The sequence below is a fragment of the Lactuca sativa genome, chromosome 3, assembly GCF_002870075.4.
Source record: "Lactuca sativa cultivar Salinas chromosome 3, Lsat_Salinas_v11, whole genome shotgun sequence".
Taxonomy (NCBI): Eukaryota; Viridiplantae; Streptophyta; class Magnoliopsida; order Asterales; family Asteraceae; genus Lactuca; species Lactuca sativa.
In genome coordinates this window covers 263,161,550-263,233,638 of record NC_056625.2, presented here as the reverse complement: position 1 = coordinate 263,233,638, position 72,089 = coordinate 263,161,550, and positions in this window count along the sequence as shown.

Sequence of the window (72,089 nt, the reverse complement as noted above, 5' to 3'; positions counted from 1 at the left end):
ATTATAGCACATGTAATCGATCCTATATCCGAAGCATATGGGACACGATTCATGATGTCTCACATAAAGACTAAACCAGTCTTTTGCTATAACATTTCCATTTCTATTTGCCAAGTTCTCATAATTCAGATTATGAAAAGGGATGCCGTAATCATAATCGAATTTTAGAACGCAAATAATGGACCCATATACAAAATTTCCTTATGTTGAGCCATTCCAACATGAAATTCATATATTTCCTTGACTAAATGATTAAAACCTCAAGATCTAAGCTTATAGATTTGAGACGAAGTATAATTTCCTCTCCCTTAATTATAGCAAAACAACTTTTTCCCAATTGAAACTTTTGTTTTCTATAATTAACATTGCTAACTTGCAATACTTATCATAATTATCATGCTCCCACTAACATGATGATTATTAGCATAACACTTATGCTCCCACTAGCTTTGACATGTACTCAGAAATCAGCTGACTTTCTTACCAAAGTTCAAATTTCTGATACTAGATTGCTTTGATAAAACTTTATCAAAATCATACACCTTCCCTTAGATAGCACACTTGTGTGTCTAAACAATTATGAAGAGGGATGCCGTAATCATAATGTTTAGACCTTTTTGCCACTTCTCACAAGTCCAAATTAGTGTGCCGGTTAACCACACGCGCTCCACTAACGACTTTGAGAATGCAAATATCACAATTGCTATCTAGCTAAAATCTACTTAGTGAAAGTGTTTCCTCACCATCATTTTCATGAATCGGAGAGAAACCTTATGACACTTAGATTTATATGGTGTATGTGTTCTTATCCATGTGAATTGTCAAAACCATAATCACAAGACAAAGATAATGACTAATCCAAACTCATATGGACCGAACTCAATCTTAACTTCTTGCCACCTGGCAGCTCAAGGGCCTGCCATTGCTTCCAAGTTGTTGTGCAACAAATTGAGAACTCTAAGAACTCATATGCAAAACCAACTTTAACTGGAATGGGCACAAAATATGTCAACACGATAGGTTATGAACCTCAAGTTGTGTGCTAGTGAAGAACTTTAGGTTCTATTCTTCATTAGTTCTTGAGTCTTTCAAGACCTTTAAGGCTCCCACTGTCCTCTTGACCTATAAGACTCCCTTGTCAAATATCCAAGAGATAGTGCGGATTCTAATCAAGACAAACACTTCACACATTTGGCCTAAGTTGATCTTTGTTTTATCCAAAACATCACAACTTACCAATTTCAAATGTACAAGAGTAGAAAACTTTTACTCTTACATTTGACAAGTGTTTTAAACCTTGTTTAAGACATGTCACTCAAGTTACAATCTTGGAGTATGACTCTAAGACTTGTATTGGAACGAAGTATGACTCATCTTCTTGACTAAACCACTTCAACAATTCAAGTTCCTCTTCTTAGTCATAAGAATGCACTAAGATTTTCTTAGAGAACTAATTGTGCTATGGTTTCTTAATCATTAAGATGATCACAAAACTGATACTAAAGTACTCTCCCATCTTTTCAGATTTGAGAAACTTTTATCCTTCTGCCTAATTTGATTCTTCTTATTCGCTCTGCCTTACATTGGAACCTTTTTCCAATGTCTCAGAGTTACACTTAAGCTTGTAAGTATAATCATATTTACTGAGCTTTAGTAAACTATGACGAATAGTCTTATCAAACTTTTGTGGTGGACTTAATCAGTGCACAAGAATGTGTACTCGATCCCTTAGTCCTTCACTTGACTCACACATCCATGTGAACAAGTAATTAGTCTTAATTTTCCAATACTTGAAAGTTCTCATTCATCATGCTATACAACTTGCATGATTCCAAGTTCCGGTCCAATTGAAACATGGGTGATGAGAATCTTTCCTTATTTGGTAAATCTAGACATTACCACAAATGAAAGAATCAATTTCATATTTCCACTCTTGCTCTTAATGGAATCATATAAGAAACAATTTTTCCTCAAATGCCATTGTAAGGATATTTTAAAATAAATAAAATCAAAAATTTTCTTTTATTTTAAAACTTTGCGGAAAAACTTATCCTTACAATCCAAATGAAAACTTGTTGTTATCTATTCCTAAGCAATATCTCATAACTCCTAAGAAGTAGCTCAAGAATCCGATCTTCAAACTACGCGATAGAAATCCATCTACGCCATCAGATTCAGCATATTCTTTCTTTAAGTTTCTTCACCTTTCTTTGATTCTTAAAACATCACCATGTGACCCAGTCACATCATGTATCAAGAATCTCAGAATAGAAACTTAACAGAGTTAGATAGTGGACTTTACCTGAAGTAGAGTCAAACTTATTGACTTTAACATCCTTAGGTGAATCTGGCAGCTTCGCAACCAATGCCCCTTCCTTTGGCAATATAAACATATGGACCCTTTGATAATGGTACAAGGGACTATCACAGACTTAGCTTTTCTCTTTACCATTTGGTCAACCGAGTTGACTATGGCCGATCCCTTTCCATTGGGAAGAGAATGCTTTACTGGATATCCAATGTCATCATTGTCAATGTCCATAAAGTTTTAGGAAGTTGATCTTAGCAAACAGATAAGATCATTAAGGGTCTTGTCATAGTCTGTTTCATAGGTGTCCCAAAGGAACTCACTATGTGACTTAGAAAGTGATTGAACCACCAACTTTCTCAAGACTTTGACACCCAACTCTCCCGGCTTGTCAATATGTGACTACATCTCCAAGATGTGTTCACACCTAGACCTTGCCTTGCCAATGGGGCTTGAGTGACCGTAACTTTTCAAGAACTTGTGGGTTAGGGAGAATAATTGGAGGAGGAGAAAGAAGTATGATATCCATGGGACATCATCTTCATTAGGAAAGCTTGTTTCAAGAGATTTGGGAAGATCATAGGTGTCTATTACAGACATCTTTTGGGAGATAATCAAGATAGTTGATTTTTAAAGTCCTTAATATGACACCCAATATGAAATATTAAGGCTAGGACCCAACAAACTATTTTATAACTTAGAAGAGGTATGCCGTAATCCAAGCTATAAAATATTTGAAGGTAGGTGAATGACGATTCACCAATTTCCACCAAGATAAACGAAATGTATAATTAGGTTTTAATTGGTTTTGAAACTCCTAGATCTTTGAGATTCATTGAACTTTTCAAAGGCATGTTTCAATCTCGAGTGTGCCCTCCAAGTTTTGTGACTGGGATTCCGAGGATCACAAAACGAGGTGTGAAGTAACCATGCAAATCACTTGGTACCCTTAATAAATTACCCCTCAATCGATGTGCCGGTTAACCACACACGCTCCATCGATACTATGATAAATATTAAGTCACCCTTTACCTACCTTGTTAAGTCCAAGTTAGTGTGCCAGTTAACCACACACGCTCCACTAACGACTTAGACAAAGTGTAAAGTGTAATTTCATGGATTAGCACCTTATTCACATTTTTCCTAAGTAACTAAGATTGGGTATTATTAAGAGTTTAGTTACTTAGTATTATCATTAATACTATTAATGAAGGGAGAATTCTAGTCCTGTCAAACCCGTTCGGCTAACGACCCTCCACCAGTCAAGCAAGCGGTGGGTGAGAGTGGACACCCATTAAGTTGCCATTTTATAGGCAACAACCTTATACCCACCTTATAGACCGGTTTCGTGAATGAGACGTACTAGCGGTAAGACTGACTTTACTCTTATACATATATATATATATATATTATTAACTTATAATATTATAAAGTATAAGGGTTGAATTTTAACTTTTAAAATTCTAAGGGCTAACTTGGAATTAAAGTATTCATAAGTGAAAACTTTACAAATTCCAAAACTTGAGGGCAAGTTTTGAAACTATTCAAAACTTTTCATTTCTTGTAACTTATGAGTTTAATAGAGTAATAAAATGAGGACTTTTCATTTTTCTAACTCTTGTGTTCTTTTAATGGTTTTTTTTTAATCCAAGAGACTTTTGGTTTTCCATAACTTGAGGACAAGTTATGGACTCCATTAAAACACATTATGATCAAGAATTAAACTACCATATAGGTTACAAATAATTCCTATGATCATCTAAACTTCATAAGAACAAGAACATGAATATGAACACTTTCAAGAATCAAAATCACATTAAACTTTGTAATTTTGATAACTAGTTGTTGTAAATGAATTAGCAAAAACATTACACCAGCTAAAACAAGTCTTCAAGTACCAAAACAATTTAGGGTAATGTTTCCAATCCATTTCCAGCAACTAAAGTCGAAAATATGCACTCTGTCGACCCTACTCGCCGAGTTCCATGAACCTACTCGCCGAGTAGGTTGAAGATACACATGAACTCACCGAGTCCCCCCATGGACTCGCCGAGTCATTCGTTAGACAGCAAGGTTTCGACTTTTTTCAACTTTTAATTGCAAGTATAAGAGAAAGCAAGCCTAGGCTCTGATACCACTGTTGGGTTTTGAGCATTCTAACACTCCTAAGTGTACATGCAACCCTAAATACCTTGGATCTATGTTTTCTCTATTATACATGCAAATAAGAACTTCCAAGGTATTATCCTAATCTAGCATATAAAACAATGACTATAGCAAGATAGAATACATACCTCTTTGGTGTAGAATGTCTTCATGAAGCTTGAGTGCCTAGTGCCCCAAGTGTGACACCTCAAATGGAATCACAATCATCAAAACACTTGGAATGACTTGAGAGAATTCTACACTCATCAAAATCGGCTAGCCCTTTCTTCACCCACACTAGTGTCTCTAGTGGCCGATTTTTCCTCAATAATAAGATGCTTATATAGTTAGGGTTACACCATGTAAACCCTAATTGACATGGCCTTTCATTTCCATGATCCATGGGTACAAATACACCATGGAGCATCCATGTACCATCCTATGGGTTTTAGCCCAACTTGATTATCCATGGAGCATTAGCCCACTATACAAGTATGGATGATTTACACAATCAACCCATATATTTAATTAGTCTTCTTTTGATCACTTAATTAATCCTAGATTAATTCTTGATCAATACTAATTAAATAATCTTATCATTCTTATTATTAATATACTAGAACTTATAATATATTAATAACCATAAGTGTCTTATTTCTCTCATTCAAGTGCATGATGGTATGCAACCCAAATGGACCATGCCGGGTCGGGTCAAGTCTTACCAATTATAGTTATGGACTTAGACATTAATCCAACATGAACAACTCGCCGAGCTCGTCTTCATCCGAAGAACATTTTATGCTAAGAATCGCCGAGTTCTATGAACAACTCGCCGAGTTTGTTCTTGAGGCAAGAAGATTGCCTTGAACTCGTCGAGTCATGGCATTGACTCGCCGAGCTCCTTCATGGGTGAGTCTGGCTTCCGACTCACTGAGTCGCCCCCCATGACTCACTACTCCACTCAGCAACCACGAAAGGGGGAAAACTCGAGGACTCGCGACTCGACTCACCGAGTCCGAAGAATGACTTGCCGAGTCTCATGCATGCTAAAATTGTATACTAGATTCTGCTCGAATCCAGTGCATACCATTCATAGATCTGGGTTCCTAGGGCTGATTTTACTCGTAAATTTTCCATCTTTTTGTGCATGCATGCTCATTTAAGTGATTTAAGGACTTTAATGGGGTTAGAAGTGTAGATCTAGGCTTGTTCATGAAGATGGCCAATAAAGGTTGTAGATCTGAGCCTCTAGAGCTCAGATGTGGTCAGATTTGAAGGCTAAACGAACCAAGGAGTCCTCTAAACCACAACCAAGCCAATAAATGGTTCCAAAAAGTCTTAACGTTGCTCTAATTAAGGTTCAAGCTTAGAAACAGAAGAAGAGGTTGAGTTTTTACCTTACTATTATCTGAAATGGGCTCACAACTTCTATTCTCCTCCTTCTCCTTGATCTTTCCTCCTTCTCTTCTTCAAAACTTCAAAGAATCACACACAAACACTCAAGTCACAAAGGGAAAGGTTAGGGTGTTTCTAAGGTTTTACTGAGAGTGAAGGGGGCGAGCTTGGGGGCGTATATGGTGGTTTAAATAGGGTGCAAACCCTTGAAATTAGGGTTTCATTCAGACAGCGGGGACTCGCCGAGTCTGGAATGTGGACTCACCGAGTCGCCAACTTAAACGGGCTCAATATCCCGACTCTACTCGGCGATTCGGGCCTACAACTTGCTGAGTCCAAGGCTGAAATAAGAAAATTACTTAGATGGGTTATACGTGCCAGGAACCAGGTGCTACAAATCTCCCCCACTTATTTTAGACTTTGTCCTCGAAGTCTGCTGCTCGATCCTGGAACAGCTCGGGGTAATGCTCTATCATTTCTTCTACCGGCTCCCAAGTCCACTCTGAACCCTTCCGGTGCTGTCATTGCACCTTCACTAATTCCACCCTCTTGTTCTTCAGATCCTTCGACTTCCGTTCGAGGATTGCGACTGGGCGCTCAACATAATTCAGGTTGTCATTAACTTGTATATCCTCTAACGACACCACTGTTGAATCATCCACTAGGCACTTCCGCAGCTGGGGGACATGGAAGGTGCTGTGAATCTGACTGAGCTCGGCTGGCAGATCCAACCTATATGCCACCTTGCCCACCCGGGCTGCAACCTTGAACGGACCAATGTATCTCGAGCCCAACTTGCCCCGCTTCCTGAATCGAATGACGCCTTTCCAAGGCGACACTTTCAGGAGAACCATATCCCCGACCTGGAACTCCAGGTCTGATCGACGCTTGTCGGCGTAACTTTTCTGCCGACTTTGTGCAGTCTGAAGCCTGCTCCGAACCTGATGGATCCTCTCAGTAGTCTTGAGCACCACTTTGTTGCTCCCCATGACCCTCTGGCCAACTTCACCCCAACATATCGGGCTCCTGCACCTTTGTCCATACAACATCTCGAATGGAGGACGGTCAATACTCGCGTGGTTACTGTTGTTGTACGAGAACTCAGCCAAGGGAAGATAGGTATCCCAGCTACCACCGAAGTCTAGCAGGCATGCCCGCAACATATCCTCAAAGGTCTGGATGGTCCGCTCGCTCTGACCATCCGTCTGCGGGTGAAAGGCGGTGCTAAAATGCAGATGAGTACCCAACTCATCTTGAAACTTCTTCCAAAACCTGGAAGTGAACCACACATCTCGGTCTGATATCACTGACACTGGCACCCTGCGTCACGCCACTATCTCCCTGATATAGATATCGGTCAAATTTTCGGCTGAGATACTCTCTTGGATCGGAATAAAATGGGCACTCTTGGTCAATCGATCCACGATGACCCAAATCGAATCTACTCCTCGTGCAGTCCGAGGAAGCTTTTTGAGAAAATCCATCGTAATATCTTCCCATTTCCACAACGAGATGTCCAATGGTTGCATCTTGTCGTGCGGTCTCTGATGCTCGGCCTTGACCTTCCTGCAAGTCAAATATCGCTAGACGTACCAAGCCACATCCCGCTTCATGCAGGGCCACCAATAGTCTAGACGAAGATCCCTATACTTCTTCGTCGGCCTTGGATGAATAGATAATCGGGATTTGTGCGCCTCCTCCATGAAGATCTGGCGTACGCCTCCATGATACGACACCCACACCCTACGGTGTAGTGTCAATAATCCTCGGCTATCATAATCGAAGGAGGTGACTTGACCCATTATTCGCTCGCTCTTTTGATGTTCCTCCTTCATAGCCTCCTGCTGAGCCTCCCGAATCTGCTCTAACAATGGGGTCACCACCGTCATCCTCATACACACATCCCTGATCGGTGCCGCCTTACGGCTAAGCGCATCGGCCACCACATTGGCCTTCCCCGGGTGATAAAGGATCTCACAATCATAATCCATCACCACGTCCAACCACCGACGCTGCTGAATGTTCAGATTTGGATGATCCATGAGGTACCTCAAACTCTTGTGGTCCGCATAGATGGTGCATCGGACCCCGTAGAGGTAATGCTGCCAAATCTTGAGGGCGAAGACCCCCGCCCCCAAATTGAAATCGTGCGTCGGGTATTTTGCCTCGTGAGGCTTCAGCTGCCTCAAAGCATGGGCAATGAAATGCCCCCTCTGCATCAGTACCGCGCCTAACCCCGAAATAGACGCGTCACAGTATACCACGTAATCCTCTTTCCCCTCGGGCAGGGCTAAGATTGGCATCTCGCACAATCTCTATCTAAGAGTCTCGAACGTTGTCTGCTGCTCAGGCTCCCATCAAATGAGCACGTCTTTCTTAGTCAACCGTGTCAGGGTACGACTATCTTGGAGAAATCATATATGAATCTACGATAGTAGCCCGCTAATCCTAGGAAACTCCGAATCTCGGATGGAGACTTCGGAACCTCCCATCTAATCACGACCTCGATCTTGGCTGGGTCGACCAGTATACCCTTCTGGTTGACAAGGTGTTCAAGGAATTGCACCTCGCGCAACCACAACTTGCACTTGCAGAACTTTGCTTACAAGCTCTCCCTCCTCAGGGTCTCCAAAACCTCTCTCAGATATTCCTCGTGCTCCTCCTGCATCTTGGAATAAACCAAGATGTCGTCAATGAAAACTATCACAGACCGATCTAGCATCGGTCTACACACGTGGTTCATGAGGTCCATAAACGCGGCAGGAGCATTGGTGAGCCCAAACGGCATCACCACGAACTCATAATGGCCATAGCGCGTCCGAAACGCGGTTTTATGCACATCCTCCTCTCTTACTCTCATCTGATGATAACCTGAACGCAAGTCGATCTTGGAGAACCAAGATGCTCCCTGTAACTGATCAAAGAGGTCATGAATCCTCGGGAGTGGGTAACGGTTCTTCTCCGCTACCTTATTCAGCTCCCGGTAATCTATACACATCCGATGCAACCCACCCTTCTTCTTCACAAACAGGATCGGGGCTCCCCCGGGTGAACTGCTCGGTCGAGTAAATCCCTTGTCTAGTAGCTCCTGCAGCTGCGTAGACAACTCATCCAGCTCGGGAGGAGCCAACCGATAGGGTGCCTTGGCTGTCGGAGCCGCACCAGGAACTAAGTCGATGCTGAACTCTACCTGACGCTCCGGAGGTATTCCAGGATGCTCCTCCGGGAACACATCAGTGTAGTCTCGCACCACTGGAACCTCGCTCACCGACATCTTACCCATTTCCCAGGTATCCATAACGTACGCGACATATCCCGCGCAACCCTGCTGAAGGTAGCGCCTAGCCCTTGCTGCTGAACATATTGTAGGCCCATGTTGTGGATTCTCACCGTGGATTACCAACTCTCCCCCACTGGGGGTCCTGATCCGCACTAGCTGTTGTGCACAATCTATCACCGCCCCATTAGGGCTCAACCAATCCATGCCTATAATCACTTTGTTCCCACGCAACAGAATGGGAACCAAATCCACCATATAGCGCTCCTTGAATAACCTCATAACACAATCTCTGAACACTGATGATGCTCGCACCGATCGATCGTTGGCAATCTCTACCTCCAAAGGCCAATCCAACATGCCCGAAGACTCAGTGAACTTCTTGCTAAGCGCAAGAGAAACAGACGATCGGGTGGCACCCGAGTCGAACAACTCCTGAACTGCGATACCGTTCACGTGGAACGATCCTAATGCATATATATATATATATATATATATATATATATATATATATATATATATATATATATATATATATAGCACATATCAATATCATAACATCAAAAAAATAACATAGAGGGAAAGAATCATACCCGTCACCACATCGGGTGCGGCACGTGGCTCCTCGGTAGTCAGCTGAAATGTCGGCCATCAGTGATCCGCAGGATCACTGGAGCTGGCGCCTTCACGGGCGTTGCTGCTGTCAACTGAGGGAAATTGGCGTTCTTATGGCCCCTCTGGTTGCAATGGAAACATAGCAACTCAGACGTCTGTATCACTAGTGCAGGGACGGTACAGTCCCTGCTGAAGTGCCCTGACTTGCCGCACTTATAGAAGCCTCACGATCCAAACTTGCACGCTCCCTCATGCGTCTTGCCGCACTTCCAACAGCGGCCCCGCCCCTGTTGTCCTATCGGCCCCGCATCTGGTCCCTTGGGCTTCTTCCCCGAAGCCCCCATGACATGCCCCTTTTCCGCCTTCCTCTTCCAGATGTGCTCTAGATCTATCTCCCTCTCCCTTTCCCTAGCAATCATAGAGTCCAGAGTACGACAAGCTGAAAAACTAACATGTTCCCGAGTATCAGCTCGCAGCATGTCATGATAGCGGGTCCTCCTCATGTCTTCATCACCCGCGTACTGGGGCACCAACAATGCCCTCTCCCGGAACTTAGCATGAATCTCCGCCACAGTGTCCGTCGTCTGCCTCATGTCCAAAAACTCCCTGGCCAACTGCTGAAGCTCGACAGTCGACGTAAATTATGCCCTGAACCTGGCCACAAAGTCCGACCAGGTCATAGCCACGACAACCAAGGTTCCCAATGAGTCACCAATGGACTCCCACCAGTCCCTAGCTCGATCTCTCAAACATCCTGCTGCAAATTTCACCTTCGACCCCTCAGGGTAGAAGCTAGTCAACTGTGCAGACTCAATGTCTGCAATCCATCATCTGGAAGCTATGGGGTCCTTCACCCTGTGAAAATCCAGCGCACCACTACCCCTGAATTCCTTGAAGGACAGTGTGCGAGATCCCGACTGGCCAGATGCCATGTCACTCCTGAATGCCCGGAGGCGATCCTCCATCAACTCGATTATCCCTTCCTTGATCGACCCGAAGATAATGGGGGTCGTCTCAAGGATACCCCTGTTGATCTCTGACGCGATGAACTTGCATTGTCCGTCATCTACTGGCTCGGAACCTGATCCCGAACCTGACCCCTCTCCTGAACCGCCATCTATCGGCCTCGATCGTAGTACAACCATTCTGCAATACATAAATAACATTCGTTAGTGATACTGATACTTCTCGAGGGATCACATCTACCATAGGTTCCCTGGTCTTTTCTTGGCCTTCCTCGGTTCGGGTACGGATCCTCTGCTTTCAGTAGTACGGGCCCATACTACCTTCCACATCTATCCGTACCTTCTTCAAGGACTGCCTCAACTCCACCAGATTCCCTTTCACTACTGCTGATCACTGCTATACTCATCCTAGGCTTGCCCTAGGGAAATCTCTATGTCCACGCTTCCCGGTCCTCAGTTGTTGAATGCCTCCTTATAATGCTAATTAGCAATTACCTGAATACCATCACATGTGATGAGGCTTAAATAATCCTTCGAGTAACAGACTCGTCCCTACAACGGTTAGACTCAAACGAGAGTTGCGCAATAAGGCCAAATCCAACACTCTAATATTATTCAACTATGATCACATGTGACGTGAAGTATTCACCTAATGGCTAACTCCCATCATTCGGAGTCCCATGAAGCACAAAGCAAGCAACATTCAGACAAAGGAATCAATCTCAAGCAACTCCGCTCTCATAGAGAGAAACTGAACTAGCATATAGTGCTAAACTCATACTATCAGGCATAACCCTAACAGGCTATCCTACTGCTGTATACTCAATTCTAGCATGCAATTTTTCATACACTGAAGCACATAAAGCAGGCACATAAGGCATCATTCCTAGATCCTTAGTCCTATTCTAGCATGTTGTTCTACTGAAACAGATAAACATAACTTAAATTTGTATGGGTACTTTGGGGAATACTTACTTGAGCTCGGCCGGTCGCGTGCATCACACACTTTGTTCCTTCTTAAAACACTTTACATAACCTTTTAGGAAACATTTTCTTTTTCAAAATCTTTTAATCCCTTGATTTGAGTTCAGAAACCCCCGAAGGTGTGTCCGAATCCCTCAAACCAGGACTCTGATACCAACTTGTAAGATCCCAAAAATACGGGCCAAAAATTTCATTTTTAATTAAGTGGTTTGTAAAAGCATTTGTAACAAAATATCATACGATCATAACATTTTGTAAAACATGTCTCGTGGCCATAAACCAAAACATAAAACATGATAGTGTCAGAGTACAATTCCCAGAATGACTCATATTGCGGAAAACAAAGAGCGTGCGTGTGATAAGCCACTACCGTGCCTGCTCCTTCCCCTTGACTGGAGAGGTACCTGAAACAACAACCGAAAACCGTATGCACGAAGCTTAGTGAGTTCCCCCAATGTACCACATACCATATAACCACATAACATAAATATGTTGTCAGGAATATCTGGGTGCTCGACCTACCCCTTCGGTCCTCTCGACCGGATACTGACTAGCATATCTGGGTGCTGGCCTCCCCTTCGGTCCTGTCGACTGGATATTAGGGACTATTTCAACCCCTACTACTACCACATAACACATATCATGTAATCTATCTAGCATAGCTAGGCATGATCGCCCCTTCGGCCCTATCGACTGATAATCTGGGGACTATCTCCCCCCTACTGTCACTAGCACATAGCATCATATCATACTAGCACATAAACATATCGCAGGTAGTAGCAACCCTAGATGAATATCATACAGACAATCATCTAACATACAACTCCTATTGGCGGGCCGGAATTGTGGCCGTAGACCCACCGCTACTAGAAGGTAACTCACCTCAAAGTAGCTGTTGATCTGTGTGGGAGCTGATTGTCTTTTAATGCTGCTGCCCCGGAAGTCCTCCGGCTATAATTCCCACAAAGCACTTAGTCAAACACTGATAGATGTACTTAGGGTAAAATGACCCTTTTATCCTTAACCAGGTCAAAGGCCAAGTCCAATTCAACTTCTAGTTGACCCGACTCGCCAAGTTGGCTCTCCAACTCGTCAAATCCCTAATCATTCGATTGATCATAATCTCGTCTCTACTCCTCGATTTAGGCATTGACTCGACGATTTTTCCTTCTAAACCGATGTCCAATAGTCATTCATCCTACTCGCCGAGTTGTATGAACAACTCGCTGAGTTCGTCTTCATCCGAAGAACATTCTATGCTGAGACTCGCCGAGTTGTATGAACAAATCGTCGAGTCTGTTCTTGAGGCAAGAAGATTGCCTTGAACTCGCCGAGTCATGGCATTGACTCGCCGAGCTCCTTCATGGGTGAGTCTGGCTTCCGACTCACTGAGTCACCTCCCATGACTCACTAGTCCACTCAGCAACCACAAATAGGGGGAAAACTCTGGGACTCGCGACTCGACTCGCCGAGTCCGAAGAACTACTCGCCGAGTCTCATGCATGCAAAAACTGTATACTTGATTCTGCTCAAATCCAGTGCATACCATTCGTAGATCTGGGTTCCTAGGGCTGATTTTACACTTAAAGTTTCCAACTTTACGTGCATGCATGCTCATTCAAGTGATTTAAGGACTTTAATGGGGTTAGAAGTGTAGATATAGGCTTGTTTATGAAGATGGCCAATAAAGGTTGTATATCTGAGCCTCTAGAGCTCAGATGTGGTCAGATCTGAAGGCTAAATGAAACAAGGAGTCCTCTAAAGCACAACCAAGCCAATAAATGGTTCCAAAAAGTCTTAAAGTTGCTCTAATGAAGGTTCAACCATAGAAACAGAAGAAGAGGTCGAGTTTTTACCTTACTATTCTCTAAAATGGGCTCACAACTTCTGTTCTCCTCAAAACTTCAAAGAAGCACACACAAACACTCAAATCACAAAGGGAAAGGTTAGGGCGTTGCAACGGTTGCTCTGAGAGTAAAGGGGGCGAGCATGGGGTGCATAGTGTGGTTTAAATAGGGTGCAAACCCTTGAAATTAGGGTTTCATCCAGACAGCGGGGACTTGACGAGTCCGGAATGTGGACTCGCCGAGTCGCCACCTTAAACATTCTCAATATCCCAACTCTACTCGGAGAGTCGGGCCTACAACTCACCGAGTCCAAGGCTAAAAAAGAAAATTACTTAGATGGGTTATACGTACCAGGAACCAGGTGCTACACAACAACTTGTCTTCTTTCCAAAAAGAAATCAATCATTTGTACATACGTGTATCGACTCATAATCCAAGCCGATCTTTTTAAGTGTCTTTTTTGCTTCATAATGTAATGGGAGACCCTGTTTCCTTGAGGAAATGCAGTTTGCAACGAATCAAGAAGCTGATCGAATAAATTATCAGTCCATTTGTTGATCACCTTGATATGCATTAACTTTGCTAAAAAGTCAAGGGACGAAAACGAACAGCCAAGATATAATTTTAATTGGACTACCTCTAACAAATTTTAAAATCCATCATCGACATCGCTACCATTTGTATTGGGGTTACCTTCGTCACGGGTGGTATCATTTTCAATCACACCCCTATAACATCAGCTATAACATCGACCACCTCGTTACTATGAGGTATGTCTTCAACAATCGGATGAACTGTATTCTTTCCATGATACTTCCATATAATATAATATGGACTAAAATCATGTTGAAGTATATGACATTTCATTATGGCTAGTAGTATATATTTATTAACATTATAATTTTTACACAAGCATCTGATTTGACATTTATTATCGATGTGTGGTTTGGACCTCTCGAGAAATTATTCGAGTCGTTGTTGGAACACGTCAGAGTTATAGTTTTCGAAGTAGTCTAGGTTTTATCAATAGACATGTTGCAACTGAAACATAAGTTAGGTTTTAGTGTTTACTCTACAAGAACTACAATGTTAGGTTTTAGTATTTCTAGGCTTTTGATGATTCAAAAGGAAGATACTTAATCTAAAAAAAACCATTTTTTTTTAATTATAACATTGTACTTTTTTTTGTTTTTTGAATTATAGTATTGTATTTTTGATAATTTAAAATGAAGAAACTTAAATTAAGAAAAAAACTATTTTTTATTATAGAATTGCACTTTAAATATTTAAGTTATTAAATTACAATTTAGTAGATTTACGTGTCTTATATATACGTCTTATATATATATATATATATATATATATATATATATATATATATATATATATATATATATATATATATATATATATATATATTATAATGTTTTATTTTAAACAACTTATTAGAATTCTAGCATCCTATTTTTTTTTAATTATAGTATTGTATTTTTGATGATTTAAAAAGAAGAGACTCAAATTAAAAAAAAAAAACTATTTATTTATTACAGAATTGTATCTTAAATAATTAAGTTATTAAATTATAATTTAGTAGATTTATAACTTATATTTTCTATTTTTTTCCTATTTTATTATAATATTTTATTTTAAATAACTTATTAGAATTGTAACATCTTTTTTTTTTTTTTATTGTTTTTTAAATTATAGTACTGTATCTTTGATGATTTAAAAGGAAGTGACTTAAATGTAAAAAAAAAAATCTAATTTTTTTATTTATTGAATTGTATTTTAAATTATTAAGTTGTTAAATTATAATTTAGTAGATTATTATTATCTTTTGTTTTTTGAATTCTAGCATCCTTCTTGTTTTTTTTAATTATAATATTTTATTTTTGATGATTAGCATTCTTCCTGTTTTTTTTTTAATTATAATATTTTATTTTTAATGATTTAAAAGAAAGAGACTTAACTTTTTTTAATTTTTTTTAAAAAAAGCTATTTATTTATTATACAATTCTACTTTAAATAATTAAGTTATTAAAATTACAATTTAGAAGGTTTGTCTTATATTTTTTTATTTTTTCCTATTTTATTATAACATTTTATTGTAAGTAACTTAATAGAATTGTATCATCTTACTTTTTTTTATTGTTTTTTAAATTATAGTATTGTAATTTTGATGATTTAAAAGGAAGAAAATTAAATAAAAAAACTTTTTTTATATAGAATGGTATTTTAAATTATAGTTTAGTAAATGATTTCTTTTTTATTTGTTTTTTGAATTCGAGCATCTTATTATTATTATTTTTTGAATTATAGTATTGTATTTTTATTGATTTAAAAGGAACAGACTTAAAGTATAAAAACTATTAATTTAGTATAGAATTGTACTTTACAATTTAGTTAATTTATGTCTTATATATATTTTGTTTTATTTTCTTATTTTCTTATAATATTTTATTTTAAATAACTTATTAGAATTGTAGCATTTCACTTTTTTTTTATTGTTTTTAAATTATAATATTGTATTTTTGATGATTTAAAAGGAAGAGATTTAATTTGTTCAACCAAAACTATTTTTTTTAAGAATTGTATTTTAAATTATTAAGTTACTAAACTATAAATTTGTAGATTATTACTTTTTTTTTGTTTTTTGAATTCTAGGATTGTGAATTATAACATTTTACATACAAATACACATAAACACATATATAAAATTGACCTATATATATAAATATATATATATATATATATATATATATATATATATATATATATATATATATATATATATATATAATACCAAATACACATTTTACATACTACTACAACAAAAACCTAAATCAAGGGAAAATCATATACAAAATAACACATGAATAACTTTTGATCAATTCACTACCAAATACACATATACTTTGATCACAAAAAAACTAGACCAAACAAAAAACATACATAAAAAACTGTAAAATCATACAAAAAAACTATAAAATCATGGGTGAAACCAAAACACAAACACATATATTGACATTATACCATACCAAATGCAAACACATGCATATACAATTAAAAAAACATGCATATAAAATTAACTGTCGCCGGAAAAGTGCATCTGCCAGTGGAGAAATGAAAATTCTGATTGTGCTATGATGGTCATGGTCGCCAAAAAATAGGGGATTGTGGTGGTACGTGGTGGTGGTGTTATGTTGCTGGAACCATCAAAATTGATCAAACTAGATTCGAAATAAGGGCCAGAAGATAAAGACAAAGAGAAATGAAAGATTTTGAGTACCTTAACGTCATTGGAGATGGTTGGAAAAGCTTGGTTTTAGCGAGTGAATTTTTTCTAGCATGGTGAGTGAGAGTAGAGGGACGTGGCACCGCCAGTAAATTGCTCTAGTTGCCTATTGGTGAAAATCGCCACTATTTGTCAGTGAAGTCGGATAGTCGCTAGAGATGGTCTAGAGAAATTAAGAGGCTGTAACAATGGTGATCTAGGACGAAGACGGGAACAAAAGGGACGACGCCTTTTGTGGCGGCCCCTCTTGGGGTGACATTAGGGCATTAGTGGTGACATCTTTGAGGGAAAAGCACAAGCCTTTTCTACCTGGTTGTATGCCGTTGCATTTGGGAAAAACATAGGGTCGCGAAATCTTCTTGTGTGGTCACACAGTTCGACACTATTAGCGACAACATGTCGTCGCAATTGTAGATTATGTATATTGTCCACTGCCATGTCATTAAATAATGCCACATATTAATTTGTTCACTCACTAATCATTACATAACTTTACTGATTTTAAACGAGACCTTTTCCCATTGAGTTTTCACCATTTTGGTAATAGTAACATGTAGGAATGGTTGGATGAATGAAGAGGTTGTTGATAACATAGGGGAAAAAGTGATTGATTGTTCAGGAATTATTAAGGAATTTGAGATAGGGAATTTTGTTGAGGATGATGATGAAGATGAGGATGAGGATGACTATGGGGATGAGGATGTGGATGCTGATGTTGATGAGGATGACCTTAGCTGCCCACATTTATTCAAAAAAGGATAATGGGCCTATTGTCGACATGGGTGAAAATGCAGGTTTAGGTGAGCCTTTGGAAAAAGCCATGGGTGACAATGAAGATGTTCATCTTGAGTTGCCAAATATTTTCAATGAAAAGTTACACTGGAAGGAGCAGGAACCTGTGTTAGGTATGCGGTTTAAGAGTCCTAAACAACTCAAACACATGCTCTGTAACTATGTTGTTGCAAACAGTTATCAATTACGTTTTGTGAAAAATGATAGTAGATGGTTGCTACCCAAATGTTGTGATGGAAAATGTACATTTAGGGTTTAGAGTTCATGGATGAGTGATGATAAGTCTTTCCAAATCATGTCTCTTATTAGTGACCATAATTGTGAATAGAATTTCAAATTCGGACCAATTGTCACTTATAAATGGATAGGTACCCACTTTACCTATGATTTTTTTAATAATCAAAAGATGAGTGTCACATTACTTAGAGAGGAGGTGAAAACCACTTTTGGCATTGTTGTGAGTATAAGTCAGTGTAGGAGCGGCAAGAAGTATGCACTGAGTTTAGCTGAAGGCACGATTGCAGAAAAGTATGCTAGAATATGGGCATACGGTGAGGAGATTAAAAGATCGAGTCCTGGATCCACTGTTAAAATTTCTATGGATGCAATGGATGATAGGAGGAATTACTTCAGAAAGATTTATATATGCTTTTCTGTAGTCAAGGAGGGGTGGAGGGGAGGGTGTAGAAGGATCATTAACTTGGATAGTTTTTTCCTGAATTTTTTTTGCCAAGGTCAGTTGCTTTGTGTTGTTGGTAGGGATACTAACAATGGAATAGTGCCAATTGGTTAGGGAGTTGTATGTGTGGAAAACAAGGAGAATTAGAAATGGTTCATTGAAAATCTTTCTAAATATTTGCAGTTTTGGAATGAAGGAAGTGGTTTGGTTTTAATTTATGATCAACACAAGGTATGTTTCTAAACTATTAAACATAGTATAATAAATATTTACATTTCTAACTTCACTCATTCCTGTTAAATATGGAAGGTTTGGTTGAGTCAGTCAAAGAAGTATTTCTACCAACAGAACATAGGCAGTGTGATAGGCATATATAAATGCCAATTTTAGAAAGAAGTTTCGTGGAGCTATGTTTGAAAATTTGTTCTGGGGAGCAAGCAAGGCATCAACTGAATCACGTTTAAACTTAGTCATGAAAGAGATTGAAAAGTCGAATCCTGAATCCATTATGCATCTTATGGATTGAGATCCAATGGCTTGGTGTCTAGCTTTTGTCAGAGTTCATAATTCATCTTGTGAGTCTGTGGATAATGGCTTTTCAAAGAGCACTAATAGTGTAATTTTTGATGCTAAGAAGAAACCTATTATCAACATGTTAGAGGAAATTGATATATATATATATATATATATATATATATGTGTGTGTGTGTGTGTGTGTGTGTGTGTGTGTGTGTGTGTGATACAATGGATAGTGACTATGAAACTAGCTGGTCAAGGATGGAATTGTTACTCTATTTGTCTAAATATCAGAACAAGATTGAATATTTTCCAAACTAACCAAAGGTTTGCACACTTATTTATTCATATATACCTTACCAATCTCAATTCTATATAATTGCATTACATTATGTATGCATTGGTAGGTTGTGTCTTATATGGGTATGAAGTTTGAAGCAAGAAAATGGATGAGTCATACATTGTTGATGTCACAAAAAAGGAATGCAGTTGTAGGTTATGGCAACTAAATGGCTATGGTTGCGTTCATTCACTAGCTACATTAGCGTATTTAAACGTTACACCTGATGAACCATATATAGACCCATTGTACTTGGGATACTTCTTCAATAATACTTACAAACAGTCTATTAATGACATTGATGGAATGAACATGTGGCTTTCTACATACTATATACCTCCATTGCCTCCATTGAAAAGAAGAATGCTAGGTAGGCCAACCATGAAAAAAAATAAGGGATGTTTCTAAAAGGTACAGAAAACAAATGGTTTCAAAGGTATGGAAAAGGTTCCTTGTGGCATATACAAACAGAAAGGACACAACAAGACCACTTTCACTCAAGTGTTAAGGCCTCCTAAAACTAATATCACAAAGAATTAAGAAAATTATGCAAACACAAGAGTCAGTGAATATGCAAGGGGTGGGGAAGATGCTATTATGGGTGATGTAGTTGAGCCACATGTTGAGGAAGTTGTCACGGTAAACGAATCAGAGGAAGTGGTGAGGTTTAATGAAGCTGAGGAAATGGGCAGGGTTAATGAAGTTGTTAGGAATGTGTATAATACAGGTCAACCAAGCAAGAGGAAAAAGTATTAAAGAATTCTTAAACTAAAGCTTGATAAAAGGGTTGAAGATGAAGGTAGTAGTGTTGGATCCCAAATGGAGTTGGATGAATTACAATTCTAATTCTGTGTCTGTTATGTGGATTAATTAATGTTATTAATGTGGCCGGGAACAAGGAAATTTATGTTTGTTATGTTCATATATGTTATACAAATCTTAACATTTGATATTTAGATTCGTGTAAGAAATTACATTATGTATGATGTTATTTATATTAGTGTGTACAAGGTACTTTAGTCATTACAAATATCTAAACAGGTAGGGGCAGTTTATGTGTCTTTTATGTGGATTAATTAATGTTATTAATGTGGTCGGGAACAAGGGAATTTATGTTTGTTATGTTCATATATGTTATACTAATCTTAACATTTGATATTTGGATTCGTGTAATAAATTACGTTATGTATGAAGTTATTTATATTAGTGTGTACAACGTACTTTAGTCATTACAAATATTTAAACAAGTAGCGGCAGTTTAGTTATTTGAGATCCTTAGGACAGTAATGTTAGTTTAGTTATTCGAACTAGTTAATCCAATAGGTGTATGTTGTTTCAAGTAATTAATAAAGTAGGGGTATTTTAGTCAATCAAAGACGTTACCATTAGGGGTATTATTGTCATTTGAATTGATTACACAAATATGATATTTTAGTCTTTTAAAGTGGTAACCCACTACGGGTATTTTAGTCATTTGTTTCAGGTAACTCTGAAGGGTGTTGTGGGCATTTCAGTTAGTATTTTTTATGTGACTTAACCTATTGGGGGCATTTCAGGTTTTCCAGGAAATTATCCAAGTGGGCAAGCACAAAAACAACAAAAAAAGAACTTTTTCCATTGCTTTCCATTTTTTGGCTATAAACAACGACTATCCACTGGTCCTAAGAAGATGCCTCATGTATTAGATTCTTCTATTTTGTCCCATGTCCCCAAAAGAAACCTTAGGGTTCATGTTTTTTTGTTTAAAATGTTTCACTTTGGCATGTGGTCCCAGGAAGAACATCAACAAATCTGGGTATAACTTAATCACACATCCACATTTAGAGCCATAACAACAACATTTTAACTTAACCAACATTTCATTCATCGGTTTATCTTACATCTTTATATCTATTACACAAGTTAAAACAAGATTTGTACCTGCATCTTACTACATACGATTACCATCACCTGATTACCATCATAAAACTGATCATCACAACATCATGATCACAAAACCATCAACCACGACCACCAGCTACTACCACCAGAAACAAAAACACAAGGAACAAAATGACTTACTAGTAAGGACAATAAACCATATGGACATCATGATAAAATAGAAACCTACGACAATAAATCTACCTATAGGTATTGTTCTTATAATTTTAACAATAACAATCATTGCCGCTACCTTCCTTTTACTTTCCTCCGAACTTGATTTCTCGCTCTCCTTCTTATTTTAGATCTCGCATGCCATAATATTAACATAATACATTGTCTAACTTTGTTTCTGTATATTTTTCTTCTCCTAGTATCATGTTCGTATACATAAAGAATAGAAGTCTACCCTTTTGTCTTGAGCGATTAACATGTATAGTCATGAGGAATAATTTTGATTTAGTCAACTTTGATATATTTAATTACACCTTTTATAATATACATCTTGTTTTTATTTTGAAATCTACAATAAACAAGTGATCCTTATTTACATTTGCTCTTTCGTTCTAAATTCAAAAACTTGATATAAAATGCAATTTTCATTGTATTTTTCCTTATAACTAATACATAGGATGAATAGTTTATGCTTATAATTTTTCTATATCCGGAAAATATATGTGAAGGATATGTTTTCTTATCTCGCTTCTTTTCTTTAAATACAACAAATTTTTTGAATTTTACGATTATCTATTCTCTAAATGATTGATTTTGTAGAAACACTAAATTAAGAATGCATTGTTTTCAATGATCGATATTTTGACACCTTTCTTAAAATAGCATTCTACTTTGTAATTTTTAGTGATTTCCTAAACTCTCAACCTTGTTTCCATATATGTTCTAACTAGTATGCTTGAATTTGTCCTGACTTAAACAATCAGACACTTTTTTTTTCAAAAGAGTAATCAATATATTTATGTAAAAGTTCTCTTATTGATGACTTAAACCTGTAACCTTATTTAATATTTATATTATTTTACCACTTCGTTGGATCGCCACACATGTATCTTCGTTATCTTGGAATTACTGCACATTTTGAAGATAGTGAGATTAATTATCATTTCTAAACACACAATTTGATAACAGTGAGATTTTTATCACTTCTAAACACATAGAATGCTCTCTACACAATGTGATTTAATTTATCATAAACATTCATCGCCTCCATTTGCAAAAATGACTCTTTAAATATGTTATTCTTCGGACAATGTTTTATTATTGTAAGAGTAACTGTAGTAGTACTTATAGCCTCGGAGATCCTCAATCATTTCGTAATTTATTTTGTCGATGACACTTAAATAGCCTTTACATTTGAGATGTACCAAAACCTTGTTGCTTACCCTTAGTGCGTATATTTAGGAACTTACTCTCGATCACTTCTTTTTCATTCGTGCTACACCTTATTTTAGATTATATATATTTTCCATATATAGTAGTGTAACAACCCGAAATTTCATATCACTTCTTGTATCACAACTTGTAATCCGATCCGATCAACCAAACGTCATTCTCAATTTAGTTCCCAATATTCGCCATTTTATTAGGTCATTAATTTATATTGACTTAAAATGACTTAATAGGTGTCTTAATATATTAGAAATCATTTTCAACACCCAACTTTAGTGATCGGAATATTTCTAGAAACTACCATATCGGGTTACGGTAAATCAATCGGGTACGACCAAAAACCTCAATTAACGTCGGTATCGGGTAAAATTCTATCGTGTCCAATTCCCGAACATTATATAAACATGTTTAAGACTCCATTTGAAGCCTTTGGCCAAATTATCACTAAACATTTCCCACCTCTCTCCTAATCCAAGTTTAAGGGATCAAAACTCAAATTAAGGCTTCTAATCTCTAAGGTACCTTCCTAGCCTTAACCTATAACATATTTGACATCCAATTTCGAGTTTAAGACATGAATTAGGCCTAACATTCATGAGTTTACGGCCATAGAACATTCGTGGGCCGTAAACTCATATTTCAAGGGTTTTTAAGCCCTAAAACCCTTCCTTTGCATAGTTGGACACTAGATATGACTTAAGGGCTTAAAGGGAAGAAATTATAACATGTAGAACATGGATTTAGAGGGACAAAAGTGAGTTTACGGCCAAGGAACATTCTTGGGCCGTAAACTCATATACAAGGGATATTGAAGCCAATTAACCCTTCCAAAACCTAGTTGAGACTTAGACATGAACCTTGGACTTGCTAATCTAGACTTGGAACACTTTAAACTTGATTTTTGTGTAACAAAGAAGATTTTACGGCCAAGACACTCTCTTGGGCCGTAAACTCCTCTAAAAGAGTGATTTAAGGCCTTTAAACATGTTCAAATACTTCCAAACTCAATATATGGCTTTGTGGTAAAATCTAGATGCATCTAAAAATGGTTTAAAGGATTAAAACACAACAAAAGTATGATTTATGGGAGTTTACGGCCTAAGAACATATTCTTGGCCGTAAACTCATAAAACAATGTTTATGAGGCACTAAACACACTCAAATGTCTTGTGTAAATTTCTAGAATCACATGTGATTGTTTTAAGCACCAAAAACTACTTTGTTCAATTGTAAAGGAGAGTTTACGGCCTTAGAACATACCTCTAGGCCGTAAAATCCAATAAATGTCTTAATTGATGTTCTAAATTCATAACAATGCTTAAAAAATTAGTTTGAATCACATGTGATTGCCCTAAATAGCTCAAATCAATTTTTCTTAGCCTTGGTGAGTTTACGGCCGTAAACTCTATGAGTGTGGCCGTAAACTCATGCTTTAAATGTTTTAAATCCATTCCAAGTGTTCCAAGTTGTCTAGATAATCATTCCTAGCAATTCCTAAGTCCATTTGAGTCCTTAAAACATCAAAACTTCACCCACATGAGTTTACGGCCGTAAACTCATGTATGTGGGTGTTCCATTGTTGTGAACTCTTTAAAATGTTTACTTATGGGGAGAAAACTCATGTCCCAAGTCCCTAGTGCCATTACAAGTCCTTAAACGCCACCCGGGTCACTCCAAACGCTCATTTTAAGGTGTTTAACCTCATTGGAGTGTAATGTTCCATATGACTAGTGAATGTATCCCTAATTGTATATATATGGACATTATTTCATTTTACATAGGGTCATCGCGAATAATCAAACCCCGAACCAACGTCTAGTATTCAAATCTGACACGTTTCCGAGTCCGGTGAGTTCATACCCCTACCTTTTTCACTGTTTTTCACTGTTTTCAGGGGGGGGAACACAAGCAAAGTACAAGGGTTTTCTTGTACTCAAAACTTATTTTTCGTGTATGTGTGTTTCACATTTCTTATGCTTTTAATACTGATATACGTAACTGATAACCAGTAGATCATACAATTCACTTAAACATTTATTTGTGAAATGGATTTTATAAATGGTTATGTTATATATATATTTCACAAATGGTTTCCACATTTTATCAGTTAAAAGCATGACATTATAACACATGATCAATATAATTCGTACACTGTCTTGTCCTCGGTAACATTCCACAGAGATATGCGAATGGAGGATTATTCTATTATTACTAGTAAATTTGTTATTCCGTATGATTGGAGACACGTCCTCGGCGAACACTCCACAGAGATACGCGAGTGGAGGACTACACCCGTAACCAGAATCTCTGGAATTTAGAGAGCGTGACTTGAGTGTATAGATCTATACGGGGCCGACTACCCCACACCTGGCTGCTAGCTACAGCCGAACCGAAATGGTTCAAGGGTGACGAAGGTCATAAGAATTGTGGACTACTTATTGCCACAGGTTCAGTCCTTAGTATGGTTATGGAACTCGCAATTAGGATAACAGAGATTTACTTACAGTAATAATGAACCATATACTACATTTTACAGATAATCAGGATTCAGTTTACATATTTTACATATTTTACATCTTTTATAAACAATAACCAACATTCAGGAAGGTATGGGACTTTCCTGGGGAAAACTTTGTACATAACCAGGTTTGATAGAATACATCTTTTACATTACAAACCAACATACAGGAAAGCATGGGGCATTCCTGGGTAACATTCACATAACCAGAAAAGTGTAACCAATTGTATATCATTACATCTTTTACAATAACTAACTATTCAGGAAAGTATGGGACTTTCCTGGGAATACACTGATACATTTTCAGAAACAGAAAGGAAACATAAACATTTTCACAAAACAAAACTACTTATGAACTCACCAGCTTTATGCTGATTTTCAAACCGCTTGTGTTCTCAGGTCAGCGTTAGAACAGGTACCCGGAGATTTCTTTTGATCAGAAGATGGAGTACATGAAGATCCGTTTCATTTTGTCTATATATACTATGTATCACAACTGTACAAACTTTACTTTTGAAACAACTGTAAAACTTTATTATGTAATGTAATGGTTGTTCTACTTTACTTACTATGTGCATTGGATTTGATACTCAACGTCGAGTCAACCCCGGAAATGTTTCCGCCTTCGGTTTTCGGGGTGTGACAAGTAGCCAACCCGAAATTGATCAAATTGTTCCTAATCTCTTCTTTATTAGGTGGCGAATTTACACTTAGTGCTAATTTAGAATGCGACTTAAGCATCAATGCGGATTTAACGCTTAGTGCAGTTGGTGCTTTAGCAAAACTTCTACTGCTCTCTTAATTCAGATAATATCAAAATAGATGATCTTTTTCGAATAGGTCGCTACGGTTGGATCGTGATTCCATGACTCGAATTTTCCATAATCTAGATGAAAGAACTCGATTTCAGGAAACACTAACTTGACTATAGCTAAAGAATTGGGCTCTTCCTTTGAGGAAATAAACCCAAAATAATCAAAGACCTCTTCAAGTCACCACATCTCAATTTATACAATTGTATTCAGTTGAGTTCTAATAGAATGTGTCATGAATTGAATTTCGGGATGAAATTCTTTCAACCGGGGGAGACTGTGACAACCGTCAAAATTCGAGTTAGTTCTAGATTTGAATAAACTTAGTTACGCATATAGGCACTACACATACTAGACTTAGTAACTAGAATCTAAGTTATAACCTACTAGAAAATTGGAAACAATTAGAATCAATGGATAGTGTGCATAGATTTCACATTGATATGTGAATTCTATAACTACTTAACTGTAGAGACTATCCATATTCGGGTAACTCTTTGACTTGAACACCTTTTAATGAATCATATAGACACATCATGCACTTGACCTAATGGTAGAAATTAGGTCAAAGTCTCATAGAAACTTAAGTCAAAGTTGAAGACTAGGACTAGTATACTTGATTCCTCAATTTCGCTTGAATCTCGGAATCACTACATAGAATGCCAATAAACCGATAAAAATAAATTACAAACATTATTTATAACTATAAAAGAGTTATAATACCATAAGATAATTTGAAGTCTCAAATATTCAATTTATTTTGATATTCAAAGTTTATTAAACTCCAAAACCCTAAAAGCCCTAAAACCTAAATTATATAAAGTTTAATATCAAGAATTTTATAAAAATAGTTATGAAACTTATAAAATTATATTAAAATAATTAAATTCAAGGAAAATAAAATTTGAAGTCATTAACATATACCCTTATTTTATAAGTCAAAAATCAAGGTTTCATGAGCAAAAACTTGGTTAGGGTGTATATTTTATAAAAAGTTTGATATTTTTATAAAAGAATTGAAATTTTTTATAAAATTAAAAGGGAAGGAGGGCAAAATACTGTCAAAACCGTCCATCCTCTTCCCAAGACACCTCCCCTCTTCTCAAAACACATAATCACTCCTTTCTCTCTCACACTCCACTTTCTCTCTCATTTTCTCTCACTTCTCTTTACCATCACCACTCCATTTTGTCTCTTCCTCTCTCAAGGAACCACAAAAACTTCTAGGAAATAAGTCCAAGAACACTCATGGTGCTCAAGATATTCATCATCTAGTGGTGTTCATTAAGGTAGAACATGATTTCCTTTCATTTTCCTCCATGTTTTCAAGGTTTTTCTTGCATTTCCTTCGTCTACTACACCTTTCTTTTAGAAAATATGTGTGCATGTTCATTCACTTCAGTTTCGATGATGATGGTGGTAGGATCTCACCCAAAACAACATGTATGTTGTAAATGGTGAAATCCAAGGACCTAAACCTAAGTCAAGATCATGAAAATGCACTTTTCTACAAGTTTTGGTGGAAAATCACCACATGCACTCTAATTAATCTATCAAAAATGAGTTTTGAACATTTTAAACTCATGAATGATCTTGAAACAACATGCATGTGATGATCTTCAAGCTTAGATGCCAGATCATCAAAGTATGTTTTTAAAAGCTTTCAAATATGTTCATGAAGGATTTATTTCCAAATAAATATCTAAATCTCCTTTTCTGACCAAAACCAATTTTCCCAGATTCCCATCAACAAAATAAGATGCTCTATAAATTTTCTGAAAATAATTCATTTTTCTCGAATTATTATAATTATTGCAACAAAATAAGGCAATAAATCATATAAAATAATTTCTTTGCTCTATAAATCCTAGGTAAATTCTTGGCTGACCCCTATGCTAAATAATGACTTCACATTAAATTTCATTGATTTTTGTTACCGTTTAACATGTTTTTGAATTTTCTTTTGTTTGGCTTCAATAAATCATAAAACCACTTTAGAGAAGGTAGAAGGGCAAGCTAACAATTTTCGTAGCTTATACTATCTGTGGACGACTTAGAAAAATATTTTCAGAATTTTTCATACTGTATTCCTATTTTTCTCTGATTTTTGTATTTATAATGGACTAAAAACAGGAAAAACAGTTTTCCTCATCCAAAAATTATAAAAATTTACCAGAATACCTTGTAGTACATTTGGATGCTACTTAAAAATTTTGATAATTTTTCTCTTCTCTATGCTATTTTTCGTCTATTTTCCCAAGATTAAATACACTTAAACCCAATTTTTATTAGAATAAATACACAAAAATCATAAAATTTAGATAAACAGTTTAGAAATTCATTTTTATATTTTTCCTAGCTTAATAATGACTAATAACAGTGTTGCAAAAATTTTGGGCAATTTTAGAAAATATTTTCTATTTATTTCAATTTTTAATAGAATAAATGCTCAAAAATCATAAAATCAGGTTAAATAGTTTCGTAATCTATTTTTATATTTTTTTCATCTTAAGAATGTGTAATAACAATATTATAAAAAGTTTGGGTAATTTTGGAAACTGTTTTCTATTAATCCCTATTTTTATTAGAATAAATGCATAAAAATCATAAAATTTGGGTTAAACAGTTTAGAAACTTATTTGTATATTTTTACCAGCTTAAGTATGTGGAATGACATTACTATAAAAAGTTTGGGGCATTTTCTTAACTGATTTCTATTTTTCATGAAATTTTATATATTTAGAGAAGTAAAAATATGAAAAATGGTTATACATATCCATAATCCATGAAAATTTATCTAGAATTCTTTTAATATATTTAGAACCAAAATCTGAAGTTTGGTAATTTTTATTAGCTGTTTAGTATTTTTCATGATTTTATGGTTATTCAAGAAACTAAAATGGTGGAAAATAAATCGAAAATTCAAGAAAACTTATCTTTAGGTCTTTGACTTCAATTAAAACTGAAATGCAAAGTTTGGGAAATTTTAGAACTAAATTGATTTAGTTTTTGAATATTAAATCATTGGAACACCTCTTAAAATGTTAAATATTAGCATTTCAATAATGTGAATTTTCCAATTAAATTGTTATATAAGAATTGATTCATTGAAATTAAATTTTCACAGAAAAATGTTTATAACTTACCAATATTAAATTTTGCCACATTATTGGCATAATTCTATTGTATTAGTAAGTATACTAGTGTTAGATTTCGATTAGAGACTCACTACCGAATACCATTATTATAGGAATCGATAGAGGTGCGAGTGGAGCATATAGTCAAGGCACCATTTGCATCATCTCAATGCATATTGTGAGTATTCACGCAATCCCCTATTTTGAGTTGTATGAAACTTGGTTGCTATATTTCGTATGTATGTGTATGTTACTTTAATTCATGAGGACAGTATCGCGGTTAAGTCCCTGGAATCTCTAGACACAACTCATTAACTCTTTTGGGCCTATGGTTATTATGGATAACACTATCAGCAGGTAGACAACTCCTCACTCGCACGATTCGCTTGAGTGCATTTTACCATTTTATACACTATGTTTGCGATATACATAGTAGTCAATAGAGCACGATTCGGTCATTAGGCTTGGGTTGTGAACTCATGAATGGAAACTTGATGCACATACTATTCTTTATGCACATACGAAACTTGTATCCCATCTTAGCAACGACACTTGTATACTTATTTTAGCAATGAAACTTGAATACTTATTTTAGCAACAAAACTCGTTACTCATTATAGCAATAAACTTGTTTATTAATTATAGCAATGAACTTTGTTTCTCATTACAACAATGAACTTTTATTACTGAAAACTTATATACATGTTTTAAAAATGAAATTATTTGCTCATTGTAGCAACGAAATTGATTGCTCATTTTAGCAATGAAACTTGTTTACTCGTTTGAGTAACGAACTTTATCTTCCATGAGAATATGTATGTTGCATCTTATTCTGGCAACATACTTTATCTCTCATGATGACAAAGAACTTCGTTTTTACAAACTTATCTACTTCTTTTAACAATATACTTTTATTATTGGAAACTTATATAAAAACTTAGATTTCAATTCATGAACCAATATTATTTTGTTAAACTTGTGAGTACTCACCAACTATTTTTATAGTTGACGCTCGTTTTCCGAGTTTTTTCAGGAATCATCGAGTAAGTGGCACTTAGGGACACTTCACTGTTAGGAGCATTGACAAGTGTTGTATTCCAATTTTTATTGTAATTTCTTTTAAAAGTTGTTCAAACCCATTGTAAATTTGTAATGATTTTTAATACTATGGCTTGTGTTGTCTTCTAACTTTTGTTATGAAACCCTTTATAATGCCACGCCTCGTGTTTCCGCTTTAGCGGGGTGTGACATATCATTACTGCTAGAGTTTAGTCTAATGTTCATCGAGACTAAATAATAGTCTATCTATCATTACTATTATATAAGCGTTAAACGGTACTTATATAACCCATAATAATAGCCCAAGTACTTATTATAAGGTCCTAATAACACTATTATCTTAAAACATAAGCTATTCTAAAGATAGGTTAGGCGTAGCTCACTCACAACAGGTTTTTCTCAAAACGAGGCTTCACTGGCGCAGCGTTTCCGAGCCGAAAGGCTCTTTTCTTGGGGCTTACTTCGGGTGCTAGGGGGTTTATGTTGGAATAGTGTCTAAGGCTGCAACTATATTTGGCAAGTACTTGACCCGATTGTGCATGGTCCTTTTGGGTTGCCTTCACCATAGCAACTTGATAGGATGATTTATTAAGAGAGAATAAATATTATTAATATTTTATGGAGATAATATAAGGATTAATAATATAGTTATTTGATTAATATAAGTCATAGATTAATTAGAATTAATTTGGTGACTTAAAGAGATTAATTAAATAAAGGGGTATAAACTGTCAATTGTTTGATAGTTAAACTTTATACTGTAAATCCATATGGATATGGTATGGACGAATTCTAAGGGTTTTAGGATAGCTAAATTGTCCATATGGTTATCTTAGGAATGGATTTGGATAGCCTTAAGAGAAGATTATCTGATAGGGACTTATCTGTAATCCTTAAGGAATCTACATGTATAAATACACTCCATGGGCAAGGGAAATCGGCACTTGATCAAAAGTAGAGAAAACCTGGCCGATTTCCTTCTCTTCTCCTCTCTCCTAAATCATCTTCTTGTTATTGGTGTTTGTAAGCCATTTGAGGAGTGACATTTGTGACTCTAGAAGCTCCAAGACCAAAAGATCAACAAGGAATTCAAAGGTATGATTCTAGATCTGATTCAAAGTTGTTATTTAACCTTATTAGCTATTAGAAGTCTTGGATTCAAAGCATGTTTAACTAGAAAGCCATAGATCCAAGCATTAGGGTTTTGCATGCACACATAGGAAAGTTCTTATGGCTAAAACCCATCAGTGGTATCAGAGCCTAGATTGGTTCTCCATTAAATTGTTGCTTGTTTGTATGAATCATAACTGAAAAATTCGATTTTTATGTTTCTGAGTCATGGACTCGGCGAGTCCCACTGTGGACTCGGCGAGTAGGCCCGACTTGGCGAGTCCAGAGTGGGTACTCGGCGAGTCCGAGCGTCAGGAAGAGCCAATTTCGGGATTTCTTTGTAATTATCTTATGGAAGGTTACCATTATCATATTAGATCATCCCAAATCCGATTTTGTGATAAATATAACCATATTTTTGATCTAGTTAATGATATTTATCAATTAAAAAAATATTTAATTTACTTATATGATAATTATTAATTATTTTATTTTAATTGGTAAATAGTTTTTCAAGAAATCTCAAATAAATCAAACATGGATAATTATGTGTTTAATTGTTAAAAAGGAACTTTTGTTATTTGATCCTCTATGTTTTGAATAGTTTAAAACTTGCCCTCAAGTTTTGAAATTTGTGTTTTATGATTAAAAGTTTAATTTAGATAAATTTAAATTTCAAACCCTAGAGTTTCACAAGTTTAAAATTCAACCTTATACTAATATAATATTATAAGATTAATATCTATATATATATATATATATATATATATATATATATATATATATATATATATATATATATATATATGTATAACTAAATGCTGGTCTTACCGCTAGTAGGCCTCATTCACGAAGCCGATCTATAAGGTGCATATAAGGTTGCGGCCTATAAAATGGCGCTTAATGGGTGTACACTCACACCCACCGCTTGCTTGATCGGTGGAGGGTCGTTAGCCGAACGGGTAGGATAGAGCAACCTCATCCTCTCATTAAAAGTATAATAAGAAATATAAAGTAACTAAATATTTTCTAAAATTTCCCAATCTTAGTTACTTTAGGAAAAGTGAAATGATGCAATCCCATGAAATTACACTTTGCACCTTGCTAAGAAATTAGTGGAGCGTGTGTGGTTTACCGGCACACTAATTGCTTCTAAGCGAAGGTGGCAAAAGGCGATTCTTTGTTTATCATAGTTCGATGGAGCGTGTGTGGTTTACTGGCACATTGAATAGATGATCGTTACAACGAAGGCACCATGTGAATTTGCATGGTTATTCACACCCACTTTGTGATCCTCGGTATCCCAGTCACAAACGAGAGGGGTATATCGAGATTTCAACATGCCATTGAAAAGTTTCAATGAATCTCAACCAAACCTAGGAATTCTCAATACATTTAGAACTTAGAGTTAGGTTATTCATGATGGAGAATTAGTGAATCGTCATTCACTTACCTTCAAATTATTTGCATTTAGATTACGGCATCCCTTTTCTAAGATGTAAATATTGTTGTTGGATCCTAGCCCTAATTTTCTTATTGGGTGATAATTAGGGATTCATATTCTAATCTATCCTTGTCCTTTTCTAATTATAGATGTCGAAGAACAACAACGCTGCTGATAGCTCGTTCACTTTGATGAGCCTTTGCCAAAAGGTCACCTTTGATGGAACGAACTTTAGCGAATGGATAAGATACATTCGCACCATTGCTCGCTACGAGGACAAAGAATATGTACTCGATGAAAAGCTTGAAAAGATCAACCCTGAAATCGCTACTCCAGCCGAAATGAATGCTTTTGAAGCTCATGAGCACGATGCAACGAAGGTTCATTGCATCATGCTTGCTACAATGAACCCCGAATTCCAAAAGTCCTATGAGGACATGTATCCATACGAGATGTATCAAGACTTATTGGAGCGATACCATCAAAACGCGAGACAAGAGCGTTATGAGATCTTCACTAGCATGATTTCCACTAAAATGGGTCATGGAGATTCTCTTACTGTGCACCTGCAAAAGATGCAAAGGTACGTCAATCGCCTTCGCAAGCTCAATGTTGACTTTGGAGAAGAATTCGCGATCGACATGGTGCTTCACTCTTTGCCTCCGACTTACAATCAATTTAGAATGACCTACCACATGCACAAAGAGGAGGTCACGCTAAGTAAACTCCAAGGTCTCTTGAGGGTTGCTGAGAGCAACTTCAAGGACAAGTCTGCTACACCAGCTCCCAATCCACCCGCTGCTCCTGTCTTGGCTATTGGTCAAGGGAAGGGAAAGAAGAGGAAGGCATCGTCCAAGAAGCAACGCAAGGTGAAAGCCCGAGACGGTGCCTCTTCTAGTGGGACCAAAGTTGATCCCGCTAAGCCCTGCTCTAACCCAAAGGAGGCTGAATGCCACCACTGCCACAAGATAGGGCATTGGAAGAGAAGCTGCCCAGAGTACCTGCAAGCAAGCAAAGAAGGAAAGATCAAGCCATCTTTCGCAGGTATATATACAATTAAATCTAACGATTCTAATCATGCTATTTCTTGGGTCCTTGATACCCGTTGTGGTTACCACATTTGTTCTAATGTGCAGGGACTAAGAAGAAGTAGGGATGTGGAGCAAGGAAGGATAAATCTAATCATGGGGAACAGAAGATCGTCGCCTGTGACCAAGATTGGATCGTATTCTTTAGTGCTTAGGAATAGTTTAGTTTTAAATTTAGACAATTGTTGCTATTCGCCAGAAATGGCAAGAAACATCATTTCATTTCATGGTTTGTTTAGACAAGGTTTTCGATTTTCTTTTAATAATGAGAATGGTTCTATTTTAGCTTATCTAAATGGTGTCTTTTACTTTGAAGCTATACCATGCAATGGAATATATGAAACTATTATGATTGTTGATAATATAGGAAATGATGTTTTAAACATAGATTCTTCCAATAGTTTGGATAAAGCATCCTTGTGGCATAGCCGTCTTGGACATGTCAACAAGAAACGCATAGCCCAACTCCAAAAGGATGGAGTGTTGGAGTCATTCGACCTTAGGGAAGATGACACGTGCGAGTCTTGTTTGCTTGGAAAGATGACTAAGTCACCCTTCGCTGGAACATGCGAAAGGGGTGAAGGTCTATTGGACCTAATACATACCGATGTATGTGGACCGTTTAGATGGACCACGAAGGATGGGAACCGCTTCTACGTGACTTTCACCGATGACTATAGTAGATATGGGTATATCTACTTAATCAAACAAAAGTCAGAAACTTTTGAAAAGTTCAAAGAGTTTAAGAATGAAGTGGAGAATCAATTGGGCAGGAAAATCAAGATGCTTCGATCCGATCGAGGAGGAGAGTTCCTAAGTCTTGAATTCCACGAATATCTCAAGGAGTGTGGAATAGTTTCGCAATTGACGCCACCTAGGACACCACAATTGAATGGTGTGGCAGAAAGGCATAATCGAACCCTATTGGATATGGTTTGCTCTATGATGAGTCGTGCTTCGCTATCAATCTCTTTTTGGGGGTATGCCTTAGAGACTGCCGCCCATATCCTTAACTGAGTCCCTACTAAGAAGGTTGCCAAAACACCTCACGAGATGTGGACGGGGAAAGCTCCTTCGTTGGCACATATCAAGGTTTGGGGTTGCGAGGCTTTCGTAAGACGAGATGCTCACGACAAACTCGAACCTCGAAGTGAGCGATATATTTTCATCGGCTACCCGCAGAAATCCTTTGGATATCTCTTCTATAGACCGAAGGACAATGTAGCCTTCGTTGCGAGGAGAGGAGTTTTCCGAGAGCGAGAACTCATAGGCCAAGAGGACAGTGGGAGGCGAATCGAAATTGAAGAGATTCAAGAGTCGATAGATGAATGAACCTCTACCGCTGGCACTCAACCCGAGGAGGAAACTCCGGTTGAACCAATTGACGAGTCCTTACCTCTTAGACGTTCCGATAGAGTTAGAGTTCAACCCCAGTTTTATGGTTTTCATATTACTACCGAAGGGGACACGTATATTAGTGATGGTACATTAGTAAATCTCGATGAACCTAATAGCTATAAGGAAGCCATGGCAGGCCCGGAGTCTGCAAAATGGAAAGAGGCAATGGATAGCAAGATCCAATCCATGTATGATAACCAAGTTTGGAATTTGGTTGATCATGTGCCCAGACGTAAGACCGTTGGGTGCAAATGGATCTTCAAGAAGAAGACCGGCGTGGATGGAAAGGTACACACATACAAGGCGCGATTGGTTGCGAAGGGCTTTACTCAAACTCCCGGAGTTGACTATGAAGAGACCTTCTCACCAGTTGCGAAGATTAAATCTATTAGAGTGATGCTAGCTATTGCCGCATTTCATGATTATGAGATTTGGCAAATGGATGTCAAGACCGCCTTCCTTAACGGGAAGTTGGCTGAGGATGTTTACATGGCTCAGCCCGATGGGTTTGTGGATCCGAAGCATTCGAATAGAGTGTGTAAGCTTGAGAAGTCTATTTATGGACTTAAGCAAGCGTCTCGCAGATGGAATCTCTGCTTTGATGAGAAAGTCAAAGAGTTTAGATTTGTACGAAACGAGGATGAGTCTTGTGTGTATGTCAAGGCCAGTGGGAGTATTATAAGCTTTCTCGTTTTATATGTCGATGACATATTGCTCATAGGAAATGACATCCCAACTCTGCAGGAGGTTAAGTCCTCGCTCGGGAAGTGCTTCGCTATGAAGGACCTCGGAGAAGCTTCTTACATATTGGGAATAAGGATTGTAAGAGAAAGAAGTAAGAGACTAATTGGACTTAGTCAGAACACTTACTTAGAGAAGGTACTGAAACGTTTTAGTATGGAAAACTCGAAAAAGGGAGAATTACCGATACAAAGCAATGCCAAATTGAGTAAGACTCAAAGTCCGAGTACCGAAGCCGAGATAGCAGATATGAGCCGAGTACCATACGCTTCCATAATTGGCTCAATCATGTACATTATGACTTGTACTCGCCCTGATGTAGCCTTTGCTTTGAGCATGGTTAGTAGATATCAAGGGAATCCTGGCAGAGCACATTGGGTTGTTGTAAAGAATATCCTTAAGTACCTTCGGAGGACGAAGGAATGGTTTTTATTCCTCGGAGGGAGTGATGACTTGAAGGTGCGAGGGTATAGTGACGCCAGCTTTCAAACCGATAGGGACAACTACCGTTCGCAGTCGGGCTGGGTCTTTACCCTAAATGGAGGAGCAATAACTTGGAAGAGTTCCAAACAGGAAACCGTAGCTGATTCAACGTGCGAATCAGAGTACATTGCAGCGAGCGAAGCGTCGAAAGAGGCAATATGGATGAAGAACTTCATCGGAGATCTTGGAGTTGTACCTGCCATAAAGGAGCCCATAGAGATTTTCTGTGATAATGAAGGAGCGGTTGCCTTGACCAAGGAACCGAGGGATCATGGTAGATCTCGACATATCGACAGAAAATACCATTTCATTAGACATCGTGTAGAAGAGGGACAACTCATAGTGAAGAGGATATCATCAGAAGATAACCCAACAGATCCGCTTACGAAGGGACTGAGTAGGGTTAAACACTTGCAGCATGCTACGAGCATTGGGCTAAGGGATGATATTAGCATAGATTAGATAGGTTTAGAAACGTAAAATAGATAAATGTAATTGACATTTGATTATTAAATAAAGGAGTTTTATTTATAAGTAAAGTTACTGTCTTATGTTAATTGTTTATACTATTGTTTCATTTTGCATGTCTTGACTTCCAGGATAATTGAGTTTATTAGGAATAATCGAATTATTCAAATTGTCCACAATCGCTCATATGTTGGAAGTAGATATGAATGAAGATTGTCGTGAATTGGTGCGTAGATTGTCTAAATGGTATTAGACATAGAAAAAGGTTGCTACGACATTCATGAGTGATTATGAACTTGTTTTGAGCATTGGAATAAACCCGCGCTTGCTGGAATCACCGTATGGAATATGATTAAGAGGTGATCGCAAGACGATAATATCATATAGTCTTAAAACCTAGATATAAGGTTTATTATTTGCTAATTGATTGTACATTGATAGTGCGAAAACGCATTGGTAACTCAATGTTATAAAACGCATTATTGTGTATACTTGGTTATTGAATAAGTAAATGCATATAAGTCAAAGTTTACCTGTAAATTTTATCCTAAGAGGGTAGAAGAGATATCTCGGCCGCTCGATGATTTGATTTGACTTATGTGTCGGGCCCAGTCAGAACTGAATTGCTGTGTTCGATTAAGTTCTATGTCAAATAAATTGGAAATCGAGAAACCTAAATGCATGACTAATCATTCCATAGGATTGTCAGCATGATATCTAACAGAGGACTATACGATCCCTTATCTAAAGGAAAAGATTGATTAGATAAGAGTTTGACAGCGTCTTTGAGAGCTACGATTGCAAATCGAGTTGTACTAGCGCATATAGTTACTAGACCTATCCAAGTGGGAGACTGTTGGAATAGTGTCTAAGGTTGCAACTATATTGGGCAAGTACTTGACCCGATTGTGCATGGTCCTTTTGGGTTGCCTTCACCATAGCAACTTGATAGGATGATTTATGAAGAGAGAATAAATATTATTAATATATTATGGAGATAATATAAGGATTAATAATATAGTTATTTGTTTAATATAAGTCATAGATTAATTAGAATTAATTTGGTGACTTAAAGAGATTAATTAAATAAAGGGGTATAAACTGTCAATTGTTTGATAGTTAAACTTTAGACTGTAAATCCATATGGATATGGTATGGACGAATTCTAAGGGTTTTAGGATAGCTAAATCTTCCATATGGTTATCTTAGGAATGGATTTGGATAGCTTTAAGAGAAGATTATCTGATAGGGACTTATCTGTAATCCTTAAGGAATCTACAAGTATAAATACACCCCATGGGCAAGGGAAATCGGCACTTGATCAAAAGTAGAGAAACCCTGGCCGATTTCCTTCTCTTCTCCTCTCTCCTAAATCATCTTCTTGTTATTGGTGTTTGTAAGCCATTTGAGTGACATTTGTGACTCTAGAAGCTCCAAGCCCAAAAGATCAACAAGGAATTCAAAGGTATGATTCTAGATCTGATTCAAAGTTGTTATTTAACCTTATTAGCTATTAGAAGTCTTGGATTCAAAGCATGTTTAATTAGAAAGCCATAGATCCAAGCATTAGGGTTTTGCATGCGCACATAGGAAAGTTCTTATGGCTAAAACCCATTAGTTTACCTAGGCTTTGGGGGGGGGGGGGGGTTTGGGGGCTTAGAGAGAGAAAGTAGAGATATAAAGTGAAGTTGGGAAGGTGTGAAGAATGAGGGAACCCGAAACCTCTATTTATAGGCTAGAATCCTACTCTAATCATCGAGTAAGGGGTCCTACTCGTCGAGTCCATGGCCAGGTGTCACCCTCTGGTGGTTTGCCTTGGGGAGAAAGCGTTGGCCCTTATTCGGCCACGTCAACCGAGTTCGCACAACACCCTTCCGACCTCTAAACTCCATAAGTTTTGCATACGATATCCGTTTTCTATGTTTTTTAAATCAATGCATAGGTAAAAAAAGATCTAAAACTTTCATTTAGACTCCGTTGGCTAATTCTTCACCGATCTTAAATTTAAAAGTAGCAGGAGAATACTGTTAAATATCCGCATAAAATTCATAACTGCTACATACGAACTCCGTGTTTTCCATTTTTTTTATTGGTGAGTTCCTATTAATGAGATATTCAACTGTAATTTAGGTCACGTAAGCCAAAAACCACTCGAACTAAAATTCGAGTTTCGGGTTGTGCACTGCTAGACCAAATCTTAGAAAATTCATAACTTCCTCATATGAAGTCAGATTTGGGCGTTCTATTTTTTCGTATGTTCTCGGTTTAACGTGTACTACAAATTTTTTTTAGACCACTAAGACTAAAAATTACTTTATCAAGAGTTCACTATTTTCGTCTCCCGGTGCTGTGCCAGTTTTGCCGTAAAACTTCGACAGGCCATAACTTCTTTGTTATAACTCGGATTCTGGCGTTATTTATATGTATGGAACCCTTGAGACATATTATACAACTTGGTTAAGATTAATCCTTTTAAATAATCTTCCATTAAAAACTCATTTTTAACGCTCATTCTCTCTAAATTGACTAGCCCGGATCTGCGGGAGTTACAATTATTTCCCCCGTAGGATGATTAATTCCCAGAATCATCAACGAAATAGGGCAGTAAAATGACTCCATACGTTATCTCTTCATCCTAGGTAATAATCGTAACTTCCTTGTTTCTTCGAATGAGTATCTAACTCTTGGAATCCTTGACTGCAGGCAGTGCTCGATCTTTCACTTGCTCCCTATCTCACGTTAGAGTCAAAATTATGAGCTTCAAGTCACAATATCGATCCTCACTGGATACGAACTTAATATAAGTTCCTATGTAACTACAATGGAAGGATGTGTCATATTTTAACGACCTATCTGTTGGATTAATGTCTAAGTCCATAACTATAATTGGTAAGACTTGACCCGACCCGACATGGTCCATTTGGGTTGCATGGCATCATGCACTTGGATAGACTAAATGAGAGAAATAAGACACTTATGGTTATTAATATATTATAAGTTCTAGTATATTAATAATAAGAATAATAGTATTTAATTAGTATTGATCAAGAATTAATCTAGGATTAATTAAGTGATCAAAAGAAGACTAATTAAATATATGGGTTGATTATGCAAATCATCCATAACTTATATAGTGGGCCAAACCTCCATGGATAATCAAGTTGGGTTAAACCCATAGGATGGTCCATGGATGCTCCATGGAGATTACATAACCCATGGGTCATGCAAATGAAAGGTCATGACAATTAGGGTTTACATGGTGTAACCCTAATTGTAACATACTATATAAGCATCATATTATTCACCAAAATCGGCACTAGTAGGTGAACTAGAAGGGCTAGCCGATTTCATGAAGTGTGGGTTTTCTCTTAAGTCATTCCATGTGTATTTGGTGGTGTGTGAACCATTTGAGGTGTCACACTTGGGGCACTTAGCACTCAAGCTTCATGGAGACTTTCTACATGAAAGAGGTATGTATTCTATCTTGTTATATTCATTGTTTTATATGCTTGATTAGGATAATACCTTGGATGTTCATATTTGCATGTATAATAGAGAAAACATAGATCCATGGTATTTAGGGTTGCATGTACACCTAGGAGTGTTAGAATGCTCAAAACCCAACAGTGGTATCAGAGCCTAGGCTTGTTTTCTTGTTATACTTGCAATAGAAGCTGAAAAATCGAGTTTTGTTGCTGTCTGCCCAGCAGACTCGCCGAGTCCATGAAGGGACTCGCCGAGTCCAAGGCAAAAAGCATCCTACTCGCCGAGTAGGTTCATGCACTCGACGAGTAGGAGCCCCAAACAGCATATATTCGACTTTTTTTTGGCTAGAAATGGACTAGGAACATTACCCTAAGTTGTTTTTGAACTTATGAACTTGTTTTTGATGTGGTAATGTTCATGCTAATCCAATTTCAAAGATAATTGTCAATAGATTCATGTTTAGTATTAGTTTAAGGTTTAGACTAATTACCTGAAAAAGTTTGATTTGAATTATCTTGTTCTTATGATTTGCTTAGATTAATAGAAATGTTGAGTGAAATAGTTGTTTTCAATCCATTTTAATCTAAGAGTTGAGTATAAAATGTGTTTGTGTAACTTGTCCTCAAGTTACATGAAGAGTCACATTAAAGAATCATAAAACTCATAAAAGTTGGCAATGGTTACAAAATGAAGAGTCTTGTGTCATTGAAGAATTTTTATGACTCCATAACTTGTCCTCAAGTTATGGAAGTTCAAGAGTCACTTCATTAAAGAATAAAAGTGTAACCTTAATTAATTCCATAAGTTATAAAATAAAGAAAAGTTAATTCTTTTATTACTTTAAATATATGAGTTATGGAATTAATTAGTTTTGAATAGTTTCAAAACTTTCCCTCAAGTTTTGGAATTTGTAAAGTCTTCTCTTATGAATATTTTAATTCCAAGTTAGCCCTTAGAACTTTAAAAGTTAAAATTCAACCCTTATACTTTATAATATTATAAGTTAATAATATATATATGTATAAGAGTAAAGTCACTCTTACCGCTAGTACGCCTCATTCACGAAGCCGGTCTATAAGGTGGGTATAAGGATGTTGCCTATAAAATGGCAACTTAATGGGTGTCCACTCTCACCCATCGCTTGATTGACCGGTGGAGGGTCGTTAGCCGAACGGGTTTGACCAGACTATAATTCTCCCTTCATTAAAAGTATTAATGATAAATACTAAGTAACTAAACTCTTAATAATACCCAATCTTAGTTACTTAGAAAAATGTGAATAAGGTGCTAATCCATGAAATTACACTTTGCACTTTGTTTAAGTCGGTTAGTGGAGCGTGTGTGGTTACCAGCACTCTAACTCGTATTTAACAAGGTAGGCAAAGGGTAACTTAATGTTTATCATAGTATCGATGGAGTGTGTGTGGTTAACTGGCACATCGATTGAGGGGTAAACACTTAAGGGTACCCAGTAATTTGCATGGTTACTTCACACCTTGTTTTGTGATCCTCGACATCCCAGTCACAAAACCTGAAGGGCACACTCGAGATTGAAACATGCCATTGAACTGTTCAATGAATCTCAAAGATCTAGGAGTTTCAAAACCAATTAAAACCTAATTATACATTTTGTTTATCTTGGTGGAAATTGGTGAATCGTCATTCACCTACCTTCAAATATTTTATAGCTTGGATTACGGCATCCCTCTTCTAAGTTATAAAATAGTTTGTTGGGTCCTAGCCTTAATATTTCATATTGGGTGTCATATTAAGGACTTTAAAGTCAACTATCTTGAATGTCTCCCAAAAGATGTCTGGTTTAGACATATATGATCTTCCCAAATCCTTTGAAACAAGCTTTCCTAAATGAAGATGATGTCCCTTGGAAAGCATACTTCTTTCACCTCCTTCAATTATTCTCCCTAACCCAAAAGTTCAAGGTCACTCAGGCCCTATTGCAAGGCAAGGTCTAGGTGTGATCACATCTTGGAGATGTAGTCACATATTGACAAGCGGGGAGAGTTGGGTGTCAAAGTCTTGAGAAAGTTGGTGGTTCAACTACTTTCTAAGTCACATAGTGAGTTCTTTTGGAACACCTATGAAACAGACTATGACAAGACCCTTAATAATCTTATCTATGTGCTAAGATCAACTTCCTAAAAACTTGATGGACATTGACAATAGTGACACAGGAAATCCAGAACAACATTCTCTTCCCAATGGAAAGGGATCGGCCATAGTCAACTCGGTTGACCAAATGGTAAAGAGAAAAGCTAAGTCTGTGATAGTCCCGTTTACCATTACCAAAGGGTCCATATGTTTATATTCCCAAAGGAAGGGGCATTGGTTGCGAATCTGCCAAATTTACCTAAGGATGTTAAAGTCAATAAGTTTGACTCTACTTCAGGTAAAGTCCACTATCTAACTCTGTTAAGTTTCTATTATGAGATTCTTGATACATGATGTGACTGGGTCACATGGTGATGTTTTATGAATCAAAGAAAAAGTGAAGAAACTTAAAGAAAGAATATGCTGAATCTGATCGCGTAGATGGATTTCTATCGCACAGTTTGAAGATCGGATTCTTGAGCTACTTCTTAGGAGTTATGAGATATTGCTTAGGAATAGATAACAACAAGTTTTCATATGGATTGTAAGGACAATTTTTTCCGCAAAGTTTTAAAATAAAAGAATTTTTTTTTGATTTTATTTATTTTAAAATATCCTTACAATGGCATTTGAGGAAAAATTGTTGCTTATATGATTCCATCAATAGCAAGAGTGGAAATATGAAATTGATTCTTTTATTTGTGGTAATTTCTAAATTTACCAAATAAGGAAAAATTCTCATCACCCAAGTTTCAATTGGACCGAAACTTGGAATCATGCAAGTTGTATAGCATGATGAATGAGAACTTTCAAGTATTGGAAAATTAAGACTAATTACTTGTTCACATGGATGTGTGAGTCAAGTAATGGACTAAGGGGTCGAGTACACATTCTTGTGCACTCATTAAGTCCACCACAAAAGATCGATAAGTCCACAGTAAATATGATTATACTTACAAGCTTAAGTGTAACTCTGAGACATTGGAAAGGGTTCCAATGTATGACAGAGCAAATAAGAAGAATCAATTTAGGCAGAAGGATAAAAGTTTCTCAAATATGAAAAGATGGGAGAGTACTTTAGTATCAGTTTTGTGATCATCTTAATGATTAAGAAACCATATCAAAATTAGTTCTCTAAGGAAAATCTTAGTGCATTCTTATGACTAAGAAGAGGAACTTGAATTGTTGAAGTGGTTAAATCAAGAAGATGAGTCATACTACGTTCCAAAAAAAAACAATTCTTAGAGTCATACTCCAAGATTGTAACTTGAGTGACATGTCCTAAAGAAGGTTTAAAACACTCGTCAAATGTAAGAGTAAAAGTTTTCTACTCTTGTACATTTGAAATTGGTAAGTTGTGATGTTTTGGATAAAACAAAGACAACTAAGGCCAATTGTGTGAAGTGTTTGTCTTGATTAGAATCCGCACTATCTCTTGGATGCTTGACAAGGGAATCTTATATGTCAAGAGGACAGTGGGAGTCTTAAAGGTCTTGAAATTCTCAAGAACTAATCAAGAATAGAACCTGAAGTTCTTTACTAGCACACCACTTGAGGTTTTTAACCTGTCGTGTTGACATATTCTGTGCCCATTCCAGTTAAAGTTGGCTTTGCATATGAGTTCTTAGAGTTCTCAATGGGTTGCACAACAACTTGGAAGCAATGGCAGGCCCTTAAGATGCCAGGTGGCAAGAAATTAAGATTGAGGTCAATCCATATGAGTTTGGATTTGTCATTATCCTTGTCTTGTGACTATAGTTTTGACAATTCAAATGGATAAGAACATATACACCATTAAATCTAAGTGTCATAAGGTTTCTCTCCGATTCATGAAAAATGATGGTGAGGAAACACTTTCACTAAGTAGATTTTAGCTAGATAGCAATTGTGATATTTCCATTCTCAAAGTCGTTAGTGGAGCGTGTGTGGTTTACCGGCACACTAACCTGGACTTGTGAGAAGTGGCAAAAAAAAGTCTAACCATTATGATTACGGAATCCGTCTTCATAATTGTTTAGACACACAAGTGTGCTATCTAAGGGAAGGTGTATGATTTTGATAAAGTCTTATCAAAACAATCTAGTATCAGAAATTTGAACTTTGGTAAGAAAGTCAGCTGATTTCTGAGTACATGTGAAAGCTAGTGGGAGGATAATGTTATGCTAATAATCATCATGTTAGTGGGATAAGTATTGCAAGTTAGCAATGTTAATTATAGAAAACAAAATTTTCAATTGGGAATGAGTTGTTTGCTATAATTAAGGGAAAGAAAATTATACTTTGTGACAACCCGATATTTCGAGTCAATGTAATGTAAAACCGATCAAATTTAGGTCAAAATGTAACCTTCCTAAAATCTTATTCGGGTTAAATAAAGTAGTAGGAATCATATCAAGGTTTGCGTACATAAAAAGAACGTCCAAATCTAACTTCGGATGAGGAAGTTATGAATTTTTGAAGAAATTCCTTAATCACGTCATTTTAATAAATAAATAATAAAAATAATTTCGGAATTTGCCAACGGAATCTAAACGAAAGTTGTAGATCATGGTCTCACCTTCGCGTGGATATAAAGAACGTCAAAAACGGAGTTCGTATGAGGGAGATATGAATTTTTGAAGTTTATTTATAATAAATATAAATTTAATTATAAATTCCCGGTAATATCCGAAGGGGAGTCATCGGATTGGACCTTCGTACGCCCTGCGTACCTTCGTACGCCCCGCGTACTGAGCTCGAGGGTCTCGGATCGTCCACGTTGCACTATCCAAAGAATTCTAAACCGTCCGACCCGTCCGAAGCTCCGACCCGTCCGAACCGCCGTCCCATCCGACCCGCGTACCCAGCAACCCGTCCCATCCGAACCGAGGCAGTCGAGGCTTCGGTCATGCATGATGTACGCGTACGCGCTGCGTACGAGCGTACGCCCCGCGTTCGGAGGCGGTTCAGCCTTCCTATAAATAGGATGCGAGGCTTTCCAAAAATGTTGCTCATTTCTCTCCCCTCTCTCACAACCTTGCCTCGTTTTCCGTGCCCGTTATAACCCAAAGCTCTGGTCTTTTTGCTCAAGTCCCGAGGGTCGATTTTACTCCTGAGATTCCCGAGGATCCCGAGAAAAATCCGTTTTCCGAGACGAAACTCTGCCCGGTTTTCCATCTCGCTTTCTTCAATCAATCAAGTGAGTTTCATACCCCTTAGTCAACCTTTTAAATATTCTAAATGCTTTTATATGCTTTCAAAGGGGGGGAATACAAGTTAAATACTTATAGTTATTGTTTCAATCACATGTGATTGCACTAATCACATGTGATTAATAACTAGGGAAATCAGTGATTTTATCACTATTCAAACTATCTATCAAACTGTTTTACTTCTAAATGTTTTCCAAACCCATTTACTTTTCGAATTTACACTGCAACTGTGATTTAAACAAATGTTCCTTATACTTAATCTGTTTTAATCAAATCTACGCCTTCAAATTGTTTTATAGATTGACATCAAGTCAATCTTTCTTTAAAAAAATAATACTTATGTTTCAAATGTCTTATAAATACTTATTTATGTTTTTATATTATAAATTGCATGCCCATATATGTATAGACGTATAAATAATGTTTAAACGGCTTAGGAAGGCCATCCACCCTATTTCCTTTTCCTCGATTTGGATGTGGTCTGGTGGGATTTTGGATGATCATCCGAAGGTCGTTTCCATGTCAATTATATATCAAATATACATATATAGACATAAAAGTACTTCCATAACCATACGTACTGGACGCACCGTTAACAAGTTACCATCGGGGTAACACAGAACCATACTATTACAACTGCTAGATCAATGAGTCAGTTCATTCATGAGTCTATACTAGGAAGAGAATATATACAACTGTACTACGAGAACATATACAACTATACTAGAACAAGAAACATTTCATCACATATGCAAGAATACGATAACAAATGTGATCCACTGTATCGGAGCATGCCTTAAATGTCATGGCCCGAGTTGTAGCCAGAATTCTCTTGGAGGGAGAGCGTTGAGTTTGCGTATAGATCTATACTGGATTGACTATCCTACACCTTGCTGCTAGCTACAGCCGGACCTGCAGGTCTGCGGGTGCCAAACGTCATTCCATTATTACGACCGTTCTTTATGTCGTTGTTATCAGTCGATAGTATGGTGCAATTATCACATTATACCTTAATATAAATCCGGTTTAAAGTAGTAGTAATTAGTACAACAGTAGTTCTTATTATACAAAGCTACTGTACTACAATGATTTACCCATTACATATTTTGGTGATAAACTCACTTAAGCATTAATGTACAAACTATATTTTATCAAATGATAGTTATACTTGGGTAATTACACACTTTTACAACAGACGAGTTTACAAAACAGTTAAGCCTTGGTAGAAGGTTACTTTTATAGAAAATATAGGATTTTCTGAGAGATTCAAACTTTTGCAAACACTTTTAAACATTTACTTATATTTTTACAAACATATACATTGAGACAGGTTCAAAAGTTTTTTGACAACGAACATTGACACTAAAATACTTATGAACTCACCAGCTTAATGCTGATAAACTCTTTCAAAATAACTTGTATTCTCAGGTCATCAGTAGACAGGTACCGATGCCAGCTTTTGAGATGATGGAGCGTACTCAAGACTCATCATTTTATTATTTTGATTTACGTTATATTTTTGGTTTCTAAAACTGTACAGAACACGCATGTATTAAATTTATATATTTAATGGAATGGATGATGTTGTTTGCCTATTTACATTTACTGTGTTGTGATTACCTTACATGAAGTCCTCCGCCCCAGAACGTTTCCGCCGTTCTTGGTTTTGGGGTGTGACAGATTGGTATCAGAGCATTGTTTATAGTGAATTGAGTATATCAACCCATAAAAGATATACTAAACTATAAACCCATTAGGGATTAAACTCTGACCAAGAGTCTATACTTTAAATAATAAAATATTTAACTAAGTATACTAGTCTGCATTCATACTAAAATAAGTGTCACAATGACAAGAACAAAAGTATTACGATTGTTAAATATCACAAGTGAACTCGGGGATGTATGGTCAGTCCTGGGAATGGCATAGCCTGATCAACTATGCTGATCCTAGGAGTGATTAGCACATGCCTTAGAATGGTTGTGATAGGTTAACAAGTCTAAAAACTTACCAACAATACCACAAGAAGATCAATAGAACTTAAACTTAAAATACTATAGGAGTATTTTGCGCTACTAGTTACACGTATACTATATTCTTATACCTCTATTCTCGCGTAGATCTTGATGGCTAGATATCCATCATGGCGACCCGTACTTTCCCAATGAAGGCAATGCTGGGTGGATCGATGAAGAGCCCGAAGTTGATCATCCAATCCCTTTGGATGATCACGTCGCAGAAGGCTTTTCAGATGGATCCGACTCCGAGCCTGAAGTCAACAAACCTACCGATTGTAGGTCAAGCCCCGAACAACAACCCTCGACCGGCATTTCCAAGTCCCACACCCATGTGGGCAAACAACCTGAACCGCTGGAGTGATAATCAGGGTCAACCCTTACCATACATTGGGGACCGAACCTTTTACAACGTTAGCGATGGTGGCTCTACTGACCGGGCTCTGCCTGTCATTATCCGCAGAATAGCTCGTATTGTCGAGCAAGGTGGAGCAGCCGTCGACCGGGTCATAGAGATTGATGCCGACTCAGGTGTCAACACAGTCCGCATCCGCCGTCTTGGAGAAGACATGGAACGGACCCGGAGGACAAATAAAACCCTGCAGTAGCAGTTGGCTGCCTCACGAGCTGAAATATTGGAACTACGAGCTCGTCAGAGGACTCAGGATCGACCCATTCAAGAGGTGTCTCGTCAAGTGTCCGACCGCAGTACTCGCCGGGATTTCCCATCGCCGTTGGTTGATGTCTAGTACATCTCCGTCTTTTAATTAAAGGATAGCCTTTAACATCTGTGCTCCAAGTAGCACTCGTGTGTAAAATGTTTCTAACTTTCCTTACTCAAAATTTGAAATCTAAGAACTATCAAACTTTTCTATATGGTATGATGTATGACCTACTGTTAAGTCGATTTTCCCTGAACTTATTACATCAGTAATACCAGTATTTTTGAGATCTATCTATCTGGGAAAAATCTATACACTTGTGCCTTCCTACTAATATTTCTTATTATGGTTTCAAACACTCTTTCAACTGTTGGACTATGGTTAGTTAGTCCATGCGTCACTCTCACGTTGCTTACAAATTGATTCTTACCATCTTTCTTATCTTTATAAACTTATAGCTGAAGGATGCCTCCTCGCAAGTCTCCCAGGAATAGGAATAATCCTGCACCTCCACCACCTCCTCCGCCTCCGGTCATCGATACTGTAGCCCTGAATGCTGTCGTAGCTGCAGCAGTGGCAACTGCCATGGCTCAGTATCACTCTTCTGATGCCAGCAGAGGTGGAACCCCTGTGGAATCTATTCCGACCGAAGTCCCTGTGCGCTCAAGGGAGTGCTCTTACAAGGATTTTACAAACTGCAAGCCGAAGCCTTTCTATGGCACCGGCGGAGTCATTGCTCTCTCACAATGGTTCGAGAAGACTGAATCAGTCTTCGAAATATGTTCATGCCCTGCTGCGTGCAAAGTGAAATATGCCGCATGCACCTTTGAGGGTAAAGCCCTAACGTGGTGGAACGGCCACGTCAAAGCCCTAACTCTCGTTGTAGCTAACGACATGGGCTGGGAAACAATGAAAGACCTCATGACTGAGGAATACTGCCCGAAGGGCGAGATCCAGAAACTGGAGCAGGAACTCTGGAACCTGTCAATGAAGGGCACCAATGTGGTCGCTTATACTGCCCGCTTCAGCGAGCTGGTGGCCCTCTGCCCCAATATGGTTCCCACCGAGGGGAAGAAGATCGAGAGGTACATATGGGGGCTAGTGCCTCCGTATCAGGGGAATGTGCTAGCGTCAAACCCCGCTACCTTCGACATTGCCAAACGATTGGCACAACGACTCATTGACCATGGAGTCAAAACCCCTGCAACCACAACCACCCTAGCCATCCCGGAACCCTCCAAACCCGCCGATACTAAGCGGAAATTTTGGGATGAAAGGAAGAAGCATCAGGCTACCAAAAAGCAGCAATTGGTGGCAATTCATGCCGCAGTAACCCCTACTGCTGCTACTACTGCTCCGGTGAGTCGGTATGCTGGAAGTTCGCCCAAGTGCAACAAATGCAGCTACTACCACACCGGCCCCTGCCGTGAATTGCAGTGCTCTAACTGCAACAAGAAAGGACACACCGTCCGATTCTGTAAGTTCCCGGCACAACCTATCAACCAAGTCCCTGGATCTGGCGCGAGCCCAACCTGCTATGGATGTGGCGAAGCAGGCCACTTTAAGAGGGACTGTCCCAAAGCGAGGAATGCTGGAGGAGCAGGGAGGGTACTGGCTATAGGCCACGGGGAAGCAGTTGCTGACCCGACAGTAGTAACTTGTACGTTCCTCCTCGATAACTCCTATGCATGCATTCTGTTCGATAGTGGAGCGGAGCGAAGCTTCGTAAACCATAAATTTGCTCGCATGCTTAATCAACCACCGCACGCACTCAAAGAACTATTCACAGTAGAAATGGCTAATGGAAAAACTGAAAATACGAGTAGCATATACTTAGGTTGTACCCTAACTTTAGATAACCATTCATTTCCAATCGACCTCATGCCAGTCTCAATAAAAAGTTTCGACGTCATCATTGGCATGGACTGGTTAAGCCTTCATCGTGCCGACATCATGTGCTTCGAGAAAGCAGTCCGTCTAAACCTTCCGTCTAACGAAACTCTTATAGTCTATGGCGACAAACCCGGTGCAAGTCTTCGCATCATATCAAGTATTCAAGCACAGAAATACCTGCGTAAGGAATACCACGCATTCCTTGCTCACGTCGTCGACACAAACCTAGAAACGAAAGAACTAAAGAACCTCCCAGTAGTGAGCGACTTCCCCGACATTTTCCCAGAAGAACTACCTGGGTTGCCTCTGCAACGACAAGTCGAGTTCAGAATCGACTTAGTCCCAGGAGCTACCCCAGTAGCCAAGTCGCCCTACCGTTTAGCACCAGCTGAGATGCAGGAACTCTCTGGTCAACTTAACGAACTGCTCAGCAAGGGCTTTATAAGACCGAGTTTCTCACCTTGGGGAGCACCGGTCTTGTTCGTTAAGAAGAAGGACGGATCCTTCCGTATGTGTATTGACTACAGAGAACTCAACAAACTGACGGTCAAGAATCGTTATCTCTACCACGCATAAATGATCTATTCGACCAACTGCAAGGGGCGAACTATTTTTCTAAGATTGATCTGAGATCCGGATATCACCAGTTACGAGTGCTAGAGGAGGATGTGCCGAAGACCGCCTTCCGAACTCGTTACGGACATTACGAGTTCGTGGTGATGCCATTCGGATTGACCAATGCGCCCGCAGTCTTCATGGATCTGATGAATAGAGTATGCCGACCCTACTTGGATCAGTTCGTCATCGTTTTCATTGACGACATCCTAATCTACTCCCGAAGTAAGAAAGAACATGGCGATCACCTACGACAAGTTCTAGGGACATTACGAAAGGAGAAACTTTATGCGAAGTTCTCGAAATGTGAATTTTGGATCCGAAGAGTCGAATTCTTAGGACACGTGGTAAGCGAAGAGGAAATCCACGTGGACCCATCCAAAATTAAGGCCATTGAGAACTGGTCAGCACCGAAGACGCCTACAGCAATTCGTCAATTTCTAGGTCTCGCTGGCTACTACCGTAGGTTCATTCAGAACTTCTCACGAATAGCGAAGCCTCTTACAACCCTAACCCAGAAAGGCATGGCCTTTGACTGGGAAGAGAAACAAGAAAGAGCGTTCCAAATGCTCAAACGAGCCTTGTGCACCGCACCAATACTATCCCTTCCAGAAGGAATAGAAGACTTCGTAGTTTATTGCGATGCATCGAATCAAGGGCTCGGATGTGTTCTGATGCAGCGAGGTAAGGTCATCGCCTACGCCTCGAGACAGTTGAAGACACACGAGGTTAACTACACGACCCACGATCTCGAACTAGGAGCAGTAGTGTTTGCTCTGAAGATCTGGAGATATTACTTGTATGGAACGAAGAGCACTATCTTTACCGATCACAAGAGTTTACAACACATTTTCGATCAGAAGGAGCTCAACATGAGACAACGACGGTGGGTCGAGCTACTCAGTGATTACGAATGTGATATTCGTTATCATCTGGGTAAAGCCAGCGTAGTAGTAGACGCCCTAAGTCGGAAGGAATATTCTGGTCGCAAAGTCAAGTCATTATCGATAACCATCCATTCACACCTGACTAAGCAAATTCAGGCGGCTCAACTTGAGGCCATGAAACCTGAAAATGTGTCAAGTGAATCCCTTAAAGGAATGGACAAGAATTTAGAAGCCAAGGGTGACGGAGCTTTATATTTCATGAACCGGATCTGGACACCGAAACATGGTGGTTTCCGAGACTTGGTCATGACCGAGGCACACAACACTCGGTATTCCATCCACCCAGGTTCAGATAAGATGTATCTGGATCTTAAGAAGCTATACTGGTGGCCTAATATGAAAGCAGAGATTGCTACCTTCGTAAGTAAATGCCTTACTTGCGCAAAGGTTAAGGTCGAGTACCAGAAGCCCTCTGGTTTATTGCAGCAACCAGAGATCCCGGAATGGAAGTGGGAGCGGATCACTATGGATTTTTCATAACCAAGTTGCCCAAGACAACGGGTGGACTTGACACCATATGGGTCATCGTTGATAGATTGACCAAGTCTGCACACTTCCTGCCTATCAAAGAAACCGACAAGATGGAGAAACTTACGAGGACATACATTAGGGAAATCGTACGGCTACATGGTGTACCTATGTCCATTATCTCCGATAGAGATAGTAGGTTCACCTCAAGATTTTGGCAATCACTACGACATTCCCTAGGAACAAGGCTGGACATGAGCACAACCTACCATCCTCAGACCGACGGACAGAGTGAGAGGACCATCCAAACTCTGGAAGATATGTTGCGAGCCTGCGTGATTGACTTTGGGAAGGCATGGGATACTCATTTACCCCTTGTCGAGTTTTCCTATAATAACAGTTATCACATGAGCATCAAGGCTGCTCCATTTGAAGCTCACTACGGCCGTAAGTGCAGATCCCCTCTGTGCTGGGCTGAGGTGGGTGATACCCAATTAGCCAGGGGGCAAACTTCCGACAGTACTCTCACCGGTCCGGAGATCATTCGGGAAACAACAGAGAAAATCGTTCAGATCCGTGAACGATTGAAAGCCTCTAGAGACCGACAGAAGAGCTACGCTGATAAACGAAGGAAACCTTTGGAATTTCAGGTGGGAGACCGAGTCCTCCTCAAAGTCTCACCCTGGAAGGGCTTGATACGCTTCGGCAAGCGTGGAAAGCTTAATCCGAGGTACATAGGGCCTTTCGAGATTCTTGCAAGAGTCGGCCACGTAGCTTACAAACTCGAACTACCAGACGCACTTCGTAACGTACATTCTACATTCCACGTATCTAACCTGAAAAAGTGTCTATCCGACGAGACTCTTGTAATCCCACTCGACGAGATCGAAATCAACGAGAGCCTCAACTTCGTGGAAGAACCTGTAGAGATCATGGACCGTGAGGTCAAGCAGACAAAGCAAAGCCGTATCCCTATCGTGAAGGTTCGCTGGAATGCCAAGCGAGGACCGGAATTCACTTGGGAACGTGAGGATCAGATGAAACTGAAATACCCTCACCTTTTTGCTTAGTTATTTGTAATTTCTAACTTGCTTAAAATTCTAATTTCGAGACGAAATTCCTTCTAACGGGGGGATGATGTGACAACCCGATATTTCGAGTCAATGTAATGTAAAACCGATCAAATTTAGGTCAAAATGTAACCTTCCTAAAATCTTATTCGGGTTAAATAAAGTAGTAGGAATCATATCAAGGTTTGCGTACATAAAAAGAACGTCCAAATCTGACTTCGGATGAGGAAGTTATGAATTTTTGAAGAAATTCCTTAATCACGTCATTTTAATAAATAAATAATAAAAATAATTTCGGAATTTGCCAACGGAATCTAAACGAAAGTTGTAGATCATGGTCTCACCTTCTTGTGGATATAAAGAACGTCAAAAACGGAGTTCGTATGAGGGAGATATGAATTTTTGAAGTTTATTTATAATAAATATAAATTTAATTATAAATTCCCGGTAATATCCGAAGGGGAGTCATCGGATTGGACCGAAGTACGCCCTGCGTACCTTCGTACGCCCCGCGTACTGAGATCAAGGGTCTCGGATCGTCCACGTCGCACTATCCGAAGAATTCTAAACCGTCCAACCCGTCCGAAGCTCTGACCCGTCCGACCCGCCGTCCCATCCGACCCGCGTACCCAGCAACCCGTCCCATCCGAACCGAGGCAGTCAAGGCTTCGGTCATGCATGACGTACGCGTACGCGCTGCGTACGAGCGTGCGCCCCGCGTTCGGAGGCGGTTCAGCCTTCCTATAAATAGGATGCGAGGCTTTCCAAAAATGTTGCTCATTTCTCTCCCCTCTCTCACAACATTGCCTCGTTTTCCGTGCCCGTTATAACCCGAAGCTCTGGTCTTTTTGCTCAAGTCCCGAGGGTCGATTTTACTCCCGAGATTCCCGAGGATCCCGAGAAAAATCCGTTTTCCGAGACGAAAAGTCTGCCCGGTTTTCCATCTCGCTTTCTTCAATCAATCAAGTGAGTTTCATACCCCTTAATCAACCTGTTAAATATTCTAAATGCTTTTATATGCTTTCAAAGGGGGGGAATACAAGTATTTGTATGCAAAGTAGTAGTTTGTATGCAAAGTTTATCCTTTTTCACAATGTTTGACAAAGCATAAATCATAAGTTCTTTGAATGCATAAAATGATTTAGTAAAGAATGTTACCCTTGATATGATGTATTTGTATGCAAACGTATAAATAAAACATATTTCTATTTATAAACATATTGTATCCCAAGAGGGTAAAGTTGTGTCGTGAGGTGTTTTGCATGATAATGACCTCATAAGACAGTTAAAGCAACAGTATGAAAAGTATATGAAAAGATCGATGTTTCACACGATTTTAGTCGTGTGTTTACTTGTATTCCCCCCTAAAAGAGTATAAAAAGCATTTAAAAAAAACGCATTTAAAGTGTGCTTGCAGGGGTATGAACTCACCTGATAGTTTGAAGATAGCGAGATGGAAAACTGGACAGAGTTTCGTCTCGGGAAACGGATTTTCCTCGGGATTCTCGGGAATCTCGGGAGTAAAATCGACCCTCGGGACTTGAGCAAAAAGACCAGAGCTTCGGGTTTGAACGGGCACGGAAAACAAGGCAAGATTGTGAGAGAGAGGAGAGAAATGAGCATTTTTCTTGGAAGCTCTCGCATCCTATTTATAGGAAGGCTGAACCGCCTCCGAACGCGGGGCGTACGCCCGTACACAGCGCGTATGCGTACGTCATGCATGACCGAACCCTCGACTGCCTCGGCTTCGGATGGGACGGGTTGCTGGGTACGCGGGTCGGATGGGACGGGTTGCTGGGTACGCTGGTCGGATGGGACGGCGGGTCGGACGGGACAGCGGGTCGGACGGGTTGGGTACTTCGGACGGGTCGGATGGCTCGGATAGGGCGACGTGGACGATCAGAGGCCAAGTCTCTCGGGTACGCAGGGCGTACAGGGGTACGCAGCGCGTACCCGGATGAGGACGCTGACTCCTCTTCGGATAAGGTCCGAAATTTTGAATTAAATAAATATATAATTTATTTAATAAACTTCAAAAATTCATATCATCTTCATACTAACTCCGTTTTCGATGGTCTTTATATCCACGCGTAGGTGAGGCTATGCTCTACAACTTTCGTTTAGACTCCGTTGGCAAATTCCGAAATTATTTTTATTATTTATTTTATAACTCAACGTGTTTAAGGAATTTCTTTGAAAATTCATAACTTCTTTATCTGATGTCGGTTTTTGCCAGACTTTTTACCGCTGAAATACCATTGTCGAGACCTTCGATTCTCGTTTAGGTCATTCCGGCCAAAAGTCGCTCGATCTCCGATTCGAGTTTTTAGCTGTCTACTGCTATATGCGGATCTTGGAAAAATCATAACTTCCTCATACGAAGTCAGATTTGGACGTTCTTTTTGTGTACGCTCATGGTTTAATGTTATCTATAACTTTCATTTAGATACCTAAGGCTAAATGCTATCATATTGAAACTTTGCGTTTTCCGTTTAATCGGTGTTGTCGGTTTTGTCGGAAATCTTAGAATGGTCATAACTACTTCGTCATAACTCGGATTTTAGTGTTCTTTATATATTTGGAAACCTTAAGACGATATCTACTACATAGTGTACTCCAATTAGAGCTTTTGAATAATTCATTTATCGATGATATCCCTATTACATTCCAAAGAGGTTACAAGACTCGATTTATAATGCCCGGAAATAACGGGTTGTTACATCATCCCCCCGTTAGAGGGAATTTTGTCCCGAAATTAAATACAAGATAAAAGTTTTAGGGGCTGAGGAAGAGATGCGGATACTTCTGAAGCATTTGGTCTTCCCGTTCCCATGTGAATTCGGGTCCTCTCTTAGCATTCCATCGAACTTTTACTATTGGAATGCGACTCTGCTTAGTCCGTTTAATTTCCCTATCCATGATCTCGACGGGTTCTTCCACAAAGTTAAGATTTTCGTTTAACTCGATTTCATCGAGTGGAATTACAAGTGTTTCGTCGGACAATCACTTTTTCAGGTTCGATACGTGGAATACTGGATGCACTTTGTTAAGCTCGATTGGAAGTTGGAGTTTGTAGGCCACTGGACCAACTCTCGAAATGATTTCGAAGGGTCCAACGTACCTGGGATTTAGCTTTCCACAATTCCCAAAGCGTATAACGCCCTTCCAGGGTGAGACCTTCAGTAGTACACGGTCGCCAATCTGGAATTCCAAGGGTTTACGTCTCCTGTCGGCATAGCTCTTTTTCCTATCCCTTGAGGACTTCAGTCGTTCTCCTATTTGCACGATCTTTTCGGTAGTTTCTCTATTGATCTCCGGACCAGTGAGGGTGCTATTAGGGACTAGAGCTTTTGCCAATTGTGTGTCGCCCACTTCCGTCCAACATAGGGGTGATCTGCACTTACGGCCGTAAAGGGCTTCGAATGGAGCGGTCTTGATACTAGTATGGTAACTATTGTTATAAGAAAACTCGACCAAAGGCAAGTGAATATCCCATGCCTTGCCAAAGTCGATTACACATGCTTGCAACATGTCTTCCAAGGTTTGGATCGTCCTCTCACTCTGTCCGTCAGTTTGAGGGTGGTATGCTGTACTCATGTCCAACCTTGTTCCCATGGATTTTTGCAATGATTGCCAAAATCTGGAAGTGAACCTACTGTCTCTATCTGAGATGATGGACATCGGTACTCCATGAAGTCGTACGATCTCCCGGATGTAGGTTCTTGATAGTTTTTCCATCCTATTGGTTTCCTTGATCGGTAAGAAATGGGCTGACTTGGTTAATCTGTCGACGACTACCCAAATAGTATCTTGGCCACTCTGAGTTTTGGGCAGTTTGGTTATGAAGTCCATGGAAATCTGCTCCCATTTCCACTCAGGTATTTCAGGTTGTTGGAGTAGACCTGAGGGTTTTTGGTGTTCTATTTTTATTTTGGCGCAAGTTAAACACTTGCTCACATATGTAGCGATCTCCGCTTTCATGTTTGGCCACCAGTACAGTTGCTTGAGATCTAGATACATCTTGTCTGACCCTGGGTGTACGGAGTATGGGGTCCTGTGTGCCTCGCTCATAACTACCTCTCTCAATCCACCAAACTTGGGTGTCCAGATCCGGTTCATGAGGTAGTGTGCTCCATCACTCTTGATTTCTAAGTTCTTGTCCATTCCCCTAAGGGCCTCACCTGCCACGTTTTCGGGTTTCAAGGCCTCTATTTGAGTTGCTTTGACTTGCGTTGACAGGTGCGAATGGATCGACATAGCTAATGACTTCACTCTCCGGCCTGAGTACTCCTTTCGACTAAGGGCATCGGCTACGACGTTTGCCTTTCCCGGATGATAGCGAATCTCACATTCGTAGTCGTTGAGCAATTCGACCCAACTTCGTTGTCTCATGTTTAATTCCTTCTGGTCGAAGATGTGTTGGAGGCTCTTGTGGTCCGTAAAGACTGTGCACTTGGTACCGTAAAGGTTGTGCCTCCAGATTTTAAGAGCGAAGACCACTGCTCCAAGTTCTAAGTCATGAGTGGTGTAATTGACCTCATGCGTTTTTAGTTGTCGTGAGGCATATGCAATCACCTTTCCCCTCTGCATTAGTACACAACCCATCCCTTGCTTTGAAGCGTCGCAATACACCACAAAATCTTCGGTCCCTTCCGGAAGAGAAAGGATAGGTGCACTGCAAAGGGCTTGTTTCAAGGTTTGAAATGCGACATCTTGCTTTTCTCCCCAGTTGTAGGTCACACCTTTCTGGGTTAAAGCGGTAAGAGGCTTTGCGATGCTGGAGAAATTTTGGATGAACCTTCGGTAATAACCAGCAAGACCTAGAAATTGGCGAATTTCTGTTGGTGTAGTTGGTGCAGACCAGTTTTCGATAGCCTTGATTTTCGAGGGGTCCACGTGGATTCCTTCCTTGTTGACCACGTGACCGAGGAAGTCCACCTTTCTAATCCAAAACTCACATTTTGAGAATTTTGCATAAAGTCTCTCAGTCCGTAACGTCTTTAAGACTTGTCTCAGGTGTTGACTATGTTCTTCTTTATTCCTTGAATAAATGAGTATGTCGTCTATGAATACCATCACAAATTTATCCAAGAATGGACGACATACCCGATTCATTAGATCCATGAATACGGCCGGGGCATTGGTTAGTCCGAACGGCATCACTATGAACTCGTAATGTCCGTACCTCGTCCGGAAGGTCGTGTTGGGAACATCACTCTCTAGGACTCGCAGTTGGTGATATCCCGACCTTAGATCGATCTTGGAAAAGTAGTTGGCTCCTTGGAGTTGATCGAATAAGTCGTCGATTCGGGGTAGGGGGTATCGGTTCTTGATGGTAAGTTTGTTGAGTTCTCGGTAGTCGATGCACATCCTGAACGATCCATCTTTCTTTTTCACAAACAACACGGGTGCTCCTCAAGGTGAGAAGCTCGGCCTGATGAATCCTTTTCCAAGTAGTTCATTCAGTTGGCTGGACAGCTCCTGCATCTCTGCCGGGGCTAATCGATAGGGCGCTTTGGCTACTGGGGTAGCTCCGGGAATCAGATCGATTCTGAATTCGACTTGTCTTACGGGTGGTATCCCTGGAAGGTCCTCGGGAAACACGTTGGGAAAATCGCATATGTCGGGCACATCCTTGATGTCCCGGACTTCGCGTTTCACGTCTACAACATGCGCTAAAAATGCGTGACACTCCTTGCGTAGGCACTTCTGAGCTTGGATACTTGAGATGATACTAAGAGAGGTACTAGGTTTGTCGCCCAAAACAAGGAAGGTTTCGCCGGTTGGCAGATTAAGGCGAACGGCCTTATCGTAACATAGGATGTCCGCACGATGTGAACTCAGCCAATCCATGCCAATGATGACATCGAAACTCCTAATCGAGACTGGCATGAGGTTGATTTGAAAGAGATTATCGTTTAGAGTTAGGGTGCAGTTTAAATATATCTCCTTAGTGCCTTCGGTTTTCCCGTTGGCCATTTCTACTATGAACGGTTCACTTAATGATTGTGGTATTGGTTTTAGCATGCTTTTAAAGTCGTGACTCACAAAACTCCTTTCCGCTCCACTATCAAACAAAATGCATGCATACGAGTTATCGAGAAGAAACGTACCCGTAACAACAGTAGGGTCCGCAATGGCTTCATCTTGTCCCATTGCGAAAACTCGGCCTCTTCCGCCGGTATTCCTGTTGTTTGCCTTCGGGCAGTCCTTGCGGTAGTGCCCTGTGCTCCCACACTCAAAGAAAGCGCGGCTTACTCCGGTATTAGCAGTGGGAGCGAATTGTTGGGTTTGCTCCTTGCAATAGCGGGCTGTATGACCCTTCTTATTGCACCTGGTGCATTGAAGGTCACGGCAGGGACCGTGGTGGTGGAAGTTGCACTGGTTACATTTCGGTAGCTTTCCATTGTATGAGCTTGTGGGGGCAGAATTGGTAGGTACAGTAATAGCGTGGGTCGCTATCACTTGTTGTTTCTTGGGGTTCTCCTGGAGGGTTTGTCCCCTCCTCTTGTTCCAAGGCTTACTCTGGCCCTGAGCCTCCCTAGGTGGAATTGCGGCTGCTGTGATGGTACTCTGTTTCGCTCCGTGGTCGATGAGTCGTTGTGCCAGGCGTTTAGCGTTGTTGTAGGTGATAGGGTTGGAAGCTAGGACATGCCCTTGAATCTGGGGTGACAACCCCCAAATGTACCTTTCGACCTTCTTTGATTCTGGGTTGACTATGGTAGGGCACAAAGCGGCGAGATCGTTGAACCTAGCTATGTAGGCGACTAGATCAGACCCAGTCATTTTCAAATTCCAGAGCTCCTGCTCGAGCTTTTGCACTTCACCCCTCGGGCAGTATTCTTCCAGTAGTAGTACCTTTAGTTCTTCCCAGCTCATGGCGTTAGCGACAGTGAGCGTCACTGAGTTCACATGGCTTTTCCACCAAGTGAGGGCTCGATCTATGAAGGTGCAAGTAGCGAACTTAACCTTGCTTGTTTCTTGGCACGAGTAGATCTCGAAGACCGTTTCGGTCTTTTCGAACCATTGCATTAGTGCAATGACTCCGCCACTGCCATTAAAAGTCTTTGGCTTCGAGTTAGGGAACTCCTTGTAAGTACACTCCCTCACATGACCCTGGCCGGGGCCACGATTGGGATGATTCGTGCTGCTTCCCGTACCTCCATTTGCATTGGAGTTTATTTGAGAGAGAGCTGCTGCTACTGCTGCTATGATAGCGGCCTGGACCATTGCCAGATCATAAGTTAGTGGTGGAGGTGGTCGTGGGGTTGCGTTGGTACGTGCTGATCTACGAGTAGGCATTGCGCTGCCAAAAGAAAAAATGAGATATTATAAGTTTCGGTGGTTGCGAGTTGAATGTTATTGAGTTAACTATCTAAAATGGATTAAGAATTTGGTTTGACCAACACTGGGTTTTGAGCTTGATTCATTAATAACGTTTGACTGGATGTACTTATGAATTGAACGGACTACACATGATTAAAACAAGAAAGAGATATGCCCTATGTATATTAAACATATAGTTGTGTTACATTCGAGTTTAGACAAAACTTTTTGACCTTTCTAAAGGTCTCCGATTACAGAAAGTTTTAAAGAAAAGAATACTCTTATCCGAAGTCCTAATTTATAACAAAATTTGAAATCCTGGCAGGCACTATTTGCGACGTAGGTTGCGCTTGGAGCTTGACTCCGCATCTGATTGCTTCGATTCCATTAGGCGCCGATCAAAAGCGGCTTGTTGTTCCCTTAATTCGGCTAGGGCTGCAATCATCTGTGCCTGAAATGCCTCAGACTGGAGTTGAGCATAATCTTGTATCTTGTCCAGCCTACGGATGTCAGAAGTGTGAACGTGCACTTCCACGTTGACATCCCGGAGTCGGCTTGCTTGCACTCCGGATTGATAGGACTGATTGGCTAACTTACCCACCATTACTGGGAGTGCTCGATCAACCGAACTTCCACCGCGGACATCATAGAAATCCCGACACATGCCGTAGGGAGGGCGTATGCCTTGTTGTTGGCTCCAATGATGGAGGTGACTCCCCCAGACGGGAGTGGGTCCTTGGAAGTTCCTCACATGGACAGGAGGTTGAATGGGTGGTGGATCGATCACTTCCGGCTCTGAGTCAGTACCGGAGTCATCACCCACTTCTATGGGTTCCTCATCCTCTTCGGGATCATCTTCGATCCATCCTCCGTTGCCTTGGTTGGGAAAGTAAGGGTCATTGGGGTGGTGAAATCCAGCCATTTGACTGTACGAGAAATAGGGTCATAAGAATTGAATAAAGTCGAAACATGCAAAACATGTAAGTTAAATTAGTTTAGATAGCAAATACTCCCATAGTATTTAAGTTCTTGTGTTTGATTCTAGTAACGGTTTGGTAAGTTTTAAAATTTGTTGTCCACTGCAGACACCCCTCGGCACACGTTAGTCGGCTCTCGGACAAATATATTTGATCAGGCTATATCCTTCCCAGTTCCGATTACATGTCCCAAGGCGTACCTGCGCTGCACAACTTATTTATAATACTTCTAAGATAGTCCGATGTGAAACTGTTATTAGTACGAAATGAATGCATGCTTACTTTACAAAAACTAAATAAATTTAATTTCAAAAGTATGACTCTTCTCAGAGTGTTTTTGCCCAGTTGAGTTTATAGTTGTATACCAAAAATGGTTTTGATATACTTAATTCACTATAAAGGATGCTCTGATACCAATCTGTCACACCCCCAAACCAGAACGGCGGAAACGTTCGGGGGCGGAGAACGTCATATTCAGTATCATAACAGTTCATAGAAAGGAAAGTACACACCACCATAATATAAATATATTTGAAAAGTTTACATGATTGTATATGTTACATGTTTGCAAAAGAAATCAAATACAAAATGGTGATCCAAAATATTTTACTAACGCCAGCGCGTTAGTCTTCAGAAGTAGTTGCTACCTGGTCTAGCGGTTTCCTGAGAATACAAGTTATTTCAAAGAAAAAGTGTCAACATTTAAGTTGGTGAGTTCATAAGTGGTGTTTTGAGAAAATGTATGCCATTCGAAAGTGTTTGTATGTTTTCCAAAAAATGTAGTATTTCAATTGTAATGAGTTATGATTCGTGTGTTGAAAATGAATGTATTAGATCCAGAAAATCCCATATTTTCCCTAATAGTTGTGATATGAATTGTTGTGTTTTCCAAGAAAAACCCTTATTTTCTTATAAAAGTATGAAATGCATATGAATGTTCGTGATATAAGTTGCAACTAATTGTACCGAGAAAATCCCTTATTTTCCTATTAGTTGTTTGGTTTGTATATAGGAAAAACCCTTATTTTCCTGACATAACTGGCAGTCTCTAAGACCGAAAATCGCAAGCAAACGACGTGCTTGTAAGTTGTGTCATAGTTTTACATAGTAAAGCTATACGAAGATTCGCACTTGTTAGATGAAGAATAGTTTTAATAGCTACTCGTTCATAAAAGCATAATACCATAATAATTGTATATCCGATGAGTTTTATAACCATACTAAACATAATATGCCTGTAGCGACGTTCTTCAGGCGTCGTAGCGTTATGACAACTGTCACCCCAAAAGACGGACTGTAGCTAACAGTCAGGGCGTGGGATCATGACTTCCCGTATAGATCTATACACATTTGAAACGTTCTCCGAACGGGAGACTCTGGTTATAGACAGGACTTGTAGCGATACCTTTTATCAAAAAGGCAGTGTTTGAAGATGTACACGTCTCATGGATTCTCAACTAAGTCTGTATTAAAGTAGTAGTTTGTATGCAAAGTTTATCCTTTTTCACAATGTTTGACAAAGCATAAATCATAAGTTCTTTGAATGCATAAAATGATTTAGTAAAGAATGTTACCCTTGATATGATGTATTTGTATGCAAACGTATAAATAAAACATATTTCTATTTATAAACATATTGTATCCCAAGAGGGTAAAGTTGTGTCGTGAGGTGTTTTGCATGATAATGACCTCATAAGACAGTTAAAGCAACAGTATGAAAAGTATATGAAAAGATCGATGTTTCACACGATTTTAGTCGTGTGTTTACTTGTATTCCCCCCCTAAAAGAGTATAAAAAGCATTTAAAAAAAACGCATTTAAAGTGTGCTTACAGGGGTATGAACTCACCTGATAGTTTGAAGATAGCGAGATGGAAAACCGGACAGAGTTTCGTCTCGGGAAACGGATTTTCCTCGGGATTCTCGGGAATCTCGGGAGTAAAATCGACCCTCGGGACTTGAGCAAAAAGACCAGAGCTTCGGGTTTGAACGGGCACGGAAAACGAGGCAAGATTGTGAGAGAGAGGAGAGAAATGAGCATTTTTCTCGGAAGCCCTCGCATCCTATTTATAGGAAGGCTGAACCGCCTCCGAACGCGGGGCGTACGCCCGTACGCAGCGCGTACGCGTATGTCATGCATGACCGAAGCCTCGAATGCCTCGGCTTCGGATGGGACGGGTTGCTGGGTACGCGGGTCGGATGGGACGGCGGGTCGGACGGGACAGCGGGTCGGACGGGTCGGGTACTTCGGACGGGTCGGATGGCTCGGATAGAGCGACGTGGACAATCAGAGGCCAAGTCTCTCGGGTACGCAGGGCGTACAGGGGTACGCAGCGCGTACCCGGATGAGGACGCTGACTCCTCTTCGGATAAGGTCCGAAATTTTGAATTAAATAAATATATAATTTATTTAATAAACTTCAAAAATTCATATCTTCTTCATACGAACTCCGTTTTCGATGGTCTTTATATCCACGCGTAGGTGAGACTACACTCTACAACTTTCATTTAGACTCCGTTGGCAAATTCCGAAATTATTTTTATTATTTATTTTATAACTCAACGTGTTTAAGGAATTTCTTTGAAAATTCATAACTTCTTTATCTGATGTCGGTTTTTGCCAGACTTTTTACCGCTGAAATACCATTGTCGAGACCTTCGATTCTCATTTAGGTCATTCCGGCCAAAAGTCGCTCGATCTCCGATTCGAGTTTTTAGCTGTCTACTACTATATGCGGATCTTGGAAAAATCATAACTTCCTCATACGAAGTCAGATTTGGACGTTCTTTTTGTGTACGCTCACGGTTTAATGTTATCTATAACTTTCATTTAGATACCTAAGGCTAAATGCTATCATATTGAAACTTTGCGTTTTCCGTTTAATCGGTGTTGTCGGTTTTGTCGGAAATCTTAGAATGGTCATAACTACTTCGTCATAACTCGGATTTTAGTGTTGTTTATATATTTGGAAACCTTAAGACGATATCTACTACATAGTGTACTCCAATCAGAGCTTTTGAATAATTCATTTATCGATGATATCCCTATTACATTCCAAAGAGGTTACAAGACTCGATTTATAATGCCCGGAAATAACGGGTTGTTACAGGGGTTGTCAATCCCGTATAGTTCTATACACACAATGTTCGCTCTCCCTACAGGAGACTCCAGTTACCAACTAGACGACGGAGAAGGCCGTGTCCTGATGATGCATCCCAAATAGTGGGTAGAGACTTCTAATTAGTGGGTAGTGTGTAAGTGCTGAACTAGAGGTAGAGACTTCCCAATGGTGGGTTTTCTAATGTAAGTGTGGACTAGAAATAGAGACTTTCAAACAGTGGGTAGTGTGTTTCTGAAGTAAGTGTAGACTAGAGGTAGTGACTCTTAACTGAACTGACTAGATAATTTCCTGTATGTCCATACTCATATACAAAGTATATAACTAATGAACCAAATGACCTTCGGATGGCCATCTGATCCCACCAGACCACATCCAAACAAGGAAAAGGAAATAGGGCGGACGCGCCTTCCTAAGTCTTTCAATCGTTACTTATATGTATCTATATAAGCACAGACATACCTCTAACTACGATTGAGTGTGTAATAAGTAGAAGTGATCCTTGTGAAGTAGTACTGTCAAACAAGTGAAGTAGAAGTGGTCGCAAGTGAAGTAGAAGTGTCGAACAAGTATAAGCGTATCACGAAGCAGAGACGACAATAAGTGAAGCAAGGGCATATCAAGTATAAGTGAAGTAGAGTCGATATCAAGTATAAGTGAAGTAGAGTCAATATCAAGTATAAGTGAAGTAAGAACGTATCACTAAGTAAGAGTGTGGACAAGTATAAGAGTCCGTCAGGTATAAGTGACTATCAGTATAAGTGGAAAACGTTACAGAGTAGGAGTACAAAATAAGTATAAGCGAAGCATCAGTAATTAACAAGTAAAAGTATACGTCGGAAAAGGGAATCTTTGATGAAAAACCTTTATGTTCAAAGAAACTCATGAATTGTATTGTTTTGTAAAAATATGTTTGAAAACCTTATAAAATCTTTCATCAAACAGTTTAGAATGAATTTGGTTAAAACAGTATACGTAAGAGTTTTGAAACAATTGAAAACCATTATAGTGTCCTACTCGATAAAACAGTGTACAGTTGGTAAACTCTTGTGCATGCGGGTTATCAATCACATGTGATTGATATGATAACTGGCATGTTTAACTTGTATTCCCCCTTATAAAACATTTAAAAGCATTTAAAAGGTTCATTCAGGGGTATGAACTCACCTGGTGTAAGTAGGTCCGATGAAGCTGCCGTGTGGGCGTTCGGTGTCACGCAAGGACTTGAACACACACAGTGACCTATTTAACATATGATAACATATGTTCACATACAATTAGTATATTTAATACTAATTAAACAAATATACGCGCTCAAAGGAGCAGAAAACACTTTGGCTAAGTGTTTGGGTGTCCCGGGTAGTGTCTAAAGGTGTGTATGGCTAAGGAATGGAGCTTGCTATTCAAGAATACTCCCTTATTACTTATTTTACGGCCCAGGGACATCTCACCATGAGTTTACGACCGTAAAATCATGGTGATGGGTTCTAGGGTGTTTAAGGCTTCTTCTTGCATCATGGAATTATTCTAAGCATTTTTCACAAAAGGCATGAGTGGGTTTGAGGCTTCTAAGGGCATTTTCTATGAGTTTACGGCCAAGGGACCACTCCTAAGGGCCTAATGCCTTTCTAGTAATTTCTAATGAAGTGTGGTTCTATTTTGGGGGATTAAGTCTAACATTTGGATGTGTTTTGGGGAGTGTATGGCCTAGGTAATTGCTTGGGCCGTAAACTCCTTTTAATCCTTCCATTTCTTGTGTTTAAGCCCTTAAATCCTTCCTAGTATTTTATGGCAAATGTCTAAGACCATTTGGGGGGCAAAAACCACACTTTTGGGCACATTTAGGGGTGTTTACGGCCTTGGTATACACCTAGGCCGTAGGCTCCTTTTTCCCTTTTATTTCATTGTGTTTAATTGTGTTAAAACCAAGGTACTAAGTCCCTAAATTATGTATGAAGTCCTAGAGTGGTTTGGGAGTGTTTTTGGGGCTTTTTGACATGATTAAGAGGGGTTTACGGCCTTGGCATATGCATGGGCCGTAAACTCTCTTTTACCCCTTAAATCCTTGTGATTTAATGTTTAAACACTCCTAGGCAAGTCCCTTAATTTATTTCCAAGCCTTTAGGGACATTTTGGGGTCTTTTTGGCCTCGTTTTAGGTGTTTATGGCCTAAGGAGGAGCTTAGGCCATAAACTCCTTTTCCATTGCTTCTAAGTCCGATTTTTGGGCTATAAACATGAATAAAATTGTTTAGAATAAGCTAGGGTAAGCGGACTTACAATTTGGAAGAGTTTGGTTGCGGATTCGGAGCGAAAACGGGTCTAGAGAGAGAGTGTAAAAAGTGTCCAATGGACTCCACTCACCCTTATATAGGGTTTTGAGTCGGGGCTCAGTGGAATTTTATCCGATACTGTCGTTAAACGGGGCTTTTGGTCGCTCCCGATTTAGTGGTCGTAATAATAAAACTTAACATTTTCCAATTTAATGGAAATGGGTGTTATGTGTTTTTATTTCCTTTTATCACGACTTAACGACATTTTAAATGTAAACGAATGGGGTTGTTTATTAAATTGACGGCCTCTAACTAACGGAACTTTTATACAGTGGAATATTCTGTTAACGGTAACAGGGAAAATGTAACGGGAACACTTGGGTTGTCACATATTCCCCCCGTTAGAGGGAATTTCGTCCCGAAATTCAGTTCTAGGCAAGAAAGTAGGCATGAATGGCCAAGCAGAGGTAAGAGAGTACTTCCTATACAGATTGTCCTCACTTTCCCAAGTGAACTGTAGTCTGTGTTTGTAATTCCAGCAGACCTTCACGTACGGGATACGGGTTTCGTCTAGTGTAGCTAGTGGGTTTCCAACTGGTGTATCTACGAGGTTAGGGTTCTCAATGGATTCTATCAAGATGAGTGGGCTACAAAGAGTGATGTCGGGTAATCGCATAACAAGTCTAAGAAGTGGACCGATCGAGTATGAGTCTTGTGGTATGCCCGAAAGTAGTAGCGGCCTGGGAAGGGTTGGACCAAGTCCCCATGAGAATCCCCATATGGTCCTAAGCTCTCGGAAGGGTAGAGCTTTTCAGTACATAGAACATAGTGTACTTCTGTGGCAAGATCATCACTGGCATGATCACCATTCCGAAGTTCCTAACATTCTCACTCGTACTGTGTGTGTAGTCCTTCGGGTTGGTTCTTAGGATGCTCGAGTGGTCTTTTGTTTCGTGTTTCCTGCCAACTGACTGTTAGGGACCTTCTAGATCGTCGAGTGGGTTGCATGGCTATGATCATCTGTTTGCTATGGAGTGTCTACCTCAAGCTTGTGCAAAATGAACTTGCACCAAGGAATCTTGAGATACAGAAACCCTGAGCATCGGGGAGACAGGGTTTCACTAGATGAGTGTTGGACTATCTCGGGATGTGGTTCTACTATTTATGCGTGAGATAGTATTCGTGGAACACCTAATAGTCCAAGGATTCTCCAAGACTTGGCTCATTTCAGTGCGGAAAGCGCATATTCCTGCATAACCCCTCGACTAACACCAGGGCTGGCATCCAGTCGATAATCTCTTCGGGATCTGGGTCACGAGGTTTAACGAAGCTACTTTCGCACTTTGACCAAATATTCTTGGCTGCGAAGGTTATCATGTGGTTCTTGGTATCCTAGTGTTCACTTCGGAGAATGTATTCTATTGTCTACAGGGCGACGACAGTTTCCTCCATGCGAGAGTGTGGAGGATGATAGGCACCACTCGTCTATAACGAGGTGGACGAAGTGCCTGAGCAGTGCGAGCATATACTGCAACTACTCTTCCGAAGGTTCTGGGTTTTCTTGGTCTAGGTCGAATCTAGTGAGTATAGAGTCTTCTCACTTGGAACTTTTAATAGCTCAACCCGAAGTGATTCTCTCGACTTTGTCTCCTATTTTATGGATTAGGGGGAAAGTGTTTTGCGAAGTGGTTCGTGGTAGAGCTCATTCTTAGCCTAACCACAAATACCGGGTGTATGTGAGCAGTATACAATTGAGGTCGGCAGGACGTTCAGCTGTGCGACTCCACCCCAAACCCACAACCCAACGAGGAACAGGGAATAGGGAGGAAACAGACACCTTATATCTTTTTTATCTCAATTATATGCCACCCTTATGCATATACTTGGTTATAGCGGTCAGTCTCATGAGTTCTATCTTCCGGGTTCACGAACCTGATGTGCAAGGTGCGAAGGGTCTCCCGGGGGAATCTACGGAGTATGCTTCGGTTGGTTGTTGTCTTCTAGAGTCTCTGCAATGTCCTTCGCTTCGGTGCTCATCTGACTACGAGGGGGTCGGTCAATGGCGCGTGGTACCCTCACTTGGGTACTTCGGAAGGTTTGAGATAAGAGGTACGATTGATGGATCGCATTATGTTTGATTATTTGTGTTAGGTTTAGGTTCTGAAGAACCTTTATTTGTCGATATGGTTATGGAGAAAGTTCTTTTTACATAGCACTTAAGGATATACACATGGTTGCACGAAGTCAAACCATGATCAATAGAGTCGTCGAAGTTGGCACACTCCGACATGATGTAAAGTGAAGATCGATAGATTCATGTGCCGAACAGGCACACTAGTTCTAGGCGTCTCGGGTTTCGTCCTATGTATCACTACCACGGATATTTGGACCTGATAGAGTAGACGCGGAACTATAGTGAGTTCTAAGTGTTTCCGAATAGAGTACCTTTTCATGAATGAATTCTCACAAGGCATTTCTATAATCGCCTCACATATACTAGTCATGTATATTTAAGGTGGGGAGGACTGTTGACTGAGCGACCCCGCCCTAAATCCACAACCAAATGAGGAACAGGAAATGAGGCGGCATTCGCTCACTCTAGGTCTGTCCATCTTAAATATACATGGTCATAACGTATATGTTTAGCCATTATAGTTTTACCTAATGAATTTTAAATTTTATAACAGTGCTGCGACTTTCGCCTTACTGGGAAGAATTTATTTGGATTAGTCTTTTATTGTTTTTAGTTTAGTTATCCGAGATCGAGAGACGTACCAAAATCTAACGAGTTTCCTTGCCGCTTCTCCCTAAGCAGTAGTGTCAGGCTCGTTCTGTGTCTTTGTCATTTTCTTCAGTTGGGCAATCCTTCTTGAAGTGTCCAAACTCGCCACATAGGCGGCAAACCTAATCGGTCGCTGCATTGGCGATTGATGCAATACGCTCCACCGGAGTTCTGCATACGCGAGCAGTATGCCCCTTCGTGTTGCACCTAGCACAATAAAGTTCCCGGCGGGCACCATGATGATGGTAGCTGCACTTGCTGCAGTGGGGGAGGTCTCCTAGGTATGGTATTCTTGGAGTCGGGTGGGAAGGATTGACAAGAGTATAGGGTGTCTCAGCTCGTTGCCCTTCGGAAGGTCCTTGAGCCAAGGTAGTTCCCTCCTCCATCTTGAGTTTTCTCTTTAGTGGGTTCGATTGAGGTTCTGGGGTGACTGGGTATGGAGGTGTTGGTTGCTGCTGTCCATTGTCAGGATTGGAATTCACGATAGGGCCCTTGCTAACATTTGCATTGTTAGCATTTAGGTGAGCCATGACAGCTGCTACGGCTACCGTGACTGCAGCTTGGAACGTAGCTTCATCGAATAAGAGAGTGGGTTTCTTGTTTGTGGACTGGTTATGCTTCTTCGGTGGCATGGTTTTTCCTACACGGAAAGGAATACAAGGTAATGGGAGACGATGGATAACCCTGGACATTTCTGTCCTGAACGTTTTAGGCATAAATTTTTGTCGTGCCCTGGGTACTGGTAATCTGAGTGTCGACCTACATCCCTTTGATGTAGTCCTAGTGATCAAGGTAGGAGTGGGTGAGTATCGGAAGAGGCCATAAGATGCGAGTCGTTCCTACTAAGTTACTTTTTTACTGGGAAAGGTTTCACTCTCCGGCCTGGGGAGATTTGAGAACGGTTCGGAATGGACTGCGGAATGAGAGGCTCACAAAGCGCAGATGGCTACAATTCTCTCAGTAAAGGTGCGAGGATCCGCCCTAATCATGTATCCAGCAACGGGAAGCGACGATTTACCTAACACATAGCGTGAGTAGTGTAACCACTAACTCACTAAATTGTATTATTTTATGGGTGTATTAGTGTGACGAACACGAGGAAAAGACACTTCCCGGGTTCCATGTACTGGCTCCCTCGGTCTGCCTTGTATCTTTGACTGGTATCGTCGTTGGTTTCCTTCGAGTAGTTACCTAGGGTTCTCTTCTCGTACAGACATATTGAATTTCTACTTTACCTCACTTCCGAATCCGACAATGGGTGTCACCACCTCATAAAGGGTGACTAGGAATCTCAGAAGTTTAGGCAAATTTCGCACCGATGTCCCTAATAGAATATAGGCACTTGGTGCATTCAATAGTCTCGACCCAGTCCATTCATCTCCGAACAGGAAATCTTCTCAATGAACATCTTCTGGGTCTGAATCAACTCTTCTGCCGAGTACTGAAGTGGTTACGGTTGTCTACAGGGTTCGCGCGAGAATGGAAACGTCTAAAGAATCCTAAGAGATTATTAACATTTCACTTTATGATCCATATCGAGTCCTGCTACGATTACACAAGGTATACAAATAATATATAACTTAGATCCGATAGGCCTTCGAATATGTGATACTACTCGGAATCCACATCCAAACAAGGAAAAGGAAGTAGAGCGAAACCACACATTCTTAGCCTATGGGATCCTTATTATATATAACCTTGGGAGTACACCCTCTGTAGTTGTAGGTATATCAACAAGGATCTTTTTAGTTATTCACGCAAGGTTGTTTATGTTTCCTAAAATACCCCTATGGTATTTTAATTCTTGTTTGTTTCTTATCTTCTTAGTATCATTCTGGGATTAGTGTGAATCTTTTAGCGTTCTAAAATACTCCTATAGTATTTCAACTTTATGTTTGGCTCTAGCAATCCTAGTTGGTAAGTTTCAGATCTGTTCTACACACTATCACTGCCAAGCACATGTTCATCGCATCTCGGATAAATGTAGTTGATCAGGTTATATTTATCCCAGATTACGATTACATAACTGCCCAGGTTTGACGGTAATGCTCAACATCCGAAGACTTTTATTCTTGTTGTTCTTGTGATACTTGTGTTCAAGTGTTTAGATTCTGGATGTTATTATACTTCGGTAAAATATGGTTATATTTTAAAGTATAATTCTTGGTCAGAGTGTTTTATCCCATTGTATTTATAGGTTGTATATCTTTTATGAATTGATATACTTAGCTCACTATAAACAATGCTCTGATACCAATATGTCACACCCCAAAACCGGAACGGCGGAAACGCTCTGGGTGGATGACGTCATGTCAAGTATCACAACACATGCATTATAGTAATCAAAGTACAAATAAGATAGTAAGTACAGCAAGGTACTAAGCCATCTTCATCAACAGCTCCGGGGGTGTACCTGTC